The 72,089-nt window shown below is 48.1% G+C and overlaps 1 protein-coding gene across 3 annotated transcripts; it reads right to left on the minus strand.

Moving 5' to 3' along the window:
- Positions 1 to 17,000: 17,000 nt before the first annotated feature.
- LOC134984578 (oocyte zinc finger protein XlCOF22-like) lies at positions 17,001 to 54,788 on the minus strand. Of its 3 annotated transcripts, none has more exons than XM_063950132.1 (4): positions 54,708 to 54,788; positions 54,492 to 54,589; positions 48,017 to 48,272; positions 17,001 to 19,323 (listed from the first exon to the last, which is right to left on the minus strand). In XM_063950132.1, the coding sequence occupies exons 1-4, from the start codon at positions 54,739 to 54,741 to the stop codon at positions 17,993 to 17,995; spliced, it is 1,719 nt and encodes a 572-aa protein (XP_063806202.1). In that variant the 5' UTR covers positions 54,742 to 54,788; the 3' UTR covers positions 17,001 to 17,992. The 3 variants fall into 3 exon arrangements, with proteins under 3 accessions (XP_063806202.1, XP_063806200.1, XP_063806201.1); XM_063950130.1 differs by having other exon boundaries at positions 17,001 to 19,326; XM_063950131.1 differs by having other exon boundaries at positions 17,001 to 19,326; positions 48,017 to 48,268; positions 54,488 to 54,589.
- Between the last annotated feature and the right edge of the window lie 17,301 nt (positions 54,789 to 72,089).

The raw sequence follows: 72,089 nt of genomic DNA on the forward strand, positions 1-72,089 counted from the left end.
TGGACAGTGCTGACGCTGCTGCAGTTCTGATTGGCTGATATAAACCCCATGGGGATGGGGGGGGGGGGGCACGCACCTCTGATGTCCCGCATGCTCCACTAAGCGCAGCAGCGGCAGCGGGGTTGGAGAGTAAGTTCCAGGCGCACACCGCACAGGAGGATCTGGCAGTGAGGGAGGGAAAGGGCGGCTACACTACCGCACGTCAGTGCTAGTGTTCCCATCCCCTAGCAACGTCCTTGTTCCTGTCTATGTAATCCATCAGGAAGCTCTCACTGTACACACTCCCTCACCACCCGGGATTTATGGAGATCAGCGGCAGCCGCCCTCTGCTTGATTCATTAGGCTGTGCTGTGAACGGAGCTCGGAGGTGCTGGGGGAGGGCTGCAGTGTCCATACCGTTATTACTGTGTGCAGCCAGCTCCCAGCATAGGACAGGGCTAGACACAAGCCAGGGGTGAGGCTGCTCTGAACGTTCAGCTCATGGAGCCCAAGAGGCTGAGCTGCAGGGAGACATGTAATAGCAGCCACTAGCAACAGCAGCTTGTATCCTGTCCACTCTCTCTCTCCCTGGTGATATTACACCATCTCTAGCCTGCACATCCAGTAGTGGGGGTCTGAGGTGGTGTCTGCAGTGTGTAAGTGATCCTCTACCTGGTGCAATGTGTATAACGTGCTCTACCTGGTGCAATGTGTATAACGTGCTATACCTGGTGCAATGTGTATAACGTGCTCTACCTGGTGCAATGTGTATAACGTGCTCTACCTGGTGTAATGTGTATAACGTGCTCTACCTGCTGCAATGTGTATAACGTGCTCTACCTGCTGCAATGTGTATAACGTGCTCTACCTGCTGCAATGTGTATGACGTGCTCTGCCTGCTGCAATGTGTATAACGTGCTCTGCCTGGTGCAATGTGTATAACGTGCTCTACCTGCTGCAATGTGTATAACGTGCTCTACCTGGTGCAATGTGTATAACTTGCTCTACCTGGTGCAATGTGTATAATGTGCTCTACCTGCTGCAATGTGTATAACGTGCTCTACCTGCTGCAATGTGTATAACGTGCTCTACCTGGCGCAGTGTGTATAAGTGCTCTACCTGCTGCAATGTGTATAACGTGCTCTACCTGCTGCAATGTGTATAACGTGCTCTACCTGGCGCAAAGTGTATAACGTGCTCTACCTGCTGCAATGTGTATAACGTGCTCTACCTGGTGCAATGTGTATAACGTGCTCTACCTGGTGCAATGTGTATAACGTGCTCTACCTGCTGCAATGTGTATTACGTGCTCTACCTGGCGCAATGTGTATAACGTGCTCTACCTGGTGCAATGTGTATAACGTGCTCTACCTGCTGCAATGTGTATAATGTGCTCTACCTGCTGCAATGTGTATAACGTGCTCTACCTGCTGCAATGTGTATAACGTGCTCTACCTGGCGCAGTGTGTATAAGTGCTCTACCTGCTGCAATGTGTATAACGTGCTCTACCTGCTGCAATGTGTATAACGTGCTCTACCTGGCGCAAAGTGTATAACGTGCTCTACCTGGTGCAATGTGTATAACGTGCTCTACCTGCTGCAATGTGTATAACGTGCTCTACCTGGCGCAATGTGTATAACGTGCTCTACCTGCTGCAATGTGTATAACGTGCTCTACCTGGTGCAATGTGTATAACGTGCTCTACCTGGTGCAATGTGTATAACGTGCTCTACCAGGAATATGTGTATAAAGTGCTCTACCTGGCGCAATGTGTATAACGTGCTCTACCTGGCGCAATGTGTATAATGTGCTCTACCTGCTGCAATGTGTATAACGTGCTCTACCTGCTGCAATGTGTATAACGTGCTCTACCTGCTGCAATGTGTATAACGCGCTCTACCTGCTGCAATGTGTATAATGCGTTCTACCTGGCGCAATGTGTATAACGCACTCTACCTGGCACAGTGTGTATAAAACGCTCTACCTGCTGCAATGTGTATAACGCGCTCTACCTGGCGCAATGTGTATAACGTGCTCTACCTGGTGCAATGTGTATAACGTGCTCTACCTGCTGCAATGTGTATAACGTGCTCTGCCTGCTGCAATGTGTATAACGTGCTCTACCTGGTGCAATGTGTATAACGTGCTCTACCAGGCGCAATGTGTATAACGTGCTCTACCTGGCGCAATGTGTATAACGTGCTCTACCTGCTGCAATGTGTATAACGTGCTCTACCTGCTACAATGTGTATAACGTGCTCTACCTGGTGCAATGTGTATAACGCGCTCTACCTGGTGCAATGTGTATAACGTGCTCTACCTGGAGCAATGTGTATTACGTGCTCTACCTGGAGCAATGTATATAACGTGCTCTACCTGGTGCAATGTGTATAACGTGCTCTACCTGGTGCAATGTGTATAACGTGCTCTACCTGGTGCAATGTGTATAACGTGCTCTACCTGGTGCAATGTGTGTAACGTGCTCTACCTGCTATAATGTGTATAATGTGCTCTACCTGGTGCAATGTGTGTAACGTGCTCTACCTGGTGCAATGTGTGTAACGTGCTCTACCTGCTGCAATGTGTATAACGTGCTCTACCTGCTGCAATGTGTGTAACGTGCTCTACCTGCTGCAATGTGTATAATGTGCTCTACTTGGTGCAATGTGTATAACGTGCTCTACCAGGCGCAATGTGTATAACGTGCTCTACCAGGCGCAATGTGTATAACGTGCTCTACCAGGCGCAATGTGTATAACGTGCTCTACCTGCTGCAATGTGTATAACGTGCTCTACCTGGTGCAATGTGTATAACGTGCTCTACCTGCTGCAATGTGTATACCGTGCTCTACCTGGCGCAATGTGAATAACATGCTCTACATGCTGCAATGTGTATAACGTGTTCTGCCTGCTGCAGTGTGTATAACGTGCTCTAACCGGCTGCAATGTGTATAACGTGCTCTACCTGCTGCAATGTGTATAACGTGCTCTAACCGGCTGCAATGTGTATAACGTGCTCTACCTGCTGCAATGTGTATAACGTACTCTACCTGGCGCAATGTGTATAACGCGCTCTACCTGGCGCAATGTGTATAACGCGCTCTACCTGGCGCATTGTGTATAACATGCACTACCTGCTGCAATGTGTATAACGTGCTGTACCTGGTGCAATGCGTATAACGTGCTCTACCTGGCTGCTGCAATGTGTGTAACGTGCACTACCTGCTGTAATGTGTGTAACGTGCTCTACCTGGTGCAATTTGTGTAACGTGCTCTACCTGCTGCAATGTGTGTAAATTGCTCTACCTGGTGCAATGTGTGTAACGTGCTCTACCTGCTGCAATGTGTGTAATGTGCTCTACCTGCTGCAATGTGTATAATGTGCTCTAACTGGCGCAATGTGTATAATGTGCTCTACCTGGCGCAATGTGTATAATGTGCTCTACCTGGCGCAATGCGTATAACGTGCTCTACCTGGCGCTGTGTTAAAACGTGCTCTACCTGGCGCAATGTGTATAACGTGCTCTACCTGGCGCAATGTGTATAACGTGCTCTACCTGGTGCAATGTGTATAACGTGCTCTACCTGCTGCAATGTTTATAAAGTACTCTACCTGGAGCAATGTGTATTACATGCTCTACCTGGAGCAATGTGTATAATGTGCTCTACCTGGCGCAATGTGTATAACGTGCTCTACCTGGTGCAATGTGTGTAACGTGCTCTACCTGCTGTAATGTGTATAACGTGCTCTACCTGCTGCAGTGTGTATAACGTACTCTACCTACTGCAATGTGTATAATGTGCTCTACCTGCTGCAATGTGTGTAACGTGCTCTACCTGCTGCAATGTGTATAACGTGCTCTACCTGCTGCAATGTGTATAACGTGCTCTACCTGCTGCAATGTGTATAACGTGCGCTACCTGCTGCAATGTGTGTAACGTGCTCTACCTGCTGCAATGTGTGTAACGTGCTCTACCTGCTGCAATGTGTGTAACGTGCTCTACCTGCTGCAATGTGTATAATGTGCTCTACTTGGTGCAATGTGTATAACGTGCTCTACCTGCTGCAATGTGTGTAACGTGCTCTACCTGCTGCAATGTGTATAACGTGCTCTACCTGGCGCAATGTGTATAACGTGCTCTACCTGCTGCAATGTGTATAACGTGCTCTACTTGGTGCAATGTGTATAACGTGCTCTACCTGCTGCAATGTGTATAACGTGTTCTACCTGCTGTAATGTGTATAACGTGCTCTACCTGCTGCAATGTGTGTAACGCGCTCTGCCTGCTGCAATGTGTATAATGTGCTCTACCTGGTGCAATATGTATAACGTGCTCTACCTGGCGCAATGTGAATAACGTGCTCTACATGCTGCAATGTGTATGACGTGCTCTACCTGCTGCAATGTGTATAACGTGCTCTACCTGCTGCAATGTGTATAACGTGCTCTACCTGCTGCAATGTGTATAACGTGCTCTACTTGGTGCAATGTGTATAACGTGCTCTACCTGCTGCAATGTGTATAACGTGTTCTACCTGCTGCAATGTGTATAACGTGCTTTACCTGGTGTAATGTGTATAACGTGCTCTACCTGGCGCAATGTGTATAACGTGCTTTACCTGGTGTAATGTGTATAACGTGCTCTACCTGGTGCAATGTGTATAACGTGCTCTACCTGGTGAAATGTGTATAACGTGCTCTACCTGGTGCAATGTGTATAACGTGCTCTACCTGCTGCAATGTGTATAACGTGCTCTACCTGCTACAATGTGTATAACGTGCTCTACCTGGCGCAATGTGTATAACGTGCTTTACCTGCTGCAATGTGTATAACGTGCTCTACCTGGTGCAATGTGTATAACGTGCTCTACCTGGTGCAATGTGTATAACGTGCTCTACCTGCTGCAATGTGTATAACGTTCTCTACCTGCTGCAATGTGTATAACGTGCTCTACCTGCTGCAATGTGTGTAACGTGCTCTACCTGGCGCAACGTGTAAAACGTGCTCTACCTGGCGCAATGTGTATGTCACAACTGAGGGCCTAAGCTGACGGAAGGCAGCCTCAGTTGTAGGGGCTGAGATGTACCGGAACCTGGGAGGTTGTATCAGACCCCTGGACATGTAAGTAACATGAAGAGAAACCGCCCGAAGGCGTGACCACGACAACTTGAGTAAAAGTCAATGATATTTATTTATGACAAACTCCATGCATCACAGTAGCAGTAAAAGAAACATAAAAATCAGCAGAGAAAATAATAATACAGTTCCTGGGTACTACAGGGTGGCAGGGGCCACAGAGCTCTGGTGGTATGAGACAGTTCTTATTATCTGCAAGTTGGAAAGTCCTTACCAGGCTCAACTGTAGCAATGAGGGAAGCCCAGGGTCGTACCAGCTGGTGTTCCAGGGAAAGCTGGACTGCTGTAGGTAAAATGCTGCTGTGGGTACTGGTTAGAACCAGACAGGTGTTGGCACGGAGTGGATACTGGCTGGAACCAGTTAAATAATAAATAAAGCTTGAGAGCGATGCAATATAGATGAAATGTAGAATTTGAGAGCGGAGAAATAATAATACCGGTGGAGAGTGGTAAACTGCAGAAAGGACACCGGCCCTTTAAGAGAAGCTGTACACTGCTGGAAGCTGAGCTGGAAGCAGGTGATGTTGTAGCTGGAAACAGATGAGTCCAGTATGGATCGGAGAGTCAGGCTACACCGCAGATGGAATGCTGGTGCGGGTCTCTATAGCAGAAGTCTGGAGACAGGAGCTGGAACCTGGAAGACATTCACAGGAGAGAGACAAACTGGAACAAGGTTTGACAACCAAAGCACTGACGCCTTCCTTGCTCAGGTACAACATACTTATACCCGCAGCAAGGAAGGCATTGGCTAGGCAATTATGCAAATTAATAATACTGACAACGGATTGGTAGGAATGATCAGCTGACAGAATCCAAGATGGCTGCGCCCATGCAGACACTTGGAGGGAAGTTTGGATTGTAATCCATGCGGTCTGGAAAACAGTAATGGCGGCGCCGGCCACCGGAGACAGGAGATGCCAGGCTGACAGATGCACATCTGACCACGCGGACACAGCAGAGGCCGCGGCTGACGTAATCGCCACTCTGAATGCAGAAGCTCAGGGACGGCGGCGGAGGCCGCGGGAGATGCCATGCCAGATGTATAAGGCGTTACTGTGACTGCGTCCAGAGAGACAGGAGAGGATGCAGGAATGTGCACATCAGGATAACAGATGGGATCCGGTCCTGGAGCGCTGAGCCAGCCTTAGGAGACATCTGATAGGTAAGAAATGGCGTCCAGATACCCGGATCGTGACAGCACCCCCCCTTTAGGAGTGGCCCCAGGACACTTCTTTGGCTTTTGAGGAAACTTGGAATGGAATCTCCGGACCAAGGCAGGAGCATGGACATCAGAGGCATTGGTCCATGAACGTTCCTCAGGGCCATAACCCTTCCAGTCAATAAGATACTGAAGTTGACCGTAACGGTGACGTGAGTCCAGGATCTTGGCTACTTCATACTCAACGCCTCGTTGAGTTTGGACTTTCGGAGTTGGAGGAAGTGAGGAATGAAACCGATTCAAGATTAGCGGTTTCAACAGGGAAACATGGAATGTCCTGGGTATTTTTAAGAAGGGAGGCAACTGGAGTCTGTAAGCAACAGGATTGATGACTTGATCAATTTTAAAAGGACCGATGTAGCGAGGTGCAAACTTCATACTGGGAACTCTTAACCTCAAATTCTTCGTGGATAACCATACCCGATCACCCACCTTGAGAGCAGGAACTGCTCGACGCTTCTTATCCGCAAACTTCTTGTACCTGAACGATGCCTTGAGCAGAGCTGATCGTACGCTCTTCCAGATATTGGCAAACTGATGCAAGGTGATATCCACTGCGGGAACAGAAGTTGCTGGAAGCGGTTGGAACTCAGGGACTTTAGGGTGGAATCCAAAGTTGGTGAAGAATGGTGTTGAAGAAGATGAAGAATGATACTGGTTGTTATGACAAAACTCGGCCCAGGGAAGTAATTGAACCCAGTCATCTTGAGAGGAGGACACATAGATGCGGAGGAAGGCCTCCAAGTCCTGATTCACCCTCTCAGTTTGACCATTGGTCTGAGGATGGTAAGCCGTGGAAAACTTTAGCTTGACTTGGAGGACTTGACATAAACTTCGCCAGAATTTGGCTGTGAATTGAACTCCTCGATCTGAGATGATTTCTTCAGGAAGACCGTGGAGTCGGAAGATCTCTTGTATGAATATTTGAGCCAACTTGGAAGCTGACGGAAGACCGGTGAGAGGAATGAAGTGTGCCATCTTGGTGAACCGGTCAACTACCACCCAGATGGTATTGAACTTGTTGCACATGGGTAAATCTGTAATAAAATCCATCGACAGATGGGTCCATGGTCGACGGGGAACAGATAGTGGAACCAGTTGCCCCGCAGGCGACTGGCGGGATACCTTATGTTGAGCACACTTTGGGCAAGATGCAATAAACTCCAAAACGTCCTTTTTCAGAGTTGGCCACCAATAGGACCTAGAGATAAACTCCAGGGTTTTTTGGATACCTGTATGTCCGGCAAAGCGGGAAGCATGGGCCCAATGCATGAGCTTCTTCCTTAGTGTCGGCTTCACAAAACTTTTCCCTAATGGGGGCGTAGAGTCCATCCCTACCGTGGAGAATGCCAACGGATTTATAATAGGATGCTTGTCTGAAGACTCTGACTCATTTTCTTGCTCCCATGAGCGGGAAAGGGCATCGGCCTTGCGATTCTGAGAGCCCGGACAGAACTGGAGTTTAAAGTCGAACCTGGAAAAGAAAAGTGCCCATCTGGCCTGACGAGGGTTGAGACATTGTGCGCCTTTCAGATATAGAAGGTTCTTGTGGTCTGTAAGGATGGTGATTGAATGAGAAGCTCCCTCCAACAGATATCTCCACTCCTCTAGAGCGAGCTTGATGGCTAGCAACTCTTGGTCGCCAATGGCATAGTTGCGTTCCGCTGGGGAGAACTTCCGTGAGAAGAAACTGCAAGGATGTAAATGGCCATCTTTAGCCCTCTGAGATAACACCGCTCCTACTCCAACGGAGGAGGCATCCACCTCTAAGATGAAAGGAGAGTCGATGTCAGGCTGTTTCAGGACAGGCGCAGAGATGAACCTCTGTTTTAAAAGATGAAAAGCTTGCATGGCTTCTTCAGACCACTTGGACGGGTTAGCACCCTTCTTGGTGAAAGCAGTAATAGGCGCCACAATAGTGAAAAAAAGTCTTGTATAAACTTTCGCTAATAATTGGCGAACCCTAAAAACCTCTGGACCCCTTTGAGGGTTAAGGGTTCCGGCCAATTCTGGATTGCTTGTAGTTTCTCAGGATCCATCTCTAGTCCGGAACCGGACACAATGTACCCTAGAAATGGAATGGACTTGACTTCAAAGACGCATTTCTCTAATTTGCAATAGAGATGATTGACACGGAGACGGGACAGAACCTCCTTTACCCAAAAACGATGTTCCTCTAAATTGTTGGCAAAAATGAGGATATCATCTAGATAGACCACGACATGACGGTATAGAATGTCTCTGAAGATCTCATTGACGAAATGCTGGAAGACAGCTGGAGCATTGCTCAATCCGAAGGGCATGACGAGGTACTCATAATGTCCGTCACGGGTGTTAAATGCGGTCTTCCACTCGTCACCCTCACGGATCCGGATGAGATTGTATGCACCTCTCAAGTCCAGCTTTGTAAAGATGGTAGCTCCGCTAACTCTGTCAAAGAGCTCAGTAATCAGGGGTAAAGGATAGCGGTTCTTGATGGTAATGTCGTTCAAACCTCTGTAGTCGATGCACGGCCGCAGACCACCATCTTTTTTTTTTTACAAAAAAGAAGCCTGCGCCGGCTGGAGAAGAAGAAGGTCGAATGAATCCCTTTGCTAGGTTCTCTTTAATGTATTCCTCCATAGAATGCGTCTCAGGCAGAGACAACGGATAAGTTCGGCCTCGAGGTGGAACCTTCCCTGGAACGAGATCAATCGGGCAGTCCCATTCTCTATGAGGAGGAAGGATATCAGCAGAAGCTTTACTGAACACATCCGTGAAATCTTGATATGGAGGAGGTGGAACATCAGACGACCTGGGGGAGGAAGAACAGACAGGCAACACTTTAAACAAACATGTCTCAGCACAGGAGGGACCCCATGCCAGAATTTGCGTAGTCGTCCAATCAATTGTAGGATTGTGAAGAAGGAGCCATGGAAGGCCCAGGACCACAGGATGTGTGGCTCTTGGAATCACTAAAAGTGAAATAAGTTCGGAATGAAGAACTCCCACTCTCAGACGAACTGGTAGAGTCCTTAGAGCAATAACTGTATCAAAAATTTTACTGCCATCCACGGCAGTTAAGGAAAAGGAGGAAGGAAGTCTCTCGGTGGGTAGGGACCACCGTTTAACATAGGCTTCGGTAATAAAGTTCCCAGCTGCTCCGGAATCCAGGAGGGCAATGACGTTCTGATAACGTTGAGCAACTTGAAGCGAGACTGGGAGATTACAATCTTGAGGAGATGGAGAGGAGATCATTACTCCTAGCCGGCCCTCTCCTTGGCGAGCTAGGATTTGGAGTTTCCCGGACGTTTGGGACAGGCATTAATAGTGTGAGACGGAGCTGCACAATACAGACAGAGAGACTCAGAGAGACGTCTTCGGCGCTCAGCAGGAGTTAAACGGGAACGACCAATTTGCATGGGTTCATCTTTAGTTGGTGACAGTTGGCGAGGAGGAGGAGCAGAAGATTTTGGAGCAGATGATCTTCCACGCTCAGTTGCTCTCTCTCTGAAACGTAAGTCAACTTTCGTACAAAGTGAGATTAGCTCATCTAACTTGGAGGGTAGGTCTCTGGTAGCTAACTCATCTTTAATACGCTCGGATAAACCATGCCAGAATGCAGCATACAGGGCCTCGTCGTTCCATGCCAGTTCAGATGCCAGGATCTGCAACTGTATAAGATATTGTCCTACAGTACGTGATCCCTGGCGTAAACGGAGAATCTCAGACGAAGCTGAAGTTACCCGGCCTGGCTCGTCGAAGATGCGCCTGAATGTTGACACGAATGCGGTGTAAGAAGATAGCAGGGTGTCGGACCTCTCCCATAACGGTGATGCCCAGTCAAGGGCTGAGCCACTGAGAAGAGAGATAATGTAGGCAATTTTTGTACGGTCACTGGGAAAATTGCCAGGTTGTAGCTCAAACTGAATCTCGCACTGGTTGAGAAATCCCCTGCAGAATCTTGGAGATCCGTCAAATTTTGCTGGCGTCGGAAGATGAAGACGTGGAGCAGAAATGGGTAAGGTGGGTGGGGTTATAGTTGGAGTCACTGTGGTTGACGCACCAGACGCGCCTAATCCACGGAGAGTTGTCTGAATCCCATCCAGCCGAATAGAGAGATCCTGGAGACAGCGGATGATGTGGCCCTGTGCAGCCTCCTGATGTTCTAGTCGGGCTGCCAGTTCTTGCATCGGCCTGGCCGCTTGATCCTGGTCTCCGGCTGGTTTCATTAGGTCAGTGCTTACTGTCACAACTGAGGGCCTAAGCTGACGGAAGGCAGCCTCAGTTGTAGGGGCTGAGATGTACCGGAACCTGGGAGGTTGTATCAGACTCCTGGACATGTAAGTAACATGAAGAGAAACCGCCCGAAGGCGTGACCACGACAACTTGAGTAAAAGTCAATGATATTTATTTATGACAAACTCCATGCATCACAGTAGCAGTAAAAGAAACATAAAAATCAGCAGAGAAAATAATAATACAGTTCCTGGGTACTACAGGGTGGCAGGGGCCACAGAGCTCTGGTGGTATGAGACAGTTCTTATTATCTGCAAGTTGGAAAGTCCTTACCAGGCTCAACTGTAGCAATGAGGGAAGCCCAGGGTCGTACCAGCTGGTGTTCCAGGGAAAGCTGGACTGCTGTAGGTAAAATGCTGCTGTGGGTACTGGTTAGAACCAGACAGGTGTTGGCACGGAGTGGATACTGGCTGGAACCAGTTAAATAATAAATAAAGCTTGAGAGCGATGCAATATAGATGAAATGTAGAATTTGAGAGCGGAGAAATAATAATACCGGTGGAGAGTGGTAAACTGCAGAAAGGACACCGGCCCTTTAAGAGAAGCTGTACACTGCTGGAAGCTGAGCTGGAAGCAGGTGATGTTGTAGCTGGAAACAGGTGAGTCCAGTATGGATCGGAGAGTCAGGCTACACCGCAGATGGAATGCCGGTGCGGGTCTCTATAGCAGAAGTCTGGAGACAGGAGCTGGAACCTGGAAGACATTCACAGGAGAGAGACAAACTGGAACAAGGTTTGACAACCAAAGCACTGACGCCTTCCTTGCTCAGGTACAACATACTTATACCCGCAGCAAGGAAGGCATTGGCTAGGCAATTATGCAAATTAATAATACTGACAACGGATTGGTAGGAATGATCAGCTGACAGAATCCAAGATGGCTGCGCCCATGCAGACACTTGGAGGGAAGTTTGGATTGTAATCCATGCGGTCTGGAATACAGTAATGGCGGCGCCGGCCACCGGAGACAGGAGACGCCAGGCTGACAGATGCACATCTGACCACGCGGACACAGCGGAGGCCGCGGCTGACGTAATCGCCACTCTGAATGCAGAAGCTCAGGGACGGCGGCGGAGGCCGCGGGAGACGCCATGCCAGATGTATAAGACGTTACTGTGACTGCGTCCAGAGAGACAGGAGAGGATGCAGGAATGTGCACATCAGGATAACAGATGGGATCCGGTCCTGGAGCGCTGAGCCAGCCTTAGGAGACATCTGATAGGTAAGAAATGTGCTCTACCTGCTGCAATGTGTATAACGCGCTCTACCTGCTGCAATGTGTATAATGCGTTCTACCTGGCGCAATGTGTATAACGCACTCTACCTGGCACAGTGTGTATAACACGCTCTACCTGCTGCAATGTGTATAACGCGCTCTACCTGGCGCAATGTGTATAACGTGCTCTACCTGCTGCAATGTGTATAACGTGCTCTACCTGCTGCAATGTGTATAACGTGCTCTACCTGGTGCAATGTGTATAACGTGCTCTACCTGGTGCAATGTGTATAACGTGCTCTACCTGGTGCAATGTGTATAACGTGCTCTACCTGCTGCAATGTGTATAACGTGCTCTACCTGCTGCAATGTGTATGACGTGCTCTACCTGGCACAGTGTGTATAACACGCTCTACCTGCTGCAATGTGTATAACGCGCTCTACCTGGCGCAATGTGTATAACGTGCTCTACCTGCTGCAATGTGTATAACGTGCTCTACCTGCTGCAATGTGTATAACGTGCTCTACCTGGTGCAATGTGTATAACGTGCTCTACCTGGTGCAATGTGTATAACGTGCTCTACCTGGTGCAATGTGTATAACGTGCTCTACCTGCTGCAATGTGTATAACGTGCTCTACCTGCTGCAATGTGTATGACGTGCTCTACCTGGCACAGTGTGTATAACACGCTCTACCTGCTGCAATGTGTATAACGCGCTCTACCTGGCGCAATGTGTATAACGTGCTCTACCTGCTGCAATGTGTATAACGTGCTCTACCTGCTGCAATGTGTATAACGTGCTCTACCTGGTGCAATGTGTATAACGTGCTCTACCTGGTGCAATGTGTATAACGTGCTCTACCTGCTGCAATGTGTATAACGTGCTCTACCTGCTGCAATGTGTATGACGTGCTCTACCTGGCACAGTGTGTATAACACGCTCTACCTGCTGCAATGTGTATAACGCGCTCTACCTGGCGCAATGTGTATAACGTGCTCTACCTGCTGCAATGTGTATAACGTGCTCTACCTGCTGCAATGTGTATAACGTGCTCTACCTGGTGCAATGTGTATAACGCACTCTACCTGGCACAGTGTGTATAACACGCTCTACCTGCTGCAATGTGTATAACGCGCTCTACCTGCTGCAATGTGTATAACGTGCTCTACCTGCTGCAATGTGTATAACGTGCTCTACCTGGTGCAATGTGTATAACGTGCTCTACCTGCTGCAATGTGTATAACGTGCTCTACCTGCTGCAATGTGTATAACGTGCTCTACCTGGTGCAATGTGTATAACGCACTCTACCTGGCACAGTGTGTATAACACGCTCTACCTGCTGCAATGTGTATAACGCGCTCTACCTGCTGCAATGTGTATAACGTGCTCTACCTGCTGCAATGTGTATAACGTGCTCTACCTGCTGCAATGTGTATAACGTGCTCTACCTGCTGCAATGTGTATAACGTGCTCTACCTGCTGCAATGTGTATAACGTGCTCTACCTGCTGCAATGTGTATAACGTGTTCTACCTGCTGCAATGTGTATAACGTGCTCTACCTGCTGCAATGTGTATAACGTGCTCTACCTGGCGCAATGTGTATAACATGCTTTACCTGGTGTAATGTGTATAACGTGCTCTACCTGCTGCAATGTGTATAACGTGCTCTACCTGGTGCAATGTGTGTAACATGCTCTACCTGGTGCAATGTGTATAACGTGCTCTACCTGCTGCAATGTGTATAACGTGCTCTACCTGCTGCAATGTGTATAACGTGCTCTACCTGCTGCAATGTGTATAACGTGCTCTACCTGCTGCAATGTGTATAACGTCCTGATTATGTCCCAGTCAGAGGTGTGTGAGGTGGAGGAGGTGAGTGAGGTGGAGGAGGTGAGTGAGAGGGAGGAGGTGAGTGAGAGCGAGGAGGTTAGTGAGGAGGGGGTGGCTGCTGCTGCAGCCTCCAGTGATAGTGATGGTGTTGTGGCTCCGCAGCCACGCACCACTACAAAGACGGGCCGCAATGTTAAATTCAGCTACGCTGAGAATATGGCTTTGGTGCGGGAGCTGATGAGGCATCATCGGCAGTTGTTTGGCCATGATGCTGCAAAGGTGTCGTCACGCAGGAAGAGTGTTCTGTGGAGGAAGGTTGTTGCGGCTGTGAATAGTGAGGGTGTGGTGAGGCGGAACGAGGACACGCGTCGTAAGCGTTTTTACGACATAAAGCGCCGTGTCAAGGCGAAGATGGCCAAGGAGGCTAAATCGGCCCGCCAAACCAGGGTGGACACCCCTTCCGTGCATCTTACCGTGATTGGGAAGAGCCTGTGCGTGCACTCATTCCGCCAGAAGTGGTTGGTGCCACTTATGTCCGGGATTCGGATCGGCCAAAGCAGGATGGTGAGTTGTGTTTTTTGTGCTTTGTCCTTAGTTGTCTGAAATGTCTTCTAGCTAATTGTGGTTGTCAGTTTGTGCATTCTTCTAATGTGTTGGTGATGTAGTGCAGGCATGGCCAACCTGTGGCTCTCCAGCTGATGTGAAACTACAAGTCCCATCATGCCTTGCCACAGTTTTGCTATTAGGGAATGCTAAAACTGTGGCAGGGCATGCTGGGATGTGTAGTTTCACTACATCTGGAGAGCCACAAGTTGGCCAGGCCTGATGTACTGTTTTTTTTTTTTTTAATTATTACTGGTTGCCTTGGCGTTTTCCTGGTGTTGTAAGTCAAAAGTAAATGTTTGTAGGTGTGTTTTCATGCTTTAAAATTTTTTATTTTAATTGGGTTCTATTTTTGTTAGTTGGTTTCTTCTAATCAAATTTATATTTCAGTCTGGTGCGGGATAAATCCTAGTTTATTGACTGCTCTCATTGTTCCCAGTCACTGCCCCACGGCACATGGGATAAAAGTAGAAGGGGGATTCAGCCTATATACACCAGAGCTTCTTTATATCTATCAGAGGAAGGATCTCTATCAGAAGAATGGTTATAGCACTGTTTATATAACAGCATATATTATCATTATTACAGGCTGCTACTCTCTCCCCAGCCTCATTCATTCTTCAGATGTTATATTTCTGTAGCGGGTGCTGGAGATACAGAAAGGTGGTTCTCCTGATTTGTGGACTCATTGCATACAGACGTCATTACTAGTCACTGGTTACTACTCGTTATCTGACTGATTTATATTTATATCAGGCGTCACTCAGTGATTGGCAATAGTATTGTGTAGATACATGTTGGGACAACTTAGCAGGCCTTTGGAATGAAACAGGCAGAAAGCTGGATATTATCTATGCACTAACCTTGGGATAATATAATGTATACCTTGCTCTGTGACAGGGTTTCATAGTGTATACCTTGTTACAGGGAATATCCCTTCTCAATAACAATATTGTCACAGAAGTGATACAAATGTGTAGCATTGGATATGCATGCCTTAGACAACTGTGCTGTGTTACAGGGTTACACATGATATGCTCAGTCACAGGAGAACATCTTTTATTACCAACAATATTGTTTTATTCAATGTGCATATCTTTGTGATGTGGTCAGTTATCAATTTATATATGTACTGAATGGGTAACACATGTGATTGGGGATTCTGCTCTGGTACAGGGTTTTACAATGATATACTTGGTTGGTACTTATTTCATGCCTATTGAAAAATCTATCTTAAATAAAAATAAAAGTTATGTTTTAATTTATTCATGAAACAAAGAAAAAGAGTGCACCACACATTAAGGCTTCTTTAGATATAAGTCCACTAGCGTTTTTTTCTAAACCACCTAACCAGTCATTGCAATTTGCTTAATGGCGCACCTCCAACCAGATTAGCTAATCTTTGGTTCATACATAGAAGGATCATAAAACAATTATCATTTGGGCCTGTGCATAGTCCCTCAGACTTAACGTCTTCCCTGGAAATACTTGTGGATGGAGCCCTTCATTCGCTTTGCCAGGATTCAAGGGTGTTCAATCTGTTTAAATCAGAGCACTACATTTTGGCCACCGTGCTCGATTCTAGGTTTAAAGCCTACATTGTATCTCTCTTTCCGGACACAAGTCTGTAGAGGTGGAAAGACCTGCTGATGAGAAAATTGTCAGCTCAAGCGGAACGTGACCCGTCAACAGCTCCTCCTTCATTTTCTCCAGCAACTGGGGCTGCGAGGAAAAGGATAACATTTCCGAGCCCACCCGCTGGACACAAAAGTAACAATACAAGTGACACATTGACAGGAAATTGTTTCTGCCATCATAGCGACAATTATCTGGAAATAAGATAATACACAGACACATAAAAAGACTCAACGGAAATCTTTTGTTTTTAAACAACTTTATTTCATATCTTTAATACAGATTTTTCTCTATATTTTAAACTTAAAAAATACTTTACTCTGCACAACATGGATAAAATATCCTTTAAATCACAGAAACAATTCAAGTTACATTATAGTATTGCAGGTAAGTAAAACAGATACATATCAGGAGAGCCAAAACCCTATGGGGGTCATTCAGACCCAACTGCAATAGCAGTTTGCTGGTGGTGGCAATATACACGTGCGCAGCGGTCGTGCAGACACACATTGCGGTCGCATCCCTGAGGGGTGAACACAGGAGGGCCGGGACCATTTTCCGGGGGGCTGCGTGATATCACATATGCGTTCCTCTTTAACCCCCTATAAGCTTCCAGAGTGCACCTCATATCTCATCTTTTCCAAGTTACTACAAATGATGAGATCGGTAGCAGCACTACTTTCAGGATTATTACACAGAACACACATAAAGGCTGACACAGCAAATAACAGTAACACATACAAGGGATTAATTAGAAATAAGGAAGCACAATCATCATTAAGTCTAATTATCAACTGGTTCTCTGTGGGACCCATACACCTCTTTACTGCCACCAGCAGCCCCAGGTACTGCACTGCGGCCATCCGCCCCGTCTCCCCCCACTACTGCCACCACCCTGTCTCCCACCCCACTACTGCCACATCTCCCCCCACTACTGTCACCGCCCCATCTCCCCCCAAAACTGCCACCCACCCCGTCTCCTCCCACTACTGCCACCACCCCATATCCTCCCGCTACTGCCACCTGCCCAATCTCCCCCCACTACTGCCACTCGCCCTGCCTCCCCCCACTACCGCCACCCGCCCTGTATCCCCCCACTACTGCCACTGCCCTGTCTCCCCTCTGACACCTTAGTGCTGCTTGAGGACAATATTACCCACAGACAGTGCCTCCGGCAGCCCCCGCTGCAGCACTAGTGCCACCACCCTGTCTCCACCTCTGACATCTAAGAACTTCTTGGGGATTCTTGGTACTGCTGGTAACAGTTCTTCATCTGCAGATGGCAGCAACCAGGGCAGTAACGAGGCAGAAGCTGCTTCTGGTACCATGGACCCTGGTCATGTAGGGTTGGGATAGCCCATTATGTAATAGAGTCACCATCTTACAGGCAGCCGGTGAAGGGAGCAGAGAATGGGTGTTATGTGGCAGGAACGGGCTGGTTAGGTAAAAGCCTGGCTGCTGCATTCTGTACAAGCTACAAGCGGTGCAATTCTTTTGCTAGGAGACCCAGGTAGAAGAAATTGGAGTAGTCTATGCGTGATGATACAAGTACATGTATGACTGTAGGTAGATCTTCTGAGGGAATAAAGTGTTGGAGTCTGACTATGTTCCTCAGATGAGGATCTGATTGTGGCAGATACTGATGTCTAAGTGTCACTCCACTATCCAGGACACCAAGATTCCACACATGATCAGCATTTTGTAACTCTGAACCCCCAAGCGTAAGTCTGGTTGGTTTGCAAAGCTGAACTGTAGCCCTGCCCTTTGGTGGTGAGCTTAAAGACCTGCTTCATCAGGACTGAATCACAGCCAACTGGCATCACCCACACCTGGAGCTCAGCTAGACAACCCTTTAGGATTGGTACTGGGTTCTCAGTACCTAGAGCAAAGACAGGTCATCTGTATAGCAGTGGTAGATGAGGGCATGACATCTGATTATTTCACCCGGTGGTAACATGTATATTGCAAAAAGCATAGGAGATAGGATAAGAACCTTGAAGAACAATGCATGGCAATGATAAGTATACTCCAGAAGATTAAAATGGTTCCTCACCTGAGTGATGTCTATTGTGTGTAACAAGAGATGATTTATTTCTCAGAGTATAGAAATCGCTTCTCACCTGTGTGACTTCTGTAATGTCTAACAAGAGCTGATTTGTGTGCAAAACATTTCCCACACTCAGAACATGGAAATGGCTTCTCACCTGTGTGAGTTCGCTGATGTGTAATAAGTTCTGATTTCTGTGTAAAACATTTCTCACACTCAGAACATGGAAATGCCTTCTCACCTGTGTGACTTCTGTGATGTATAACAAGAACTGATTTCTGTGTAAAACATTTCCCGCACTCAGAGCAAGAAAATGGCTTCTCACCTGTGTGAGTTCTCTGATGTCTAACAAGATGTGATTTGTCTGCAAAACCTTTCCCACACTCAGAACATGGAAATGCCTTCTCACCTGTGTGACTTTGCTGATGGGTAACAAGTCGTGATTTGTGTGTAAAACATTTCCCGCACTCAGAGCAAGAAAATGGCTTCTCACCTGTGTGACTTCTGTGATGTATGACAAGATCTGATTTACATGCAAAACATTTCCCACACTCAGAGCAAGAAAATGGCTTCTCACCTGTGTGACTTCTGTGATGTATAACAAGATCTGATTTACATGCAAAACATTTCCCACACTCAGAACATGGAAATGGCCTCTCACCTGTGTGACTTCTGTGATGTATAACAAGATCTGATTTACATGCAAAACATTTCCCACACTCAGAACATGGAAATGGCTTCTCACCTGTGTGCTCTCTCTGATGTCTAACAAGATTGGATTTCCAGGTAAAACTTTTCCCGCACTCAGAGCAAGAAAATGGCCTCTCACCTGTGTGACTACTCTGATGTCTAACAAGAAGTGATTTAAGTGCAAAACATTTCCCACACTCAGAACATGGAAATGGCTTCTCACCTGTGTGACATCTCTGATGTATAACAAGATGTGATTTCTTTGTAAAACATTTCGCACACTCAGAACATGGAAATGGCTTCTCACCTGTGTGACTTCTCTGATGTATAACAAGTTGTGATTTCTTTGTAAAACATTTCCCACACTCTGAACATATCAGTGGCCTTCCACCTGCCTTACCTGTGTGTAGGTTAATAGGCTTTGTGTTCTTTGTAAAACATTTGGCATCTATAGAACACGGAAACACTGTATCTACTGTCAGAGCTGTAACAGATGCACCAATATCAGAGTCATCAGGAGAACATTTCCCAGGATCAGGGGGATCAGCTGATAGAGCTGGATGTATAATTGGGGTAATGGGATTAGCTCCTGGAGAATCCTGTCTACTGTCATTATCTTTTATGTCACAATCCGGGGATAACATTAGATGTCCTTCTGAGATATTCCTGCTTGTGTGTCCATCTGCTGGAAATAAAATACATTACGGAAATGTGACATTTTCTGTAACAATATTAATCCTGTAAACAATAGGAGAAGACGACTCTCTGGGACACTTAATTGTAAATGTGTGTGTATAATAAAACATAACTTTTAATGAAGGCTTTATAATATTGTGTCTCAGACTATCATTGTGTCCACCCTCCTGAGAACTCTCACAATAACAAATGTAATATTATAATAAGACTTAGATATATCTCTCTCTTGTACTGGTAACTAACCATGAAGTATAAATGGAGATGTAGTCACTCGCCAAGTCCTATGTCAGCAACAATGTAAAACAATGGATAGGGGAACATATCGTATGATTTGGAGATTCTAGATGAACAATAATATCAGTCATATGAGCTGATGGATCAGAGAAATGTCTCCTAACGTTACTCCTGGAAGCATTGGTAAGGTAGAATTCCTTTATGTGTGCTCATACGCTGGTAAGCCTGTACATGTGTTACTCACCCTTATATAACGTATATTGCTACAGCAGAGTAGGTGTGGAACAAGGTACTTTACATGCAATACACCATATAATACCCTGTAATCATCATCATCATCATCATCTGCTAGGTTATACTCTACTTTCTCTTATGTACTAGAGGACACTTGAGTCCATTTAGTACCATGGGGTATAGATGGGTCCTTTGGGAGCCACTGGCACTTTAAAAGTTTAATAGTGTGGGCTGGCCCCTCCCTCTATGCCCCTCCTACCAGACTTAGTTTAGAAAATGTGCCCGGAGGAGCCGGTCACAGCTAGGGGAGCTCCTAGGAGTTTTCTTAGCTTTTTATTTTCTAGACATAGGTTACAGGAAGGCTGCTGGCAACAGCCTCCCTGCTTCGTGGGTTTTAGGCGGGGGGGGGTAGAAACTAACTTCCTGAAGAATAGTGATGGGTACCGGAAATTTTTCGGGTTTTGTGTTTTGGTTTCGGTTCCGGTTCCGCGGGCGTGTTTTGGATTCAGGCGCATTTTGGCAAAACCTCCCTGAAAATGTTTTGTCAGATTCGGGTGTGTTTTGGATTGTTTTTTTTTTTTTTTTTTCAAAAAACCCTCAAAAACAGCTTAAATCATAGAATTTGGGGGTCATTTTGATCCCATACTATTAACCTCAATAACCATAATTTCCACTCATTTCCAGTCTATTCTGAACACCTCACAATATTATTATTTTTACTTCTAAAATTTGCACCAAGGTTGCTGGATGACCAAGCTAAGCGACCCAAGTGGCTGACACAAACACCTGGCCCATCTAGGTGTGGCACTGCAGTGTCAGACAGGATGGCCGATTTAAAAAATAGTCCCCAAACAGCACATGATGCAAATAAAAAAAAAAGAGGTGCACCAAGGTCGCTGGATGGCTAAGCTAAGCGACCCAAGTGGCCAACACAAACACCTGGCCCACCTAGGAGTGACACTGCAGTTTTCTAGCGAGAGGATGTGAATCTGAACCACTAGCCATGAACATAGGCCAGGGCCTCAGCCGTTCCTTGCCACTCCGTGTCGTAAATGGCATATTGGCAAGTTTACGCTTCTCATCAGATGCTTTTAATTTAGATTTTTGGGCCATTTTACTGAACTTTTGTAGTATGCTTTACAACACAGAGGTAGAGCAATGGACTACTGTACCGTACTGCTATATATATATACTGGTGGTCACCAAAATTCTGCACTGTCCTACTATATAATACTGCGCACAACTAAAATGCACCACAGGTGTGGATGGATGGTATACTTGACGACACACAGGTAGGTAGAGCAGTGGACTACTGTACCGTACTGCTATATAATACTGGTGGTCACTGGTCAGCAAAATTCTGCACTGTCCTCCTATACTACAATGCAGCGTTTTTCAGGCAGAGAACGTAGATATTTTCAGCACACTGAATACAGAAACTGATAGAATACTGCACGTCCTCTCCCTATCATCTCCAATGCACGAGTGAAAATGGCGGCAACGCGCGGCTCCTTATATAGAATATGATTCGAGAATCCGACAGCGGGATGATGACGTTCGGACCGCAAAATTTTAAAAATCCAAACCCCCTCCCGTCTTCTTTAGAGGTGGTCGGGGAAGATCAAAAAAACCTGCACCAACAGGTTCCCAGGAACAGAATCCAGGTTCTGCTTCCTCCAAATATTCAGCATGATGGTGGACCTGTCAGCCTGGAGATCAGACAGGTGGGAGCGAGACTAAAAGATTTCAGTTACGTCTGGGCGTCATCATGCCTAGACCCCTGGGTGACGGATATTGTTACCCAGGGGTACAGACTGGAGTTTCAGGAACTCCCACCTCACAGATTCTTCAAATCAGGCTTACCAGGTTCGCAGACAGAAAGTGCTATTCTACAGGAAGCCATTCAAAAAAGAGGATTTTGGTACTTACCGATAAATCCATTTCTCTGAATCCTCTAGGGGACACTGGAGTCCTATACAGTAGGGGTGTGAAGCCTTGAACCGGAGGTGTGGCACAATCTTAAATTAACATTGTCTGCACAGCCGGCTCCTCTCCCTTCACATCCCTCCTCCCTCAGTTTGAAGAATTGTGACTGAGAATAGGACATAACACTATAGACCATGGCGAGGAACCGAACCGTACAACATATCAAAGAGCGGCCAAGAACTCTTAACCGAATAACAAACGCTGTTTGTACGAACTGATTAAAACAAGAACTTGGAACACAGCAGGCTGACAGCACCGGGGCGGGCGTCCAGTGTCCCCTAGAGGATTCAGAGAAATGGATTTATTCGGTAAGTACCAAAATCCTCTTTTCTCTTTCATCCACTAGGGGACACTGGAGTCCTATACAGTAGGGGACGTCCCAAAGTTTTCCCCCAGGGAGGGAGTGCTGTCGGTGGCCTGCAAAACTAAACGTCCGAACTTAGATTCTCCGGACGCAAAAGTATCAAACTTGTAAAATCTTATGAACGTGTGGGCTGAAGACCACGTCGCCGCTCTGCAAAGTTGAGTAGTGGAAGCACGTCTGGCAGCCGCCCACGAGGCACCCACTGATCGGGTAGTATGAGCACCCGTCTGACCCGGAACCTGTTTGCCACAGGAAATATAAGCCTGCCGAATGGCAAGTCTAATCCATCTGGACAAAGTCTGCTTAGAGGCCGGCCAACCCTTCTTTGGCCCATCATAAAGAACAAATAAATGGTCCGACTTTCTGAAGGACGACGTAACCTGTACGTATACCCGTAAAGCTCGGACAACATCCAATGACACGTCCTCATCTGTGAGACCATGGAAAGACGGGACCACTATTGGCTGGTTTACATGAAACCCCGACACCACCTTCGGAAGGAAGTCTGCTCTTGCACGGAGTTCCGCCCTATCCTCATGAAAAACTAAGAAAGGGCTCTTACAGGATAAAGCTCCCAACTCAGAAACCCGCCATGCCGAAGCCAAGGCCAGTAATAACGTGACCTTCCAAGAAAGATATTTCAGGTCCGTTCTCGTCAATGGCTCAAGAGTCGGTGACTTCAAATATTCTAACACCAACCCTAAGTCCCATGGTGCCGTGGGAGGACGAAAAGGGGATTGAATCCTCAGAACCCCCTGTAAAAAGGTTTGAATCTCTGGTAAGGATGCTAGCCGCTCTTGAAAAAGGATGGAGAGAGCCGAAATCTGAACCTTCAAGGAGCCCAATCTGAGTCCTCCCTCTAGACCGGCCTGAAGGACAAAAGTAGAAGTCGCGATAAAGTTAGATGAATTCCATCCCCGTTCCTGACACCAAGCCATGTACCGTCTCCAAATCCTGTAGTAGTGCCTGGCTGTGACCGGTTTCCTTGCGGCAATCATTCTAGGAATGGCCGTTCGTGGGATCCCTCTGTTTCTTAAGATACGGGTTTCAATAGCCACGCCGTCAAACGCAGCCTGTTCAGATCGGGGTGTAGGAACGGTCCCTGAGATAGCAGGTCCTCTCTCTGAGGTAACCTCCAAGGATCTTCCGCAAATAACCCTCGCAGGTCGGTGTACCAACTCCTGCGGGGCCAATCTGGTGCGATTAGAATGACCCACACTCGTTTCCGCTTTATTCTTTTCAGAACCCTGGGTATGAGTGTGAAAGGTGGAAAAATGTAAACCCTCCTGTAACACCAAGGAAGTGTTAATGCGTCCACTCCTTCTGCTGCTGGATCTCGAGTTCTTGATACATAACTGGGCAGCTGATGATTTTGTCGAGACGCCATTAGATCCATCTGAGGCAGACCCCATCTTATCACAATCATGTTGAAAATCCGTGGATGAAGGCACCACTCCCCCGGATGCATGTCCTGGCGACTGAGGTAATCTGCCTCCCAGTTCTCCACACCTGGAATGAACACTGCGGAGAGAATGATGTCTTTTCTTTCTGCCCACAACAAGATCTTTGTGGCCTCCTTTAACGCCATCCTGCTCTTTGTTCCTCCTTGATGGTTTATGTAAGCTGTCGTCGTGACATTGTCAGACTGAATCCTGATGTGTTGATTCATGACTAGGTCTTCTGCTAAGAGAAGGGCATTGTAGACTGCTCTTAGTTCAAGTATATTTATGGGTAATTTGCTTTATTGTAGCGTCCACCGTCCCTGAAACTGATGGTCCTCTAGGACGGCTCCCCAACCTCTGAGACTGGCATCCGTCGTCAGGATCTTCCAATCCCAAATGCCGCATTTCTTGCCGGCTGTAAGGTTCTTGTGTAACGACCACCATGTCAAGGAGACCCGTACTTGTGGTTGAAGTCGGATTCTCCGATGTAGGAGCCAGTGCGAGCCTGCTCCCTGAGCAATGAGGTTCATCTGGAATGGTCGGGAATGAAGTCTGCCATACTGGAGAGCTTCGAACGACGCCACCATCTTCCCGAGAAGTTGCACACAGAGGTGCAGAGAAACGGTCTACGTCCTCAGTACCTGAGCCACTAATCTCTGTAGGTCCTGTACCTTACTCTCTGGTAGGAACACACGTAATAGGACCGTGTCCAAGATGAGACCGAGGAATTGAATCCGTTGAGTCGGTACGAGGTTGGACTTTTGGAAATTGACAATCCATCCATGTTGAATTAGAAATTGATGTGATGTCTGAACATCCTTGAGCAGTCGATTCTGAGATGGAGCTTTGATCAGTAAATCGTCCAGATAAGGTATAATCGTGACCCCCCAACAGTCTCAGTCCTGCCACCATGATCGCCATGATCTTTGTGAAAATTCTTGGGGCTGACGCTAGACCGAACGGTAAAGCCCGGAATTGGTAGTGCTCCGCCACCAGTGCGAACCGTAAGTAAGCCTGGTGAGGAGTCCAGATTGGGATATGCAGATATGCATCCTTTATGTCCATGGATACCATGAACTCGCTTGGCTCTAAGCCTGCAATGACTGATTGGATTGATTCTATCTTGAATCTGTAGACTCTTAAAAACTGGTTGAAAACTTTTAAATTGAGTATTGGTCTGACCGTCCCGTCTGGTTTTGGCACGACAAAAAGATTGGAATAGAACCCCGTTCCTCTCGGAGAAGCGGGAACCGGAATAATGACCTCTGCTTGAAGCAATTTGTGAATTGCTGCCCGTAGTGCCCTTGCTTTTTGAGGGCACTGAGGCAATCCTGTTGTAAAAAACGGACTGTGAGGCCTCTGTTGAAATTCCAGTTTGTATCCCTGAGAGATTAAGTTGTTCACCCAAAGTTCTGGTGAGGTTTTGGCCCAGATGTCCTGAAAACCTTCCAGTCGGCCGCCCACCAAGGGGGACCCCAGGTGAGCTGGGAGGCCGTCATGCCACGGTCTTGTCAGCAGGTTTATCCTGCTTTCTGGTTGCTGCTTGCGAGCAGCCTCTACCTCTGCCCCCGCGTGCTTGTGCACCGAACCCCCTACCTCGGGCTCGAAAGGACTGTGACCTAAATTAAGTAAAAGATGGTCCTGAATAACCTCTCCTAGTTTGTGGAGCGGTTCTCGTATAAGGAGTTGGCAGAAAAGTGGACTTCCCCGCTGTAGCCTGCGAAATCCACTTGTCCAACTCTGGTCCGAACAGCATTTCACCCCCAAAGGGAATGGATTCTACCACCTTCTTGGTGTCAGAGTCACCTTGCCATTCTCCGAGCCATAAAATCCTTCTAGCCGATATGGCCGATGCAGATATGCGCGATGCTATTCTGCTAATATCCTTAGAAGCTTGACACAAGTATGAAGCAGATTCTCGAATGTGTAATCTCTTCTAAGCTATTTTCCTCCTCAATAGCTTGTACGATCCGGCCAGACCATGCACCCATGGCTTTGTTGACCCAAGCACAGATGATCGCAGGTCTCTGCGCTGCACCTGCTGCTACAAACATTGATTTTAACGCCGTGTCAACTTTACGGTCGGACGCATCCTTTAACGTAGTTACGTTAGGAATTGGCAAGATTGTCTTCTTTGACAATCTTCCTAGTGAAGCATCCACTACCGGTGGGTTTTCCCACTTGTCCATTACACCCTTAGGTAGGGGGTAAGTTACCTGAAAACGTTTCGGAAATTGAAAACGTTTGTCAAGTTGTTTCCAAGCCTCCTCCATCTGAGACTGGAGGGATTTAGGAATGGGGAACGCTGCTGAACGCGGCTTCTGGGATTCGAACAAATCGAAATCCTCCGGCTCCCGGACTTCCTCTTCCTTAAAGCTTAGGATGTCCTTAACCGCGTCAATTAAGGAATCCAGACCAGAGATCGCCGAGTCTTCTTCAGGAAAATCGGCGTCTAGGATGGGTTCAATTAACTCACCTTCTTCCGTATCCAGAAGAAAACCCTCTTCCTCCGCAGTTTCTGGTATAATAGGAAAAGTTCTTTTAACAGCCCTGCGCACACTCGTCTCAGCGTGTGTGGGCGGTGTTAACTTGATGAGAAATTCCTCCATTGTCTTTGAGAATCCCGCAGCCCATTCTGATTGCTGCTTGCGGGATTCTGCCATTTCCTTGGAGATTCTATTGGCAAGGTTGTCTTCCCATGCCTTAGCCAGAGCACTGCTCCCAGGTGGAGCGTCCTTGTCTAAGCAGGAGTCGCACACCCCGGAGCTGCCAACCCGCGTGCTCTTCTTGTTACATTTCGTACAAACATAGCAGGTCTTTGAGGTCTTGGTAGCCTTAGACATGTTGTTTTTCTTTTTAAAACCCCCTCATCAGGGTATTACGCAGCGCTTTCACCCTTTAAACTAGGAAGAGAAAGACTGGGAGATGACGGAAGCGAAGGTATTGGATCCGGCTGGAATTACCTGTCCCCTTTTCTTTATAAAAGGAACAGGTCAAAAAATAAAAATAAAAAAATAAAACACCAGCCGACTCTCAACCCTCACACCCCAACTGTAAATCAGCCACGATGTTAAAGTTGGCTTGCTTCTGTGTATTTTCTCCGGGATCTTTGAACAGACGTCCCTTGAAAATATAATTTGTAAAGTTTGTTTAATTTTCAGGAGATCCTCATATTGTATATATACACATTTCCCCAGCAGAGGGAGCGGTTTCCTAACTCTCTCTATTATCTTATGCCTGTACTAACCAGGCCGTGCAGCAGGGGGAAGGGGAGGACCCATCCCTCACCTCATCCTGGCGCCAAAACGAACAAACATGATCCCCACTATGTAAGTTCATATGGTGTGGTTCTGTTAATATCCTTAGCCTTTTAACATTGATCTCCCCCTCTGCCGCTACACAGCGCGCTCCGGACCCGCCGGCTGGCGTGCGCGCGACGGGTCCGTCTTCCGCAGCGGTGCCCGTGCTCCTCTCCGCACGTGAGTCACCCCATTTGCAAATCGCCCAGGGGCCGCCGGCTGGCGCGCGCGACGGGTCCGTCTCCCGTAGCGGCGCCTGTTCTCCGCTCTGCTCTGATCTTGCTGTGCAGCGCACCGCTTCCGCCGTCCCCCCTGCTACAGGGAAGACAGGCTGAGTCCCGCGCCGCACTAAGTCTCCCACGCGCCGCCATGCCCTTCCTCCCTGATTAGCTGTATAAAAGGGAATTTTAAACAATATTCGCAGTAGAGGTTTTAGAGAGAGAGGGAAAGAAAAAAAAAATTATATCTTTTCTAACTGGATCCCTAGGCTAAGCTTGTACCAGTACTCACTATTAGCTGATTTGAGGATCTCCTGTGGAGAGATGCAGGTCCCTTCAATAGGGATATTTGTCTCTCTGATCTTAGGCAGCTTTGTCCCCCCTTTATTAGGGTTACGCAGCCCCTTTTAGATTTTCAGTCAGGAGCTCAAGTGCTCAATGTATTGTGCCTCCAGCACAATTCTTCAAACTGAGGGAGGAGGGATGTGAAGGGGGAGGAGCCGGCTGTGCAGACAATGTTAATTTAAGATTGTGCCACACCTCCGGTTCAAGGCTTCACACCCCTACTGTATAGGACTCCAGTGTCCCCTAGTGGATGAAAGAGAAACTGGTACAAACAAATGTTATTGTTCCAGTTCCACCTCACCCAAAAATCAAGGGTTATTACTCAAACTTGTTTGTGGTACCAAAACCGGATGGTTCGGTAAGGCCTATATTGAACCTGAAGGTGCTGAAACCCTACTTGAGGGTTTTCCAATTCAAGATGGAGTCTCTGAAAGCGGTGCTCTCAGGACTGGAGGAGGGGGAATTCCTAGTATCCCTGGATATCAAGGATGCGTACTATCACATTCCGATCTGGCCGCCTCACCAGGCCTATTTACGGTTTGCACTACAGGACTGTCACTATCCGTTCCAAACATTGCCATCTGGCCTCTCCACAGCACCGAGGGTGTTCACCATGGTCATGGCGGAGATGATGCTACTCCTACGCAAACAGGGAGTGAACATAATTCCATATCTGGATGATCTGCTGATAGAGGCATCTTCCAAGGAGAAGCTGTTGCAGAGTATTAAGCTCTCAACTCAACTACTCTGGGATCATGGGTGGATCCTGAACCTTCCAAAGTCACATTTGGAACAGACAAGGAGACTGCCTTTCCTGGAGATGACACTCAACACGGAAGTGCAGAGGGTGTTTCTACCGGTGGAGAAAGCTTTGGTGATCCAATCAATGGTCCGGGATGTCGTGAAACCTCCCCGGGTATCGGTTCATCGGTGCATTTGTCTTCTGGGGAAGATGGTATCCTCCTACGAGGCTCTACAATACGGAAGACTCCATGCACGCTTCATCCAGCTGGATCTCCTGGACAACTGGTCGGGATTGCATCTTCACATGCACCAACGGATATGCCTGTCGCCGAATGCCAGAATTTCACTACTCTGGTGGCTGCAAACTTCTCACCTGCTCGAGGGCCGCAGGTTCAGGATTCAGAATTGGATTCTTCTAACCACGGATGCAAGCCTCACCCAGGGGGAAAACTTCCAAGGAAAGTGGTCAAGCCAGGAACCGGTCCTTCCAATAAACATTCTGGAACTAAGAGCCATATACAATGGCCTTCTAAAAGTGGCTCATCTTCTACAATATCGAGTCATGCAGGTTCAGTCGGACAACATCACAGCGGTGTCCTACATAAACAGGCAGGGTGGAACGAAGAGCAGGGCTGCAATGTCAGAGGTAACAAGAATCCTCCTCTGGGCAGAACGACATGCGCTGGTGCTGTAGGCGTTCATTCCTCAGCAGACACAATCTCCTTCCAGGAGAATGGGGCCTCCACCCAGAGGTATTCACAGAGGTAACACGCCGATGGGGTGTACCTCAGATAGACATGATGGCCTCTCGCCTCAACAAGACGCTTCGGAGGTACTGTTCCAGGTCACGAGACCCACAGGTAGTGGCGGTGGACGCCCTGGTGACTCCGTGGGTGTTCCAGTCAGTATATGTGTTCCCTCCACTTCCACTCATCCCAAGGATTCTAAAACTAATAAAAAGATAACCAGTTCCAGCGATCCTCATTGCTCTTGACTGGCCAATGCAGGCTTGGCACGCGGATCTTCCGAGGCCTCTTCCTCTTCGTGAGGACCTTCTACTGCAGGGGCCGTTCGCCTATCACGACTTACCGCAGCTACGTTTGACGGCATGGAGGTTGAATGCCAGATCTTAGCTCGGAAGGGCATACCGAATAAATTTTTTTTCCTACTCTGATCCAAGTTAGGAAGGGGGTAACGTCTAAGCATTACCATCGGATTTGGAAAAAGTATGTGTTTTGGTATGAATCCAAGAAGTTTCCTACGGTGGAGTTTCAACTGGGACATTTTCTCTTTCTGCAAGCGGGTGTGGATGTTGGCCTACGCCTGGGCTCCATCAAGATCCAGATTTTGGCCTTGTCTATTTTCTTCCAGAAACAATTGGCTGCTATCCCTGAGGTTCACACTTTCTTGAGAGGAATTCTGCACATCCAACCACCCTTTGTGCCTCTTATGTCACCTTGGGATCTTAATGTGGTGCTGCAGTTCCTGCAATCGGATTGGTTCGAACCTTTACAGGAGGTGGACGTAAAGTTTCTTATTTGGAATGCAGTCACGTTGTTGGCCTTGGCTTCTGCCAGACGTCTGTCAGAATTGGGTGCATTTTCGCACAAGAGCCCCTACTTGATTTTCCATGAGGATAGAGCGGAGCTCAGAACGCGTCAGCAATTTCTCCCTAAGGTTGTGTCGGCTTTTCATATAAACCAACCTATTGTGGTGCCAGTGGCTACTGACACCTCAATTACCTCAAAGTCCGTGGATGTCGTGCGGGCTTTGAAAATCTATGTGAAGAGAACTACTCGTCACAGGAAGTCAGACGCACTATTTGTACTTTATGAACCCAACAAGATTGGGTGTCCTGCTTCTAAGCAGACAATTTCACGCTGGATCAGGCTTACTATCCAGCATGCTTATTCCACGTCAGGATTGACAATTCCAAAATCTGTTCAGGCCCACTCTACCCGTAAAGTGGGTTCTTCCTGGGCAGCTGCCCAGGGTGTCTCGGCTATTCAGCTTTGCTGAGCAGCTACTTGGTCAGGGTCGAACACGTTTGCTAGGTTTTACAAGTTCTATACTTTGACCAAACTTGAGGTCCTCAGACGCCAATCAGTTCTGCAGGAACCTCAGTACTCTCACTCCTGTACTGGGAGCTTTGGTACATCCCCATGGTACTAAATGGATCCCAGCATCCTCTAGGACGTAAGAGAAAATAGGATTTTAATTACCTACCGATAAATCCTTTTCTCGTAGTCCATAGAGGATGCTGGGTGCCCGCCCTGTGCTTCGTATTACTGCATTGTTAATTGGTTCAGTATTGTTGGTTCAGCTGTTGCTGAATTGTTCCAAGTTGGTTAGTTTGGCCTTATGTTATGTGTGAGCTGGTGTGAATCTCACCACTATCTGTGTAATTCCTTCTCTCGAAGTATGTCCGTCTCCTCGGGCACAGTTTCTAGACTAAGTCTAGTAGGAGGAGCATAGAGGGAGGGGCCAGCCTACACTATTAAACTCTCAAAGTGCCAGTGGGTCCCAAAGGACTTGTCTAGCCCCCCTGGTACTAAATGGACCCCAGCATCCCCAACAGACTACGAGAAAAGGACATCCCCATCATCAGTGTCTTACCTCTATTCTCTCAATAGTAATAAGGATGATGTGTGTACGGTAAGTATGATACAGAGAATTACATATCAGAATCTATACTGCTGCCGCGATACTTTGTATTCTCTAGGATACGTTCGCTGCATAAACCTTGCAGCTTTTTCAAAGGTTTATGCAGCGAAACGCGTCAGGCATTTACCCTTTTGAACAGGACAACCCGGAATTGGACCCGAACCAGCCCATATCACCTACCAGCTATCCAGTGGAGTCCTAGAGAGGCACCATCCTATCTCCGCATCGCATGAGGTACCCACCATACATGGGATATTGCAATAACCCTCTAGCGGCATATGGAACTTTTATTTGGACTCTATACCATCTAAAAGGGACTCTTTATAGTGGAATTTAACTGGACATATCATCTATGGGCAAAATGTGGAACGGATCCTAGAGAATACAAAACATCAGTCCTGAATAATTTCCTGGGGTAAACTTCATCCATCTTATATCATTGGCTAAATCATTCCTTGCTTACAATTGGCTTATTTTGCACAAAATACTGCTTTTTAAAGAGTTATTGTTTTTTAATAAATTGTTTTCAAATGTACACACTTAGTGAATGGTACTGTTCTTTCCTCTCATAGCGCAGCATCCTATTCTTTTCTATTGTTACCATATAGGGAGTGACTCCCCTAAATACTGGCTGCTGCTTAGCCAAGCACCTCGCCTCATAGCGCCCGAATACCCCTGGGTATTTTTTTCCTTATGCCCCAATCCTACTGCCCTATAGCGGCTCGCTCTGCTCACTCCGGGCACTGTTCACTGCCGCAGCCTAGTGACGCTGCTGAAGCCACGGGCTGTATTCTGGGGCTATGTGCGGCCAGTCTTTCCTGCATGCTTCGGACAGATACCTGACTTGAAGGTGCTTTTGGCTCAGACGGGAGTACTTGCTCTTCAGATAACACAGGTGCGTAGCTCCCGCTACTGCTGGGGACAGAACGGGCTGCCCACAGTCACCGGAGCCCAGCGGTGATATTGGGGAGGGAGATGGCTGCCATTTTGGATCCTGGTGCGTGGCCACTGAATGCTTTGCCTTCTGCCTTCAATAAGGTTTAATATAACAGTGTCCTGACGGCTGGACCGGGGTCACTACAATAAATTGAAGCATTTGCCTGGAAGTGAAACTACCTTCTATTTATATAGTACCACTATAATCTACTTCCCTGGAAGAAAAAAAGACAAGGCTGAGATTTGAACTTTTATGGAGCGTAAACGTATGCCCACATCCACAACAGCCTGCAGGAAGTGCAAGGAATGTCCCAGATGAAAATCCACAGCAGAATACGGTTGACCCTGACACCAAGAGACACATTTCTTCCATATGCGATGGTAATGTTTCGATGTGACCATCTGGCCGGCTTGGAGCATAGTCGAGATAACCTTGCCCGGAATCTTTCCTGGCAAAAATCCTCCCAATATACTTCCAATGCATCAAACGTAGCAGTGGTAAGTCTGGATAGATGAATGGCCCTTGTGTAAGACGATCATCCTGAATTGGCAGAGGCCAGGGGCCTACGAGTAATAAGGCTAGAATGTCTACATACCAGGCCCTGCGGGGCCAGTCTGGGGCAATCAGAATTGCCTGAACCCTGTCCCCTTAAGTTCTTTGAGAACTCTTGGAATTAGAGGAACTGGAGGGAACAAGTACACCAACCGGTAAATCCACGGTGTCGCCAGAGCATCCACTGCTGCGGCCTGTGTATCCCTCATCCCAGATCAGCAACGCAGAAGCTTCTTGGTAAGCTGAGAAATCAACAAGTCGATTTGCGGGTAGCCACACCGATGAAATATCTGCTGAAACACTTGCAGGTAGAGGCCCCATTCCCCCAGGTGCAGATCATGTCTACTGAGGAAGTCTGCTCCCCAATTGTCTACTCCCAGAATTAATATGGTGGAAATGGCCTTGGAATTCCACTCCATCCAGAGGAGTATCTGTGACACCTCCCTCATTGCATTTCTGCTGTTTGGACCTCCTTGTTGGTTTATGTATGCCACAGTTGGTGCATTTTCCAACCATACCTGTATGGCCTGATACTGAAGGATATAAAAGAGGTCAGCAGAAGGGCATTGTAAATCGCCCCGAGTTCCAAAACTTTTATCGGAAGGGAAGCCTCTTGGTCAGACCACCTTCATTGGAACCGAGCCCCTAGGGTCACTGCAGCCCAACCATGGAGGCTCGCATCCGTTGTCAACAGAATCCAATCCTGAATTCTGAAGTGTCGACCCTCCAGGAGGGAGATCAGCAACCACCATAAGAGGGAAACCCTGGCGTTTGGTGAAAGGCATATCATCTGGCGTATGTGCAGATGTGACCCAGACCATTTGTCCAGCAGATCCAGCTGGAATGGTCATGCATGGAATCTTCCTTACCGAAATGCGTCGTAGGCGGCCATTATCTTTCCCAGTAAGCTTATGCAAAGATGTACCGAGATTTTGTTCAGCTTCAAAATGGAACATACCATTGTCTGAATTATCTTTGCCTCGTCCATAGGAAGGAACACCTTCTGAGACACCGTGTCCAATATCATTACCAGGAACTGAAGCCTCTGCGTAGGTCCTAGGTGGGATTTCTGCAGATTAAGAATCCACCCATGATCCGTGAGTAGTCGTGTTTGAAGGCTGATCTTTTCCATCAAGTGCTCTGAATATAGCCATTATGAGGAGATCGCCCAAGTATAGAATGATTTTCACTTCCTGCTTGCGGAGTTGTAGCAACATCTCTGCCATCACCCCTGATAACACCCTCAGTGCCGTTGATAAGCCGAAAGGCAAGGCCTGGACCTGGTAGTGACTGTCCTGCAGTGCAAACCTGAGGTAAGTCTAAAGAGGCGACCATATTGGGATGTGAAGATATGCATCCTTAATAGCCAGAGAAACCAGGAATTCCCCTTCTTCCATGTCACGCTTGGCTTGAGTTGGGGATCTGACGACTGATAATTGACTGAGGGAGCAGCTATCGGCAAAGGAAGGAAATGAGGTGGCTGAATGTAGTTCTTACTCATGGATTGAATACTTAGGCCTGAAGATGTAGAGGGGTAGGCAATGAGGACAATGACCGAGAATGATACACTGAAGAAAGAGGAATTCAGTTTTAATGAGACCGCAAATCATACACTACGACTAGGAGAGACGTCCGAGTGAATTCTGAAAGACAAAAGGTACATGACTTGTAAACGATGCTGAAGAATACTGAATGAAGAAGAGACTTGTGATTTGTAAACGATGCTGAAGAGAGGATCGCTGTGAGCACCATCCGCAAACGGAGACCCTCTGCCAGATATCAGGATACCAGGGGTTAAACCATAAGAGCAGGTGGACTGGGAGCAAAGGACTGCAATAACAGAACTGACCACCAGGCGGACACAACAGAACCAGGATACCAGGGGTTAACCTGGGAGCGCAGGGCACCTTACAGCAGCAAGTAACTTGAAGTACTGGCAACATAGCTAAGCATCAACCCCTTTTTATAAGGGAAGCCTGTACCTGATTGGCTGGACGCGAACTGGGATACCTATCGTCTTGGATTGATCTCCAACATGATGGCTCCCTGCACAGAGGACACATGTGGAACCAGCACACAGCCACTACCTCTGGCCTCAGCCTCCCAGACGCCGCACTCCAGTAACAGGACACTTGGAAACAGACACCTCCGGCTGCCATGCTCCGCTCCCCAGGACCCGGACCCCGGCCTCCAGACACCCAGCAGCCGCACCGGAAGACCTTGCTGCTGTAGCTCCTATCCATCGCAGCGACACCAGCCAGCTAAGAGGAAAGCCACAGGGACCAGAACCGGTGGTAAGACTCCGGATGCTGACAGTACCCCCCTTTTTAGGGTGGTCTCCGAACACCCACGCTGCTTAGTGGGATTCTTGGCATGAAAGGCACAACTCAGTCTTGGAGCATGAACATCCTCTGCAGCCACCCAAGATCTTTCCTCCGGACCATATCCTCTCCAATCTATGAGATACTGGAGACGACCATACCTCTTGCGGAAGTCAAGAAACTTATGAACCTCGAATTCCTCATTTTGAGCAGCTTGAACCTTGGGAGGTTAAGGGAAAGATGCCCGAAAATGATTTAGTACAAGAGGCTTTAGCAGAGAAATGTGGAAGGCATTGGGAATTTTCAAATAGGGAGGCAGTTTCACCTTGTAAGAAACAGGATTCAACACTCGTAATAGGATACGGAACGATGAATCTTGGAGCAAACTTTTTGGTAGGAACTTTGAGTCTGAGGTCTCTGGTGGATATCCAAACACGATCTCCCACTTTGAGACTAGGAACAGCCCTATGTTTCTGATCAGCATAGGTCTTTTATTTCTGGGAAGTCTCAAGTAGCGCCTTATGAATTTGACTCCAAATCTTAGTGAACTGACGAAGAGCGGATTCAGCAGCAGGAACCTCAAGAGATGGGAGAGATTAGAAGGAAGGAACTCGTGGATGAAAACTATAGTTAATGAAGAAAGGAGTGGAATTGGTAGAAGAATGATATAGGTTATTGTATGCAAACTCAGCAAATGGGAGGTAATCCATCCAGTCTTACTGAGCAGGGGACATGAACATCCGTAAGAAAGTTTCCAGATATTGGTTGACTCTTTCAGTCTGTCCGTCAGTCTGGGGATGGTGGGCTGAAGAGAAGTTCAACTTGATTCCTAGGACAGAGCAGAGAGCTTTCCAGATTTGGCGAGGAATTGAGGACCCCAATCATAAACTATTTCCTGTGGAAGGCCATGCAAATGAAAAATCTATGAGAAAAACAATTTGGATAGCTGAGGAACAGAGGGAAGACTGGTGAGGGGTATGAAGTGAGCCATCTTTGAAAATCATTCCACAATGACACAAATGGTGTTGTGCCTTCTGGAGACTGTCAAATCGGTTATGAAATCCATAAAGATGCGAGTCCAAAGCTTTTGAGGTGTTGAAAGTGGATGAAGAAGACCCGAGGGAGATGTTCGTGGACCTTTTGTTGAACACACTTGGAACAGACTGCTTCAAATTCAAAGACATCTGTTTTAAGATGAGGCTACCAGTAGAATCGCTGAATGAACTTGAGAGTCTTATGACCACCGGTATGACCCATGAAAGATAAAGAATGAGCCCAAGTAAGCAATTTCCTGCAAAATTTTGGTGCTACAAAAGTTCTCCCCAGAGGAGGTAGAGGAACAGTACGAGTTGAAGCAAATGAAGCCAGATTCAGAATAAATTGTTTCTCAGAGGAGTTGAGTGAATCATCCGTTTGAAAAGAACGAGAAAGTGCATCTGCTCTTCAATTTAAGGTTCCTGGGCGGTTAATAGTTTAAAGGAGAACCGAGAGAAGTAGTGAGCCCAACTGGCTTGCCATGGGTTTAAACAACGAGTTTAAACAATGGGTTTAAGCCATCATGGAAGGACTTGGAGAAGACGGAATGGGAGAAGATTCTGAATGATCAGGACTGGGACTTAATGTTAGTTGATTAGGAAGAAGAAAAAGGTCTCAAGTCAGTTTGAGAGGTTTCCTGTTAAGGACGAGGTTTAGCTTTCTTATGAGATGATTTTCCAGTTCTGCCCATTCTTCAGCATAACATTACAGAGATTAGAGAACAAGGTCAGGAGGCCAGTAGCAACATAGCATAAGTATTAAAGTGTGGAAATAGGGAGACATCAGTGAGCATAGACCCCCAGTGGCCATCGGTTACAGAAACATTGTGAGGTCAGTTGTTTATGGGTAATAGCAAGAAGATGCCATCCTTGAGCGGTAAAGTAATTTATAGGAGCCAGCAACTGGAGCCTGCTACTGTCCTGGACACATGGACTGTTACACCGTAGCTATACTGATGCCCCAAGAGCTCTAATTGGATCTCACGGGGATTGATAAGAGCAGGAGGGAAAAAAACCCCAGCAGCAGTCAAACAGTATGGAGGATGTAGTCAGCACAGTCTGCCACCAGAGGGAGTCGACAGAGCAGGAGTGGAGGCCAGGCAATAATAATAATAAAAGCAGTTCAGGCGACCACTTACTGCCCAGGTAGGGCTGCAGCGGCAGAAGTCCCTGCCAGAAATCACTGAGGCTGTAGTGAAGGGCACTGATCATGGGCTGGCAGTGTCTGTAGCTCTCAGGGAAGCGGCTGGTTTCAGGAGGGCATGTGGTTATATTGCCAGTTTTCAAGATGGCCACTTCTGGCAGGGAAGCCCAGATCAGAAGAAACTGTCCGGCTATGGTGGGAGAACCAGGTCAGTAATAAGGCAGGAGAGGAGAGGGTAATAGGATGCAGGGGCACAGGGTAGCGTATTTGGCTGCACAGAAACCACACCTGTATGTCCTCTATAATTCACAGCTCCACCAGATTTCCCCCGTAGCACCATGGGTTACGAGGAGAGGGGAGATGCCGGGACACTGCTGGAGAGATGACAGGCAAGCGCTCCATGTATTTCCCGCTGCCACAACTCAGGGCTTCAACGGCCGGACAGTAGGAGAAGGCAGGCTGCGGACAGGTGAGCTGACTAACCTGACGCGTCCCTGCTGAGGCCACCAATCCCCGTAGTATGCACCGCATCAGATGCCGGGAGAGCAGCTCTGCTCTGTCTCCAGCCGCGGTCACTGCTGATCTCCAGTCAGCCTCTCCACACGATTCCAACAGTACGGCTAGGCACAAGAGTGGACAGGGCGCACAGCCCTGGGTGAGTAGCAGTGCTACCTCGTTGAGGTCCGGTCCGCGGTGGGAACACTGCACAACTTCAGTCCGCGGCTTCGGATCCGGGAGTACTCCGCACCCTGCAAAATCCAGATGAATGGCTCCGCAACCTACAAAACACACAGAGGGGCAAGAAAGGGCCTGAAAGAGCCCGTAGGACAGCTGTAAAAGGCAGAAAGGACCTATATAAGCAGGAGCTCCTTTATCCTGCTTCCTGCTGCCTTTCCAGTCACCCCCCCTCCCCCGTGACATCATTTATTGATGTTGTAAATAGAAGTAATGTAGATTTTTGCACCAATCTAAGACCTGCGAATCTACTTTGGGAGCCACCTCCCTTTTTTTTTTTTTTTTAAACATTCCCCAGCTGGACGAGGATAATTGGAATTCCATTTCTTGGAATTCTAACTTCCTACTGGGCGTAAACATAAAATTTCCATCAGCTGTTTTGGGATGTTTAAACACAGTTGCCTTAGTTTTTAACACAGGCTCTGCTGCCTCTTCTAAGGATAGAATGGCTTAAATAGCACTAATTAGCTCAGGTATGTCCACTGAGCTGAGACCTTCCGAAGTGCAATGAGTCCTCATCCTCCAACGAATCCTCATCTAAAACATGTGTAGACTGTGAAGATGTTGTATCATGTCTATGTGATTTACTTACCACCAGCCTTTCAGCCTGCTTTTTTGAGAGGCTGACAATTCCCTAGGTGTATAAACCTCAGAATGAATGTTGCATGTAAGGGTTAATAGGGAAACCTGTCACTGGTATAGGAGCTGGTATAAACTGCTCAGCTACATTGGATAATGTCTGTGCAAAGTAGCCCATGAAGGTTCACCAGAACCTCTGCCTGCCTCACTGTACACGTGGGTAAGCTTTGTCGCGACCCGGCGGGGAGTTGTTGGAGCGACTCTAAGGTGCGTATAAGATGCTTTTTAGAAAGATCACTCAAAAAAAATAGTAATACTATAAAAATAGGATTTAAATACTTACCAGTAAATCCTTTTCTCCTAGTCCGTAGGAGGATGCTGGGGTCACTTCAGAACCATGGGGTATAGACTGATCGGCAGGAGACATGGGCACTTTAAGACTTTTCCAGAGTGTGAACTGGCTACTCCCTCTATGCCCCTCCTCCACACTTCAGTATAGGAACTGTGCCCAGGGAGACGTACATTTCGAGGAAAGAATTTATTATAAAGTTAACGGTGAGAGTCATACCAGCTCACACTTCAACCATGCCGTACAACAGGGCATTCAACGTTACACATGTCAACGGCATGAACAAATGCACAGCAACATGCTGAAAAGAAATGTAACACAACTCTTGTGTAACAACAACTAACAACTGCAGGTAAGGTACGCACTGGGCCAGGTGCCCAGCATCCTCTACAGACAAGGAGAAAAGGATTTACCGGTAGGTATTAAAATCCTATTTATTCATACGTCCTAGAGGATGCTGGGGTCACTTCAGAACCATGGGGTTATAACAAAGCTCCAGAACGGGAAGAAAAGTGCGGATGACCCTGCAACACTGATTGACCAAACTTGAGGTCATCATCGGCCACGGTATCAAACCTGTAAAACTTGGCAAACGTGTTTGCCCCCGTGGTTGCAAAGTTGCAACGCCGAGACACCCCGGGCAGCTGCCCAGGAAGAGCCCACCTTTCCAGTAGAATGGGCATTCACCGAACTCAGTAACGGCAATCCTGCCGTGGAATGAGCGTGCTGAATCGTACCTCTGATCCAGCGCGCAATGGTCTGCTTAGAAGCAGGATACCCAATCTTGTTGGGAGCATACAGGACAAACAGAGCCTCTGGTTTCCAAATTTGAGCTGTCCTTGCGACATAAATTTTCAAAGCCCTGACCACATCTAGGGACTTTGATGCAGAGAAGGTGTCAGTAGCCACTGGCACCACAATAGGCTGGTTTATATGGAAAGAGAAAACCACCTTCGGAAGAAATTGCTGCCGAGTTCTTAACTCCGCCCTATCTTCATGGAAGATCAAGTAAGGACTCTTGTGAGACAAGGCCGCTAACTCAGACACCCGCCTTGCGGATGCTAAGGCCAACAGTATGACCACTTTCCAAGTGAGAAATTTTAACTCTATCTCCTGTAGAGGTTCAAACCAATGTGATTGAAGGAACTGCAACACCACGTTAAGATCCCACAGTGCCGGGGGGGGCGTGGCCTAACGGGACATGGAGTAGCAGCTCGGCGTGAGTGCTCTCCACTCCCGTATATCCGTTTGGACATCCTGTGTGGACCCCCCGAGCCCAAAATACATCGGCGGACAGGGGAAGGTCTGAGGCAGCAGTGAGACCGTCGTGAGCCGCCGGACGGGCGCGGATTGCGGAGACTCGGAGCGCCGAAGTTTCTCCTTTCTGGCCTCCCTCTGCACCTAAAATGGCGCCGTGACTTCCGGTCCCGGCTCTCTGGCGCGGCCCCTGGAGAATGCGCTGTGCTGGAGCTGATTACACGGGGAGCGCATGAGTGACCCTGCCGGAGCCTGCAATAATCCTCTCAGCTACTGAGTGCTGTACTGCCCGCGTCCCCCCCTCACATGGGGGAATAAGGTACCTGACTGCTGGACCCTGTACACCGTTTTCCTTGCTCCCTCCAGTGCTGCAGTAAACCGAGACACCCTCAACCCCCCCTCATATCTTCTGTGCTACTTGAGTGCTAAATAGCCCTGGGCTGGGAAGCCCATATATTATAGGGGTCGGGTATCCTCCTCAGAGGTCTCCCCTGCATGCTTCTGAGGAAAGGCACTGATCTGTTATATATGGTGGTCTGAGGAGCTGAGACTGTGTCCTGCTGCTTCCAGGGTGTGCATACTTCACTGTTATTCTGAACCACATAACCTCTGGGTTGCTGATTGATACTCTCTGATCTACTGATTCTGCACTACTATAAGATATCTACAAAATGGTGAAGAATCATCATAAATCGACTGCGGCCCGGCTCGCACAATACTCGCATACCCCCAGAGGGCGCGCGGCGGCGGCGGATGGGGGTGGAGACGCCCCGACACCGGGGTCCCCCAGCCACTCGACATCCTCCGGCGCTGCCTCGGATGATGTGCTGCATAAAGTGTTGGAAGCCCTGGCGGCTAGCGAATCCCGTCTCTCTGACAAGATAGGCCAAGTACAAGCCGACCTGACCATAATCCACCACGATATCCAAAAGATTAGAGAGCGGGTCGGTGAGGTCGAGACACGAACATCCACGCTAAAGGATAAATTCCCCCCGCTTAGCTCCCGTGTCACCGCCATGGATGGTCAGCTGTCCGATATTAAAAGCAAGATGCTAGACATGGAAGGCAGACTGAGAAGGAATAACATCCGTTTTGTGGGGCTCCCGGAAAAAGAGGAGGGCAGCTCCCCTGAGCAGTTCGTGGAATCTTGGCTGAAAAATTCTCTTGGAGTTGAATCCTTCACGCCATTCTTCACGGTGGAACGAGCCCACAGAATTCCTTTCAGGCCGTTGCCGCCGGGTGCGCCGCCGCGCACACTCATAGCGAAATTCCTTCACTATCGAGATCGAGATGCAGTTCTATCCTTGGCACGCACCAAGGGACCCCTGATGTGGAATGGCTCCAAAATTTCAGTGTTTCCGGACTTTGCGCTGGAGGTACAAAAGGAGCGTGCACAATTTGTTCCGATTAAAAGACGCCTCAGGGAACTTAATCTACAATATGCAATGCTGTTTCCCTCTAGGCTGAGGGTAGTGGCGGATGGAGAATCAAGATTTTTTGCTACACCTCGGGACGCTGCCCTGTGGTTGGATCGATGGGCCCCGGCCAGACGGGCGCTTGCTCCTGATCCTTAATGTGTGATGTAAAGTCCTATGTCTAGGCTGGTACTTCTTACTGTTATCCATATCGCAGTGCATTACTCGGCTTGTTGATGTCTCTGTTTAGGGCTCGGGGTGGGATCTCCTCACCTTTTCTAGCTAAGGGAGGGGGACCTACGCTTTTTGTCTTTGGGCCATTTTACTCATTGCCCTCACATGTTAGGCTAATTTTTGTTTTTTGTGTTTTTTCTCTTTGTTGTAAGGGAACAGGTTAATGGGGGAAGGTATGCCTCAGTTCGGGAGGGTATACAGGGTGGGGGGGGGGGGGCAGGATGGGAGGGAACGTATTTTGTTGTTTGTTTCCTTTTTTTCATTTCTTGTATGTGTTGCAGACGCTATGGGGTTATTGATTTTTACTACTGCATCTAGTTTTGAAGTAGAGGGTCTGGCGGGGATACGCGGGACCGACCGTATACTATGGAGTGTCCTGACTTATGGCCTCTAACCAACTCAAATTAATATCCTGGAACGTCCGGGGGCTAAACGATAAGGTCAAGCGTTCACTAGTGCTTCGACATGTGAAACAATATGCTGCAGATGTTATTTGCCTCATGGAGACCCACTTAGTGGGGGCAAAAGTCCTTGCTCTTAAGAAACCATGGGTGGGATGGGCTTACCACTCCACCCACACGACACATTCACGGGGTGTGTCGATCCTAGTTAGAAGGTCGGTCCCGTTTGTTCTTGATCAGGTCCAACTGGACCAGTGGGGCAGATATGTCTTTATAAAATGCAAAGTTTATGCTATGTCTGTACTTATCCTGGCTGTTTATATACCGCCCCCTTATTCTCCGGCGGTTCTCAGAAAGGCAGCTGAGTTTATAGCGATGTATCCGAATGTTGCAATAGTCTGTCTTGGAGACTTTAATAATGTCCTCGACCATGCTCTAGATCGAACTAGAAGGTCCCCTGATGCTCCGGTGACGCGGAGGAGGGACTTTGCGCTACTGGTAGACAGTCTGGGCTTGGTTGATGCATGGAGGGCTCGTCATCCTGGTACACGACAGTATACATGTTTTTCTCCTACCTACTTATCCTTTTCTAGGATAGATCTGGCACTCACCTCTAGGGGCCTGCTGCCGCGGGTGATTGATGTTCACTATGCTACTAGGGGCATATCAGACCATTCCCCGGTAATCCTTAGTCTAGATATGGGAGATGTTAGGGGGGTGCGGTTTTGGAGGTTTAATCCCTTTTGGTTGACCCAGATGGGCACCGGTGCGGAGTTGGAGGAGATATGGGAGGTCTTTTTGCGGGAAAATCAGGGTTCGGTGTCTGATACAATACTATGGGATGCCTTTAAGGCACATGTCCGTGGCACCCTGATCAAGAGAGTGGCAGCTTTGAAATCTGGCTATGCCCGGGATGAGCGTAACCTTGAAGCAGGATGTAGGAAGCTGGAGCTGCAGTATATGACTGATGGTCTGGATACTACGAGGGAGAGGTGGCTGCTTGCGCAGGCTGAGTGGCGTGAATGTCTGGCTGAGAAGGCTAAATACCGCCTACTCTATGCTCAACACACGTACTACGCAACGGGCGATAGGTCTGGTAGCTTCATGGCAGTGTTGGCGGGTGCAGATAGAGCATCTAACACGGTGTCTGTAATTTGTACCAATGACAAAACTACTCATTCTAACACGCCTGATATTGTGGGGGTCTTTGCAGATTACTATAGACGACTGTACAGCTCTAGGCTTACCCACTCCGAGACCGAAATAGAGGCGTATTTGGCTGATATTTCATTACCCAGGCTGTCCCAAGACGCTACAGCTTTTCTGGACTCCCCCTTGACACTGACTGAGGTGGAATCAGCGATTAACTCATTTCCTGGAGGGAAAACCCCGGGCCTTGACGGAATCCCCCTGGAACTTTATAAAAAGCACTTACCCTTTTATGGCCCTAAACTCCTTACTCTATATAATACACTGTTTGTACAGGGTCGGCTGCCTGACTCTATGGCTGAGGCCCTAATTATAGTCCTCCTTAAGCCAGATAAGGACCCAACACGGGTCGAATCTTACCGCCCGATCTCCTTGCTGACAACTGACGTTAAGATTTTAGCTAAAATTCTAGCAACAAGGCTCAGTGAGGTGATTCTACAATTGATACACGAAGATCAATCAGGGTTCATGCTGGGCCGGTCCACTTTACCTAACTTACGTAGACTTTACACGCAGCTCCAAGCCCCTCGCGAGGGGTCCTGCTCCTCAGCTATAGTATCCCTGGATGCAGCTAAGGCATTTGATTCTGTGGAGTGGGGCTTCTTGTGGGGGACGATGGACAGATTTGGGTTCGGACCTATTTTTAAAAAGTGGGTCCAGTTACTTTACTCTGCACCCCGGGCTAGGGTATCAGTTAATGGCCATATATCCTCATCTTTCTCCCTACAGAGAGGGACAAGGCAGGGCTGTCCTCTGTCCCCAATCTTATTTGCTCTAGCAATAGAGCCTCTGGCCGGCATTGTTAGATCTTCCCCGCGGGTGGCGGGCCTCCGGTTGGGTGGCAGGACAGACAAAATTGCTCTTTATGCAGACGACATATTGTTGTTCGTACCTGATTATTCTGCTAATATGCCTCATATTCTGGAAATTATTGTCACTTTTGGGGGATTCTCTGGTCTGTCCATCAATTGGGACAAGTCCTGTGTCCTTCCGCTAAGAGGCCCCTGTCCTGTCTGCCCCCCCGGGGGCCTGCCGCTTCGCTGGGTGGACTCCTTCAAATACCTGGGGGTATGGGTTACTAACCAGTCCACGCAATTTATTGAGCTGAATATACACCCACAAATAGACTATCTGCGGTCCCGTATCAGGGTGTGGAGTAAACTGCCACTTACAGTTACGGGTAGGATAAATCTAATTAAAATGGTTGTATTACCTAAAATGCTATATGTCCTCCAACATTCCCCCGTCTACCTCCCCCAGAAACTATTTGGTATCATAGATGGTATCTTGTCTTCACTGGTGTGGTCTAACCGTAGAGCTAGGATTGGACTGGATACTTTAACTAGGTCCCGGGACTCGGGTGGGCTGGCTCTCCCGAAACTTAGATTTTATTACTTAGCAGCTCAGCTGTTCCACCTAATTCCTTGGGTATCTGTTCCGTCCAGGGACCTATTAATCTCTAACGTCTTACTAGCGCTTAACATAAATTTGACACCCCTTCAGCTCCTACTTAGTGATAATGTAGCACTCCTAAAGATGCCGCTGGTCAAACAAGCAATTATGGTTTGGAGACAGATACACTCCATGTTAGAAGGAGAGGGATGGGATCCTGACACCCCATTGATGCACACTCGGGCTCTCACACACTTCACATCCCTACATGTAGGTTCGGTGTGGGGACGCTGGGGGGTTCTCTCCATTAATCACTTATATTCCTCGGGTACATTCATTTCCTTTGGACAAATGCGAACTGAGTTCAATATACCCGCATCCTACTATTACAGATATATTCAGCTTCGCCATGCTTGCACGTCTCAGTTTGGGGCTGCTCCGCCTCTCCTTCGGAAGTCTCCGGCCCACCTGCTCCTGACCGATAGCCTAGGAAAGGGGTCTATCTCCGCTCTCTACTCCGCTCTGCTCGGTGCCCATCATTCTAACAGTCTCTTACGTTACATTAGTTTTCTTTTCTTTATAGAGGTAAACCTTCTGCTGAGGTAAAGAAGGGATCTCCGTAACCTCTAACACCTCCTTTATAGCCACAATCATGTACTGAATGTTTTTAGCTAATTTTGGATCTATTGCCCTGGAATCACCAGTGTCGACACAGGAATCAGCGTCCGTGTCGGTCTGTATAACCTGAGCAAATGACCTCTTATGGGACCCAGAGGGATCCCCTGTGGTTGAAAACACAGAGTTTTGACAAATCACATCTTCCACAGACTTTCTCCAAGTTTCTGCATGAGACTCAGACTTATTCAATCTCTTACTGATATGATTCACACTATCACGTAATTCTTTCACCCATTCAGGCTCATGGTGTGCCGGTAGCGACATCACATTACAACCCTGTGTCCCCATAATGGCTTCCTCAGGGGAAGAACTCCCTGCCTCAGACATGTCACACGCGTGTACACCACACCACAGACACTCCGGGGCTTATAGGGGACAGACCCACAGTAAAATCTGTCAGAAGGATACAGAAGGAATTGCCAGCTCACAACTCAGCGCCAGTAATTGTCTGTGAAACACAAAATGCCTACAGAGCTGCAGTGCTTTTATAATTACACAATGTACATAGCACCAAATTTCACTGCGCCCCCCCCCCCCCCCCCCCCGTTTTACACCCGGATACTTGTTTCAGCAGTGGAGGAGGACCAGCGGTCTTCTCTGCAGCCTGGAGGGAGAGAAAATGGCGCTGAGCAGTGTGTTGGCTGTCTGAGGAAGAAGCCCCGCCCCCGTAATGGCGCGCTTTCACTCAGACTTAGACTCATGTTTATACTGGCGTGGGGTAGGACTGTGCCGCAGCAACTTATGCCCCTAATCTGCCAGTCCTATAAGGGTTCATGCTGCCCAGGGCACCCCCCCTCCCCCCACGCCCTGCACCCTGCAGTACCTGTGTGTGTGGAAGCATGGCGCACAGCGTTCCCGCCCGCTGCGCGGTACCTTTCTAGCCGTCCCGATGTTGAAGAGTCTTTTCCTCTTACTCACCTGTCTTCTGACTTCTGGCGCTGTAAGGGGGGTGACGGCAGGCTGTGGGAGTGAGCACATAGCCGCAGCTAGCGTTCTGTACCCCTCAGGAGCTAATGGTGTCCTGTCAGCTTAGAAGCAGAGCCATGAAACTCACAGAAGTTGGTTCCTACATCCTCCCCTAGGTCCCACGAAGCAGGGAGACTGTTGCCAGCAGTGCTCCCTGAAAATAAAAAACCTAACAAGTCTTTTCCCGAGAAACTCAGTAGAGCTCCCCTGGAGTGCATCCAGTCTGCCTGGGCACAGATTCTAAACTGAGGTCTGGAGGAGGGGCATAGAGGCAGGAGCCAGTTCACACTCTGGAAAAGTCTTAAAGTGCCCATGTCTCCTGCGGATCCGTCTATACCCCATGGTTCTGAAGTGACCCCAGCATCCTCTAGGACGTATGAGAAATAAGAAAACTTATGGCTGCTAAAAAAACAGCAGCCCTCTGACCATGGTCTGGCTCCTGCCGCACCAAACAAAACACTGATGTGCACATGCGTGTAGATGGTGACACTACAACTACTGGATGATCATTGTGAATGTCTGAGGTATTGATACAATGCAAATTTGTTGAGATATTGTTTCTTTTTCAGATGGAACCATGGGTCGTGCACGTGATGCGACTGGCAAAAGGGAGCCATTGGTTTTGGCCGAGACCGGCATTTGTTTGTTGGTGATCCCTTGTAGACAGTGAGTAGTATCCATCTACAGTGGAAGAAGTATGGACACCAAGAATCTCAGCGGCGGAACAGTGGGCGAATGCAGATCATGACAAATCAGGACCACAGGCATTTAAAGCGCCTAGCAACCATCAATCATTCCAAACGCATCAGGAAATGCACCAACAGTACAATGCCGGACCCAGCCAAGCAGTCCCAGATCTGGTGAATTGGAGGGCCACGTGAGATGTGGTAGCACGTCAGACTGGTGCTCTGAAAACCAATCCAAGCCTTTCGGCAACTGTTCCGCCACTGAGAGCATACCTAAAGTTTAACACTAATGTGATAGCTGTTTTTATGGTAATTATTTTGAGCAATAGAGTAGCACCTGCAGTATAGTGGGGTCCCTTGTCGGGGCTGCAGGCTTAAATGCACTGAGCAATACATGAACTAAAACTCCACTGTTTATTATTGTTAGTTAATATAGTGAGTGCAAGACACATTTATGTATGTAGTAAGGCTACTGGGAAACCTTAGATTGAGCAATATTGGATCTGGCCATTACATTCCCTAAAGTCATAACCTCAGAACTGCACAGAGCAGGAACTATTATTCACAAGTAATTAGGAATGTGTTCATCATGAACAAGTCCACAATTACCGTCTGAAGGTTACACAATTATTTCAAGTCTACACTGATATTTGAGAATAAAGCCTTTAACAGAAAACACCCCTGAAGAAGTCGCTATTGACGAAACGCGTTGGAAGACACGCAATTTGGATTTAGAGTGAATTGGAGTGGATAAGAACAAGCCCACCCATGCAAGGGTGACAACAAGTGCAAAATGCTTGTCTTATGATTATACAGATATGTACTTGTGATAAGCTTTTAATCTGTTTTACTTGAAGTTCTAGATTCAAATTTCATTTTATTTCTGAATCTTATACGAATTGTATTTGGTGGGCTCAGGTCTACTGTATAGCAGGAAATATTTCATACCTGCATCATCTAACAAAATGCATATAAATTAGGCACTCCACAAAAAACAATACTAATTATATTATATACATACATACATACATATATACACATTTCTATATAATCACTAATAATAAACTTCTGCTTGTTACTTTTAATAACATTATAATAAGTGTGTAATAACTCTCTATGTGATATTTGTCATGGATAGCCTTGGGTTAGAAACACCCAACTGAGAATAGGGCTGATGGCGGAGGAGGGTGTAGGATAAGAGATTGCTGTAGTGACTGAGCAATGAGAATGTGACTTCTGTAATAAGTGTTTATTACTCACCTGTGCTGATATCTGTAGGGATCTCCTCCTCCTTACACTGCTGATCACCCCTCACATACGTCTCTGCTTCTTCCTCTATATCTTCTGCCTTCATATCAGTCACATACGTCTCTTCTTCTCCCTCTATATCTTCTGCCTTTATATCAGTCACATACGTCTCTTCTTCTCCCTCTGTATCTTCTGCCTTTATATCATTCACATACGTCTCTTCTTCTTCCTCTATATCTTCTGCCTTAATATCAGACAGACGTTCTATCTAAATAACCAAAAAATAAAGATATTTATGGTAAGAACTTGCCGTTGTTAAATCTTTCTGCGTGGTACACTGGGCTCCACAAGGATAACATCGGATGTAGAGTAGGATCTTGATCCGGGGTACCAACAGGCTCAAAGCTTTTGACTGTTCCCAAGATACACTGCGCCACCTCCTCTATAACCCCACCTCCGTGCACAGGAGCTCAGTTTCGTTAACCAGCCCAATGCAGTAGCAGGTATCAGAGATGACAATCGCTCGTAGCCAAGTACACCGCACACTCCCCACAGGAAAGGGTGTCAGCGGCTAATGCCAATACCAATCCAAAGAAGCTAAGTGCGTAAGGGTGGACGCCTTGTGGAGCCCAGTGTACCTCGCAGAAACAGATTTAACAACAGTAAGTTCTTACCATAAATCTTGTTTTCTGCTGCAGGGTACACTGGGCTCCACAAGGATTAACATCGGGGATATCCTAAAGCAGTTCCTTATGGGAGGGGAAGCACTGTAGCGAGTACAACAACCCGGTGTCCAAAGGAAGCATCCTGGGAGGCGGAAGTATCGAAGGCATAGAACCTTATAAACGTGTTCCCAGAGGACCATGTTGCCCTCTTGCACAACTGTTCAAGGGTCGCACCATGGTGGGCCGCCCAAGAAGGTCCAACCGACCAAGTAGAATGGGATTTAATGGTAGCAGGAACCGGATGACCAGCCTGTACATAACCATGTGCAATCACCATTCTAATCCACCTGGCCAATTGCTTGGAAACAGGCCAGCCACGTTTGTGAAAACCAAACAACACAAAAAGAGAATCAGATTTCCTAAAAGAGGTAGTTCTCTTCACATAGATACGGAGAGCCCGTACCACATCCAAAGACCGCTCTTTGGAAGACAACTCAGGAGAATTAAAAGCCGGAACCACAATCTCCTGGTTAAGGTGGAAGGAAGACACCACCATAGGCAAATAACCTGGCCGCATTCTAAGAACCGGCCGTTCACGGTGAAAAATGTAATAGGGAGACTTACAGGATAAGGCACCCAAGTCCGATACCCTTCTATCTGAAACAATCGCCAGCAAGAAGAGGACCTTAAGGGACAGCCACTTAAGGTCAGCAAAGGCAAGAGGGCTCAAACGGAGACTCTTACAAGGCCTCCAAAACCACGACAAGTCCCAAGGGGCCACAGGTGGCACATATGTAGGCTGAATCCGCTGCAAACCCCGAGTGAATGTATGGACATCAGGTAGGGTAACTATCTTTCTCTGAAACCAAAGGAACAAAGCAGAGATGTGAACCTTGAGGGATGGCAGAGATGTGAACCTTGAGGGAGGCCAGACGCAGGCCTAAGTCCAGGCCCTGTTGTAGAAAGGCCAATAGTTTGGCCGTACTAAACTTCGAAATGTCATGATTATGAGACGCACGCCAAGTGAAGTAAGCATTCCAGACCCTATGGTAGATCAGAGCAGAAGCCGGCTTACGGGCCTTCAACACAGTTTGAACGACCACCTCAGAAAAACCCTTGGCCCTCAGGACGGAAGCTTCAAGAGCTACGCCGTCAATGCCAGATGGGCCAAATCCTGGTAAACACAAGGGCCCTGAACGAGGAGGTCCGGTCGTTGTGGAAGTAGAAGGGGACGATCCCACGAGAGTCCCAGTAGATCGGAGAACCAGTGCCATCTGGGCCATGCTAGAGCAACCAGAAGTAGGTTTCCGCCTTCTTGCTTGAACTTCCGTATTACTCTGGGCAGGAGTGACACCGGAGGGAACACATAAGGTAGCTGAAAGTTCCATGGTATTGCCAGAACGTCCACGAACGCAGCTTGAGGATCCCTTGTCCTTGCTCCGAAAACTGGAACCTTGTGATTGTGTCGAGATGCCATCAGGTCCACATCTGGAAGGCCCCACTTGTCCACGAGGAGTTGAAACACTTCTGGATGGAGGCTCCACTCTCTGGCATGTACGTCCTGATGAATGAGAAAGTCCGCTTCCCAGTTTAGGACGCCCAGAATAAACACTGCCGATATGGCTGGCAGATGATGTTCCACCCACTGAAGAATCTGTGATACTTCCCTCAATGCCATGCGGCTTCGAGAGCCGCTCTGATTGCTGTAAGTCACTGTAGTGGCATTGTCCATTCTACTTGAACAGGTCTGTTCTGTATGAGATGCTGGGCCATTGTCAACGCATTGAACACTGCCCGCAGTTCCAGAATATTTATCGGGAGTAGAGACTCCTCCTTGGTCCACCGACCCTGAAGAGAGTGCTTTTCCAACACTGCTCCCCAACCTCTTAGACTGGCATCCGTCGTCAGCAGGACCCAGTTGGATATCCAGAAGGGACGGCCCCTGCACAACCGTTGGTCCTGGGGCCACCAGCTCAGTGACAGGAGGACCCCCGGAGACAAGGAGATCATGTGAAACCTGATCCGGTGAGGCAGGCCGTCCCACTTGGACAGAATCAACTTCTGCAGAGGGCGAGAATGGAATTGAGCATACTCCACCATGTCGAAAGCCGACACCATGAGACCTAGCACTTGCATTGCCGAATGAATCAACACTTGCGGACGAGATAGGAAGCATTGAATCCTGTCCTGAAGTTTCAGGACTTTCTCCTTAGACAGGAACAACTGCTGGTTGTGAGTGTCCAATAACGCTCACAGGTGTACCATGCTCCGAGCAGGAACCAGGGAGGATTTCTTCCAGTTGATCAGCCACCCGTGGGCTTTCATGCACTGGACCGTCAGATCGAGATGACACAGGAGAAGATCTGGGGAATTCGCCAGGATCAACAATTCATCCAGATACGGCAGGATCCTGACCCCTTGACGGCGGAGTGAAGCTGTCATGACCGCCATAACTTTGGTGAAAACTCGGGGAGCCGTTGTCAAACCAAAGGGTAACGCCCGAAATTGGTAATGTAGGTTGCCCACCGCAAACCTCAGGTACTGCTGATGAGATACCGCAATAGGAATATGCAGGAAGGCATCCTGTATGTCCAGGGAGACCATAAAGTCCCCAGGCTCCAAGGCCAGAACAATAGAGCGCAGAGTTTCCATACGAAAGTTGGGAGACCCGCACATGCTTGTTCAAGGACTTCAGATTGAGAATGGGCCGTGAGGACCCGTCCGGTTTTCGGGACTAGGAACAGCATTGAATAGAACCCGTTGCCTCTTTGAGCTAGAGGAACCTGTACCACCACTCCGGTGGACAGGAGGGAGTGCACCACCAAATGCCAAGTGTATGCTTTTGCCGGATCCAGAGGCACATCTGTCAAACAAAATCGATGAGGGGGACGATTCTTGAAAGGTATGGCGTAACCTCGAGTGACGACTTCCCTTACCCAGTTATCCGAAGTGGTCTGCAACCATTCATGGGCAAAACCTAGAAGTAGGTCCCCCACCTTGGGATCCCCCAGTGGGAGGCACGCCCCGTCATGTGGCAGGCTTGTCAGTTATGGAAGCAGGCTGATGGGCGGCCCAGGCACGCTTCGGTCTGGGCTTGGCAGGTCTGGAAGCACGAGCTTGCTTTGGGTACGCCTGACCTTTTGCTTTACCTGGAGTACGAAAGGACCGAGGGAAAGTACTTTTAGCCTTCTGTGCGGAAGGAGCCGTACTAGGTAGGCAAGCAGTTTTAGCAGTAGCCAGATTAGCCACAATCTTATTGAGGTCTTCTCCGAAGAGAATGTCTCCCTTGAAAGGAAGCACCTCCAGGGTTTTCTTGGAATCCACATCCACCGACCAGAATCTCAACCAAAGGATACGTCTTGCCAAGACAGACATAGAAGCAGCCTTGGTCTCGAGCACCCCGGCATCGGAGGCCGCCTACTTAAGGTACAGAGAAGCCGTGGTATTATACAAGAGACATTGTCGAGCATGCTCAGACGCATTGGAAGGCAGTTCCGCCGCAAACTCCTAATCCCACGCCTCAACAGCTTCAGCAGCCCAAGTTGCTGCAATGGTTGGCCTATGCACCGCCCCCATTAGGGTATAAATCGCTTTTAAAAAACACTCCACATGTCTATCCGTCGGTTCCTTCAGGGAGGTGACGGTAGTTACTTGTAGAGCAGAGGAAACAACCATTTCCTCCATTACGTCTGCGGCCTCACTACCGCGCAGTGTGGGAGAAGCCCCAGCGTTGTTGCCACGTGTAGCAGACATAAGAGCGTGCACAATATCGGGAAACCTGGTACAAGGTGTAGCAGCAATATACCCAGCAAGAACACCCGGTGATGTGACTATGACAGCACAAACCGGGAGTTCAAGAGATAAATCGATATGGTGACTATAAATCACAAGGAAAAATACACAGCAAGTATATCTTGTGATACAATCCTATATTATACAGAAAGAAATCTGATACACTTAGTCCCTCAGGTATAACAATATAGGAATAGCCCACTGAGTGAAATACTCTGCAATAAGGCAGCCACGCAGCAGCTACATGCACACACACATATATAGTCACACACGTACCATGCAGAAATTATACACCATAAACTGCACTGGACTAGCAATACAAAGTAATACTCAGTACGGCTATATGTGATAACAATAGATATAACAATATAGGAATAGCCCACTGAGTGAAATACTCTGTAATAAGGCAGCCACGCAGCAGCTACATGCACACACACATATATAGTCACACACGTACCATGCAGAAATTATATACCATAAACTGCACTGGGCTAGCAATACAAAGTAATACTCAGTACGGCTATATGTGATAACAATAGATATAACAATATAGGAATAGCCCACTGAGTGAAATACTCTGCAATAAGGCAGCCACACAGCAGCTACATGCACACACACATATATAGTCACACACGTACCATGCAGAAATTATACACCATAAACTGCACTGGACTAGCAATACAAAGTAATACTCAGTATGGCTATATGTGATAACAATAGATATAACAATATAGGAATAGCCCACTGAGTGAAATACTCTGCAATAAGGCAGCCACGCAGCAGCTACATGCACACACACATATATAGTCACACACGTACCATGCAGAAATTATACACCATAAACTGCACTGGACTAGCAATACAAAGTAATACTCAGTACGGCTATATGTGATAACAATAGATATAGCAAAGCACAGTAGGTACTGGATGTATATCACAGGGTGTTTGTACCACACAACCCTGACTGTATGCACTCTTTCTTACCTAACAGTCCCAGTGACAGGTAGAATACTAAGTGTCCTATAGGAAGCACAGAGCTGGCAGTCAGGTGGTTCCACAGAGGACGATTTGCCCCAGCATTCCCAGGAACAGCTCAGCTCTGTCTGTAATGGCCGCTGCCCGGGAGTGAGGGAGAGAGAGAGATGCAGCTCCAGGGCGGGAACATTTGCAGAAATAGCGCCCTGGGGCTGGGGGAGGGGCCACAGGTCAGATCTGCTCCCCCTGCTGACATCCCCACCGGGCGCTGAGGGCAGTGAAAAGCAGGGTTATGTATAATAAAAAACCCAGACCTGTGCCCTGTAATTGTCCCTGGTGGCTAGTGGCGCGGCTGCCCAATAAAAGTGTCCACGCCAGCGCACGCGCAGCCCGCCTCCTACAGCCGCGCTTGATCGCGGTAAAGAGCGGCCAGAGAGACCCCTTACCCCCCCCCCGTACCTGCGGCCCCCACGATCCGGGAGGACGGCGGCGTGTGTGTGACTGATGCTGTGAAAGAACCGGAGCCTCCGCTGCAGTGACCCGGCAACCAGGGCGCGGGAGTATACAGAGCCGCTGGGAGTGATGGAGCTGCAGTCAGGGACGTCTGTGAGACGTTGCCGGCTGCAGCCCTGTTACTCTGTCAGAAGAATCTTCAGTCTTTTCCTTTACAATAAACCCATCAATAGGCTGCCTAATGCAGCACCCCTGTTATGTGCCTACTTACTGCAAGACACCAACTTACAGACTGAGCTCCTGTGCACGGAGGCGGGGCTATAGAGGAGGCGGGGCTATAGAGGAGGCAGCACTGAGCATCTTGGGAACAGTCAAAAGCTCTCAGCCTGTTGGTGCCTCGGATCAAGATCCTACTCTACACTCGATGTTAATCCTTGTGGAGCCCAGTATACCCCGCAGCAGAAAATACAATGGCATTTGCGTAGTGATTAAACGGAGGTGAAACAGTATAATATCAGTGTATAATACACACACAGCTCCTCTACAGATCATATAGTGACAGTCACTTTGGTATATTGGATGAGACCCTAAATCCCACCTACCTGATCCTCCTGTGGGATCCTGTGATTCTCCTCTGTACAATCCTGGGAATACAGAGGACGGGGACATCTCTCTGGGGTATCTCTGTTACTGGGCCCATCTGTAGGAGACACACAGTGACTGAGTACAGTGTATATATGTGATTATCAGGTGATGTGTGTATATAGGGGGTCCCATACCTGCTCTCCCCTGTACAATACATGACAGTCTCCTCTTACCCAGTGATGTGAGGGGCCGGTGATTCTCCATCATCACGTCCTTGTACAGATCCCCTGTGTTGCTCTATATACTCCTCCTCCTGCATGGAGACATAGACAGTGACATCCTGACACCTTATAGGAACCTGACACACACAGTGATACAGTCATCACCCAGACACATCCCCTGGTGTTACTGTATAATGTCCCATTCCCAGCAGTCACCTCTCCAGTCATCACCCAGACACATCCCCTGGTGTTACTGTATAATGCTCCATTCCCAGCAGTCACCTCTCCAGTCATCACCCAGACACATCCCCTGGTGTTACTGTATAATGTCCCATTCCCAGCAGTCACCTCTCCAGTCATCACCCAGACACGTCCCCTAGTGTTACTGTATAATGTCCCATTCCCAGCAGTCACCTCTCCAGTCATCACCCAGACACATCCCCTGGTGTTACTGTATAATGTCCCATTCCCAGCAGTCACCTCTCCAGTCATCACCCAGACACGTCCCCTAGTGTTACTGTATAATGTCCCATTCCCAGCAGTCACCTCTCCAGTCATCACCCAGACACATCCCCTGGTGTTACTGTATAATGCCCCATTCCCAGCAGTCACCTCTCCAGTCATCACCCAGACACATCCCCTGGTGTTACTGTATAATACCCCATTCCCAGCAGTCACCTATCCAGTCATCACTCAGACACATTCCCCGGTGTTACTGTATAATGTCCCATTCCCAGCAGTCACCTCTCCAGTCATCACCCAGACACGTCCCCTGGTGTTACTGTATAATGCCCCATTCCCAGCAGTCACCTCTCCAGTCATCACCCAGACACATCCCCTGGTGTTACTGTATAATGTCCCATTCCCAGCAGTCACCTCTCCAGTCATCACCCAGACATGTCCCCTGGTGTTACTGTATAATGTCCCATTCCCAGCAGTCACCTCTCCAGTCATCACCCAGACACGTCCCCTGGTGTTACTGTATAATGTCTCATTCCCAGCAGTCACCTCTCCAGTCATCACCCAGACACGTCCCCTGATGTTACTGTATAATATCCCATTCCCAGCAGTCACCTCTCCAGTCATCACCCAGACACTTCCCCTGGTGTTACTGTATAATGTCCCATTCCCAGCAGTCACCTCTCCAGTCATCAACCAGACACATCCCCTGGTGTTACTGTATAATGCACCATTCCCAGCAGTCACCTCTCCAGTCATCACCCATACACATCCCCCGGTGTTACTGTATAATGTCCCATTCCCAGCAGTCACCTCTCCAGTCATCACCCAGACACGTCCCCTGGTGTTACTGTATAATGTCCCATTCCCAGCAGTCACCTCTCCAGTCATCACCCAGACACGTCCCCTGATGTTACTGTATAATATCCCATTCCCAGCAGTCACCTCTCAAGTCATCACCCAGACACTTCCCCTGATGTTACTGTATAATATCCCATTCCCAGCAGTCACCTCTCCAGTCATCAACCAGACACATCCCCTGGTGTTACTGTATAATGCCCCATTCCCAGCAGTCACCTCTCCAGTCATCACCCATACACATCCCCCGGTGTTACTGTATAATGTCCCATTCCCAGCAGTCACCTCTCCAGTCATCACCCAGACACGTCCCCTGATGTTACTGTATAATATCCCATTCCCAGCAGTCACCTCTCCAGTCATCACCCAGACACTTCCCCTGGTGTTACTGTATAATGCCCCATTCCCAGCAGTCACTTCTCCAGTCATCACCCAGACACATCCCCTGGTGTTACTGTATAATACCCCATTCCCAGCAGTCACCTATCCAGTCATCACCCAGACACATTCCCCGGTGTTACTGTATAATGTCCCATTCCCAGCAGTCACCTCTCCAGTCATCACCCAGACACGTTCCCTGGTGTTACTGTATAATGCCCCATTCCCAGCAGTCACCTCTCCAGTCATCACCCAGACACATCCCCTGGTGTTACTGTATAATGTCCCATTCCCAGCAGTCACCTCTCCAGTCATCACCCAGACATGTCCCCTGGTGTTACTGTATAATGTCCCATTCCCAGCAGTCACCTCTCCAGTCATCACCCAGACACGTCCCCTGGTGTTACTGTATAATGTCCCATTCCCAGCAGTCACCTCTCCAGTCATCACCCAGACACGTCCCCTGATGTTACTGTATAATATCCCATTCCCAGCAGTCACCTCTCCAGTCATCACCCAGACACTTCCCCTGGTGTTACTGTATAATGTCCCATTCCCAGCAGTCACCTCTCCAGTCATCAACCAGACACATCCCCTGGTGTTACTGTATAATGCCCCATTCCCAGCAGTCACCTCTCCAGTCATCACCCATACACATCCCCCGGTGTTACTGTATAATGTCCCATTCCCAGCAGTCACCTCTCCAGTCATCACCCAGACACGTCCCCTGGTGTTACTGTATAATGTCCCATTCCCAGCAGTCACCTCTCCAGTCATCACCCAGACACGTCCCCTGATGTTACTGTATAATATCCCATTCCCAGCAGTCACCTCTCAAGTCATCACCCAGACACTTCCCCTGGTGTTACTGTATAATGTCCCATTCCCAGCAGTCACCTCTCCAGTCATCAACCAGACACATCCCCTGGTGTTACTGTATAATGTCCCATTCCCAGCAGTCACCTCTCCAGTCATCACCCAGACACTTCCCCTTGTGTTACTGTATAATGTCCCATTCCCAGCAGTCACCTCTCCAGTCACCACCCAGACACATCCCCCGGTGTTACTGTATAATGCCCCATTCTCAGCTGTCATCTCTCCAGTGATCACCCAGACACGTCCCCCGGTGTTACTGTATAATGCCCCATTCCCAGCAGTCACCTCTCCAGTCATCACCCAGACACGTCCCTCTGTGTTACTGTATAATGTCCCATTCCCAGCAGTCACCTCTCCAGTCATCACCCAGACACATCCCCCAGTGACTGTATAATGTCCCATTCCCAGCAGTCACCTCTCCAGTCATCACCCAGACACATCCCCTGGTGTTACTGTATAATGTCCCATTCCCAGCAGTCACCTCCCCAGTCATTACCCAGACACATCCCCTGGTGTTACTGTATAATGTCCCATTCCCAGCAGTCACCTCTCCAGTCATCACCCAGACACGTCCCCCGGTGTTACTGTATAATGTCCCATTCCCAGCAGTCACCTCTCCAGCCATCACCCAGACACACCCCCTGGTGTTACTGTATAATGTCCCATTCCCAGCAGTCACCTCTCCAGTCATCACCCAGACACGTCCCCTGATGTTACTGTATAATATCCCATTCCCAGCAGTCACCTCTCAAGTCATCACCCAGACACTTCCCCTGGTGTTACTGTATAATGTCCCATTCCCAGCAGTCACCTCTCCAGTCATCAACCAGACACATCCCCTGGTGTTACTGTATAATGCCCCATTCCCAGCAGTCACCTCTCCAGTCATCACCCATACACATCCCCCGGTGTTACTGTATAATGTCCCATTCCCAGCAGTCACCTCTCCAGTCATCACCCAGACACTTCCCCTTGTGTTACTGTATAATGTCCCATTCCCAGCAGTCACCTCTCCAGTCACCACCCAGACACATCCCCCGGTGTTACTGTATAATGCCCCATTCTCAGCTGTCATCTCTCCAGTGATCACCCAGACACGTCCCCCGATGTTACTGTATAATGCCCCATTCCCAGCAGTCACCTCTCCAGTCATCACCCGGACACGTCCCTCTGTGTTACTGTATAATGTCCCATTCCCAGCAGTCACCTCTCCAGTCAACACCCAGACACATCCCCTGGTGTTACTGTATAATGTCCCATTCCCAGCAGTCACCTCTCCAGTCATCACCCAGACACATCCCCTGGTGTTACTGTATAATGTCCCATTCCCAGCAGTCACCTCCCCAGTCATTACCCAGACACATCCCCTGGTGTTACTGTATAATGTCCCATTCCCAGCAGTCACCTCTCCAGTCATCACCCAGACACGTCCCCCGGTGTTACTGTATAATGTCCCATTCCCAGCAGTCACCTCTCCAGCCATCACCCAGACACCCCCCCTGGTGTTACTGTATAATGTCCCATTCCCAGCAGTCACCTCTCCAGTCATCACCCAGACACATCCCCTGGTGTTACTGTATAATGTCCCATTCCCAGCAGTCACCTCTCCAGTCATCACCCAGACACGTCCCCTGGTGTTACTGTATAATGTCCCATTTCCAGCAGTCACCTCTCCTGTCATCACCCAGACACGTCCCCTGGTGTTACTGTATAATGCCCCATTCCCAGCAGTCACCTCTCCAGCCATCACCCAGACACATCCCCTGGTGTTACTGTATAATTTCCCATTCCCAGCAGTCACCTCTCCAGTCATCACCCAGACACATCCCCTGGTGTTACTGTATAATGTCCCATTCCCAGCAGTCACCTCTCCAGTCATCACCCAGACACGTCCCCTGGTGTTACTGTATAATGTCCCATTCCCAGCAGTCACCTCTCCAGTCATCACCCAGACACATCCCCTGGTGTTACTGTATAATGTCCCAATCCCAGCAGTCACCTCTCCAGTCATCACCCAGACACACCCCCTGGTGTTACTGTATAATGTCCCATTTCCAGCAGTCACCTCTCCTGTCATCACCCAGACACGTCCCCTGGTGTTACTGTATAATGCCCCATTCCCAGCAGTCACCTCTCCAGCCATCACCCAGACACACCCCCTGGTGTTACTGTATAATGTCCCATTCCCAGCAGTCACCTCTCCAGCCATCACCCAGACACACCCCCTGGTGTTACTGTATAATGTCCCATTCCCAGCAGTCACCTCTCCAGTCATCACCCAGACACATCCCCTGGTGTTACTGTATAATGTCCCAATCCCAGCAGTCACCTCTCCAGTCATCACCCAGACACCCCCCCCCTGGTGTTACTGTATAATGCCCCATTCCCAGCAGTCACCTCTCCAGTCATCACCCAGACACATCCCCTGGTGTTACTGTATAATGTCCCATTCCCAGCAGTCACCTCTCCAGTCATCACCCAGACACGTCCCCTGGTGTTACTGTATAATGTCCCATTTCCAGCAGTCACCTCTCCTGTCATCACCCAGACACGTCCCCTGGTGTTACTGTATAATGCCCCATTTCCAGCAGTCACCTCACCAGTCATCACCCAGACACGTTCCCTGGTGTTACTGTATAATGTCCCATTCCCAGCAGTCACCTCTCCAGTCATCACCCAGACACGTCCCCTGGTGTTACTGTATAATGCCCCATTTCCAGCAGTCACCTCACCAGTCATCACCCAGACACGTTCCCTGGTGTTACTGTATAATGTCCCATTCCCAGCAGTCAGCTCTCCAGTCATCACCCAGACACATCCCCCGGTATTACTGTACTCACAAGTCTCCTCAGACCCCAGTCACTTCCCTGTATTATTACTATAGATAGAAGTGACGTTATTGTGACGCTCCCAGATCCCCTCACCTCCTCAGTCATGTCCCTGTATTATTACTATAGATAGAAGTGACGTTATTGTGACGCTCCCAGATCCCCTCACCTCCCCAGTCATGTCCCTGTATTATTAATGTAGTACCCTAGTGATCTGAAGGCCTTGGGACACTATGAGGGGGCAAATCAATGAATGAATGTATAGATCTATAAGGTAATAGAGATGCTGCCAACTGATGTATACCATATATGTGATAATAACTTGGATCTTTCTAGTGATCCAATAATGTATAGTGTTTATGCATGTTATTATTCTGTGCCTGCTGAAGGTGAGGGGACTCTGGTTAGCGCGCAGTGCGCGGGGGAGATCGTGGAGAAGCTTCCAGAGGTCCCGTGTACTGAGAGAGGTGGCTGGGCGCGTGTAGCGACGGTTTTGTTGGTGGGCTGACTAAGGGGAGAGAAAAAGGCTGGCGGCTGAGACGAGGGAGCTTACAGGAAGGCGGTTCCCTGCGAGTGAGAGAGCCCCTGTGGGGGAAAGGAATTGGATGTCTCCCGCTGTGGATGAGAAGCGCTGTGTTAATTTCCCCTGGTGGACGCCGAGTAGGGACGTCCCGGTGCCTGGTTGTCATGGAGAGTGCTGGGAGGCGGAGCGCTGGCGGGGCAGGCTAGTACATGGAAGGAGACCGCAGTGCGGGCAGCAGCTACCAGGAGTCCAGCAGTAGCAGACAGTTTCCCCCCCAAGGCAGAGCCGAGTCCCTCATCCCATCCAACCCGCAGGGAGAGCCCGGTTGTTGGTGGAGGAGTCGGGGGGAGGTCCAGACCGGGCACACTATTATTGTAAGTGCAGGATGCCCCCATATAAATCCTGCTAATCTGCATACTCCCCTATCATCCTTTAACTATTAAAGTACCAGCCCCCAGCACAGTAGCACAGGGACCAGCAGCATCGGTGGATCGGAGGAGTATAAATAGCACCTCTAGAGACTCCATATCCATTAGATAATGACCAGCCGGGTAGCAGTCAGAGTGCGGTGGTGTATAATGATGAAAGCAGCTCGGAGAGGGCGCAGGGTCACCTAAACTTGGAAATGATACACTAGGGAGACTAAGCACCCCTCACCTATCAGAGACAGGTCCCAATAACAGGGACTTCTGTATGTTCTGGAGCCACCCCCACGGATCTACAGTGGGGCTATGCTTATACTGGGACAGGTAACACAGATCATCACCCCACTATATGTAACGAGTAGACCACGGGTGTCAGGGATTCCAGGGTGGAGAGCTCTACGTACTACCTTCCTGTTTCAGGTTGTCTAGGAGCGCTACAATTAGATCTTCCATGGAAACCATGCTATTCATTGCCGTGAAGTAGGGATTGCTCAACAATCGTGAGGACAATTGCTACAAGTGGAGACCCATACAACCCAGAGGACTTCTTATACACAGACACGAAAGGGCCGCAACCGTGCACGATTATAGTAAGAGAACCCGGGTGGTTTTTCAAACACAGCCCCACAACATTCTTATGGAATCGTATGTTCTGTATTGCATGCGTTACCTTATGTATAGGTGGGGTATATTATTATGTATAGGTGGGGTATATTATTATGTATAGGTGGGGTATATTATTATGTATAGGTGGTGTATATTATTATGTATAGGAGGGGTATATTATTATGAATAGGTGGGGTATATTATTATGTATAGGTGGGGTATATTATTATGTATAGGTGGGGTATATTATTATGTATAGGTGGGGTATATTATTATGTATAGGTGAGGTATATTATTATGTATAGGTGGGGGATATTATTATGTATAGGCGGGGGATATTATTATGTATAGGTGGGGTATATTATTATGTATAGGTGAGGTATATTATTATGTATAGGTGGGGTATATTATTATGTATAGGTGGGGGATATTATTATGTATAGGCGGGGTATATTATTATGTATAGGTGGGGTATATTATTATGTATAGGTGAGGTATATTATTATGTATAGGTGGGGTATATTATTATGTATAGGTGGGGTATGTTATTATGTATAGGTGGGTTATATTATTATGTATAGGTGGGGTATATTACTATGTATAGGTGGGGTATATTACTATGTATAGGTGGAGTATATTATTATGTATAGGTGGGGTATATTATTATGTATAGGTGGGGTATACTATTATGTATAGGTGGAGTATATTATTATGTATAGGTGGGGTATATTATTATGTATAGGTGGGGTATATTATTATGTATAGGTGGGGTATATTATTATGTATAGGTAGGGTATATTATTATGTATAGGTGGGGTATGTTATTATGTATAGGTGGGTTATATTATTAGAACGGTTCATGGTTTGAGTATTATATGATATAACTGTATAGGGTGGCCTATAACTTCTTACATATAAAACTAGTATACTTACCGGTGGAACTGTCTCCGTATCTGTGGAAGAGCCTGAAATCACAAAGGAAAGGTACGATAGGTAAATGTGCATAGTCCTATCTGGTTACATCACATACTAATGTTATAGGCGACCACTACAGGGGTAGGGTATTTCTTAAGCAATTAGAGTATTGGGCTCTAAATAGCTTTGGTGGAGGCACGTTGCACATATACACTGTACCCCCAGGTAAAAGAGGGGTTACATTACTATAGATATGTGATGTCACTGTGACACTCCCAGTTCCCCTCACCTCCCCAGTCATGTTCCTGTATTATTACTATAGATATGTGATGTCACTGTGACACTGCCAGTTCCCCTCACCTCACCAGTCATGTCCCTATATTATTACTATAGAAATAAGTGATGTCACTGTGACGCTCCCAGTTCCCCTCACCTCACCAGTCATGTCCCTGTATTATTACTATAGATATGTGATGTCACTGTGACATTCCCAGTTCCCCTCACCTCACCAGTCATGTCCCTGTATTATTACTATAGATATAAGTGACGTCACTGTGACACTCCCAGTTCCCCTCACCTCCCCAGTCATGCCCCTGTATTATTACTATAGATATAAGTGATGTCACTGTGACGCTCCCAGTTCCCCTCACCTCACCAGTCATGTCCCTGTATTATTACTATAGATATAAGTGATGTCAATGTGACACTCCCAGTTCCCTCACCTCCCCAGTCATGTCCCTGTATTATTACTATAGATATAAGTGATGTCACAGTGACACTCCCAGATTCCCTCACCTGCCCAGTCATGTACCTGTATTATTACTATAGATATAAGTGATGTCACAATGACACTCCCAGGAGTCTGATATACATTTGCTTCATACTGAGCAATATTTTCAATCCTCACAATTACATATAATAAAATTAATAATAATAATAATAATAATAATGACACTAAAGGCTGCACCCCAGTATAAAAATAATAACAGATGTCTTTAAAAGCAGGACACCTCAGACCATTCCTCCTGTATTGTAGGACATCACCACCACTCCCAACACATAATAATAATACCAGGACACCACAAGCTGGTGTCCCTGTATAATAATAACTGTACACAAAAACCTGCTCCACCTGTATAACACTAATAATAACAGGACACCACAGGCTGCTCCTCCTGTATAACAATAATAATAATAACAGGACACCACAGGCTGCTCCTCCTGTAAAATAATAAAAACAGGACACCACATGCTGCTCCCCCTGTATAATAATAATAGGACACCACAGGCTGCTCCCCCTGTATAATAATAATAATAATAATAACAACAACAGGACACCACAGGCCGCTCACTCTGTATAATAATAACAGGACACCATAGGCTGCTCCCACTGTATAATAATAACAACAGCAGGACAACACAGGCTGCTCCCCCTGTATAGTATTAATAACAGAACACCACGGGCTGCTCCCCTGTATAATAATAACAGGACACCACAGGCTGCTCCCCCTGTATTATAATAATATCTGGACACCACATGCTGCTCCTCCTGTATAGTAAGACGCCATTACCTGATTTCCACGGACACTGGGAGGCTGCAGCAGTCGATGAAAACTCACTTCCTGCATGTGGAACGCACAGTCCGGAAGTCAGGTGGAACGCACAGGCAGGAAGTAGGGCATGATTGGCAAAAGCTGCTTACAGGTTACTGGCCCCTCCCCTCGTACACCACTCCCACAGCCCCGCCCTCTGTAATAACAATTACAATACATGTCCTCAGTGCCGGAGGCCGGCGGCCATTTTCTTGTAGACCACTCCGGCAGCAGCAATAGGTTCCCTGGCCGTGTAGTGACGTCAGGAGCGGCGGCCATTTTCCACTGGTCTGAGCTCCGCCTTCCTTCTATCATTCCCACAAGGCAGCAGGAGCAGAGAGCAGCCATTGCTGTGTCTGGCAGCAGGTAATGATATTATTATTATTATTCTATAGGCTGAGCAGCTCTGGTGTCAGGTTCTGTACTACAGGGGGAGCAGCCTCTGGTGCCTTGTTATAGTGCAGCTGGAGCAGCCTCTGGTGCTGCATTATCCCTGTACAGGTGGCTGACACTATAGTGTCCTATTACCGTAATACAGGTGGCGCAGACCCCGCCGTTACCGTAATACAGGTGGCGCAGACCCCGACGTTACTGTAATACAGGTGGGGCAGACCCCGCCGTTACCGTAATACAGGTGTATCAGACCCCGCCGTTACTGTAATACAGGTGGAGCAGACCCCGCCGTTACCGTAATACAGGTGTATCAGACCCCGCCGTTACCGTAATACAGGTGTATCAGACCCCGCCGTTACTGTAATACAGGTGGAGCAGACCCCGCCGCTACCGTTATTCTATACATATAATGGCATTGTACTATACAGTGGAGCGCTATGTGTTGTACTACTGTACAGGGGGAGCGACCTGGGGCATCCTCCGATACAGGGGTAGTGGATTATGACATCCTACTACACAGGGGGAGCAGCCTGTGTTGCCCTTTTATACAGGGGTAAGTGCCTGTGGTGTCTTGTTACTATTATTATATAGGGTGAGCGGCATGTAATGTCTTTCTATACAGAAGGAGTGGCATGTGTTGTCATAATATACAGGGGTAGCATCGTGAGCTGTCATAGTATACAGCGGGAGCAGCCTATGTTGTCATAGTATACAGGGGAAGCAGCCTGTGTTGTCTTAGTATACAGGTAGAGCGTCCTGTGTTGTCATAATATACAAGGGTAGGATCCTGTGCTGTCATAATATACAGGGGGAGTGGCCTGTGTTGTCATAATATACAGGGGTAGCATCCTGTGTTGCCATAGTATACAGGGGGAGCAGCCTGTGTTGTCTTAGTATACAGGTAGAGCGGCCTGTGTTGTCATAATATACAAGGGTAGGATCCTGTGCTGTCATAATATACAGGGGGAGCGGCCTGTGTTGTCATAATATACAGGGGGAGTGGCCTGTGTTGTCATAATATACAGGGGGAGTGGCCTGTGTTATCATAATATACAGGGGTAGCATCCTGTGTTGCCATAGTATACAGGGGGAGCAGCCTGTGTTGTCTTAGTATACAGGTAGAGCGGCCTGTGTTGTCATAATATACAAGGGTAGGATCCTGTGCTGTCATAATATACAGGGGGAGCGGCCTGTGTTGTCATAATATACAGGGGGAGTGGCCTGTGTTGTCATAATATACAGGGGGAGTGGCTTGTGTTGTCATAATATACAGGGGTAGCATCCTGTGTTGCCATAATATAAAGGGTTAGCATCCTGTGATGTCATAGAATACAGGAGGAGCAGCCTATGTTGTCATAATATACAGGGATAGCATCCTGTGCTGTCATAGTATACAGGAGGAGCGTCCTGTGTTGTCATAATATACAGGGGTAGCATCCTGTGCTGTCATACTATACAGGAGGAGCGGCCTGTGTTGTCATAAAATACAGGGGGTAGCATCCTGTGCTGTTATAGTATACAATGGTAGCATCCTGTGCTGTCATAATATACAGGGGTAGCATCCTGTGTTGTCATAATATACAGGGGGAGTGTCCTGTGTTGTCATAATATACAGGGGGAGCATCCTGTGCTGTCATATTATACAGGGGTAGCGGCCTGTGTTGTTATATACAGGGTTAGCATCCTGTGTTGTCATTGTATAGAGGGAGAGTGGCCTGTGTTGTCATAATATACAGGGGGAGTGGCCTGTGTTGTCATAATATACAGGGGAGTGGCCTGTGTTGTCATAATATACAGGGGTAGCATCCTGTGTTGCCATAATATACAGGGTTAGCATCCTGTGATGTCATAGTATACAGGAGGAGCAGCCTATGTTGTCATAATATACAGGGGTAGCATCCTGTGCTGTCATAGTATACAGGAGGAGCGGCCCGTGTTGTCATAATATACAGGGGTAGCATCCTGTGCTGTCATACTATACAGGAGGAGCGGCCTGTGTTGTCATAAAATACAGGGGGTAGCATCCTGTGCTGTTATAGTATACAATGGTAGCATCCTGTGCTGTCATAATATACAGGGGTAGCATCCTGTGTTCTCATAATATACAGGGGTAGCATCCTGTGCTGTCATAGTATACAGGGGTAGCGGCCTGTGTTGTTATATACAGTGGTAGCGGCCTGTGTTGTCATCGTATTGAGGGAGAGTGGCCTGTGTTGTCATAATATACAGGGGTAGCAGATTATACTGTCATAGTATACAGGGGAGCAGCCTGTGCTGTTATAGTATACAGGGGGAGAAGCCTGTGTTGTCATAATATACAGGGGTAGCATCCTGTGCTGTCATAGTATACAGGGGGAGAAGCCTGTGTTGTCATAATATACAGGGGTAGCATCCTGTGCTGTCATAGTATACAGGAGGAGCGGCCTGTGTTGTCATAATATACAGGGTTAGCATCCTATGTTGTCATAGTATACAGGGGGAGCTGCCTGTGTTGTCATAATATACAGGGGGAGTGGCATGTGTTGTCTTAGTATACAGGGGAGCAGCCTGTGTTGTCATAATATACAGGAGAAGCGGCCTGTGTTGTCATAAAATACAGGGGGTAGCATACTGTGCTGTTATAGTATACTGGAGGAGCGGCCTGTGTTGTCATAATATACAGGGGTAACATCCTGTGCTGTCATGGTATACAGGGGGAGCGACCTGTAGTGTCATAATAGACAGGGGGATTGGCCTGTATTGTCATAATATACAGGGGGAGTGGCCTGTATTGTCATAGTATACAGGGGTAGCATCCTGTGCTGTTATAGTATACAGGAGAAGCGGCCTGTGTTGGCATAATATACAGGGGTAGCATCCTGTGCTGTCATAGTATACAGGAGGAGCGGCCTGTGTTGTCATAATATACAAGGGTAGGATCCTGTGCTGTCTTAATATACAGGGGGAGCGGCCTGTGTTGTCATAATATACAGGGGGAGTGGCCTGTGTTGTCATAATATACAGGGGGAGTGGCCTGTGTTGTCATAATATACAGGGGGAGTGGCCTGTGTTGTCATAATATACAGAGGTAGCATCCTGTGTTGCCATAATATACAGGGTTAGCATCCTGTGATGTCATAGTATACAGGAGGAGCAGCCTATGTTGTCATAATATACAGCGGTAGCATCCTGTGCTGTCATAGTATACAGGAGGAGCGGCCCGTGTTGTCATAATATACAGGGTAGCATCCTGTGCTGTCATAGTATACAGGAGGAGCGGCCTGTGTTGTCATAAAATACAGGGGGTAGCATCCTGTGCTGTTATAGTATACATTGGTAGCATCCTGTGCTGTCATTGTATACAGGAGGAGCGGCCAGTGTTGTCATAATATACAGGGGTAGCATCCTGTGATGTCATAGTATACAGGAGGAGCGGCCTGTGTTGTCATAAAATACAGGGGGTAGCATCCTGTGCTGTTATAGTATACAATGGTAGCATCCTGTGCTGTCATAATATACAGGGGGAGTGTCCTGTGTTGTCATAATATACAGGGGGAGCATCCTGTGCTGTCATAGTATACAGGGGTAGCGGCCTGTGTTGTTATATACAGGGTTAGCATCCTGTGTTGTCATTGTATAGAGGGAGAGTGGCCTGTGTTGTCATAATATACAGGGGTAGCATCCTGTGCTGTCATAGTATACAGGGGTAGCGGCCTGTGTTGTTATATACAGTGGTAGCGGCCTGTGTTGTCATCGTATTGAGGGAGAGTGGCCTGTGTTGTCATAATATACAGGGGTAGCAGATTATACTGTCATAGTATACAGGGGAGCAGCCTGTGCTGTTATAGTATACAGGGGGTAGCATCCTGTGCTGTCATAGTATACAGGGGGAGCAGCCTGTGTTGTCATAATATACAGGGGTAGCAGATTATACTGTCATAGTATACAGGGGAGCAGCCTGTGCTGTTATAGTATACAGGGGGTAGCATCCTGTGCTGTCATAGTATACAGGGGGTAGCATCCTGTGCTGTCATAGTATACAGGGGTAGCATCCTGTGATGTCATAGTATACAGGAGGAGCGGCCTGTGTTGTTATAATATACAGGGGTAGCATCCTGTGCTGTCATAGTATACAGGAGGAGCGGCCCGTGTTGTCATAATATACAGGGGTAGCATCCTGTGCTGTCATAGTATACAGGAGGAGCGGCCTGTGTTGTCATAAAATACAGGGGGTAGCATCCTGTGCTGTTATAGTATACATTGGTGGCATCCTGTGCTGTCATTGTATACAGGAGGAGCGGCCAGTGTTGTCATAATATACAGGGGTAGCATCCTGTGCTGTCATAGTATACAGGAGGAGCGGCCTGTGTTGTCATAAAATACAGGGGGTAGCATCCTGTGCTGTTATAGTATACAATGGTAGCATCCTGTGCTGTCATAATATACAGGGGTAGCATCCTGTGTTGTCATAATATACAGGGGGAGTGTCCTGTGTTGTCATAATATACAGGGGGAGCATCCTGTGCTGTCATAGTATACAGGGGTAGCGGCCTGTGTTGTTATATACAGGGTTAGCATCCTGTGTTGTCATTGTATAGAGGGAGAGTGGCCTGTGTTGTCATAATATACAGGGGGAGTGGCCTGTGTTGTCATAATATACAGGGGAGTGGCCTGTGTTGTCATAATATACAGGGGTAGCATCCTGTGTTGCCATAATATACAGGGTTAGCATCCTGTGATGTCATAGTATACAGGAGGAGCAGCCTATGTTGTCATAATATACAGGGGTAGCATCCTGTGCTGTCATAGTATACAGGAGGAGCGGCCCGTGTTGTCATAATATACAGGGGTAGCATCCTGTGCTGTCATACTATACAGGAGGAGCGGCCTGTGTTGTCATAAAATACAGGGGGTAGCATCCTGTGCTGTTATAGTATACAATGGTAGCATCCTGTGCTGTCATAATATACAGGGGTAGCATCCTGTGTTGTCATAATATACAGAGGGAGTGTCCTGTGTTCTCATAATATACAGGGGTAGCATCCTGTGCTGTCATAATATACAGGGGTAGCATCCTGTGTTGTCATAATATACAGGGGGAGTGTCCTGTGTTGTCATAATATACAGGGGGAGCATCATGTGCTGTCATAGTATACAGGGGTAGCGGCCTGTGTTGTAATATACAGGGGTAGCATCCTGTGCTGTCATAGTATACAGGGGTAGCGGCCTGTGTTGTTATATACAGTGGTAGCGGCCTGTGTTGTCATCGTATTGAGGGAGAGTGGCCTGTGTTGTCATAATATACAGGGGGAGTGTCCTGTGTTGTCATAATATACAGGGGGAGCATCCTGTGCTGTCATAGTATACAGGGGTAGCGGCCTGTGTTGTAATATACAGGGGTAGCATCCTGTGCTGTCATAGTATACAGGGGTAGCGGCCTGTGTTGTCATCGTATTGAGGGAGAGTGGCCTGTGTTGTCATAATATACAGGGGTAGCAGATTATACTGTCATAGTATACAGGGGAGCAGCCTGTGCTGTTATAGTATACAGGGGGTAGCATCCTGTGCTGTCATAGTATACAGGGGGAGCAGCCTGTGTTGTCATAATATAGAGGGGTAGCATCCTGTGCTGTCATAGTATACAGTAGGAGCGGCCTGTCTTGGCATAATATACAGGGGTAGCATCCTATGTTGTCATAGTATACAGGGGGAGCTGCCTGTGTTGTCATAATATACAGGGGGAGTGGCCTGTGTTGTCTTAGTATACAGGAGAGCAGCCTGTGTTGTCATAATATACAGGAGGAGCGGCCTGTGTTGTCATAAAATACAGGGGGTAGCATACTGTGCTGTTATAGTATACAGGAGGAGCGGCCTGTGTTGTCATAATATACAGGGGTAACATCCTGTGCTGTCATAGTATACAGGGGGAGCGACCTGTAGTGTCATAATATAAAGGGGGATTGGCCTGTATTGTCATAATATACAGGGGGAGTGGCCTGTGCTGTCATAGTATACAGGGGGAGCGGCCTGTGCTGTCATAATATACAGGGGTAGCATCCTGCGCTGTCATAGTATACAGGAGGAGCGGCCTGTGTTGTCATAATATACAGGGGTAGCATCAGTGGTCAAAGTGGAAATTTTGAAGTGGGGGTATGCAAAAGTCAAGGACTCAATCATGCGCGTGCGCTCCAGAAAAGGGGGCGTGGTCACTTAAAAGGGGGCATGTTTAGTGTAGTAGAACCCCTTATACTATCTAGTACTGGTGCCTCTTTCACATTATAGCACACAGTACAAGGTGAAATTCACATTATAGCACACTAAATAAGCGGGAAGTCGGCACCAACCCCCCACAGATACATCGCCCCCCTATGTGTGTATACTGCCCCCCTATGTGTGTATACCGCCCCCCTATGTGTGTATACCGCCCCCCTATGTGTGTATACCGCCCCCCTATGTGTGTATACCGCCCCCTATGTGTGTATACCGCCCTCCTATGTGTGTATACCGCACCTCTATGTGTGTATACCTCCCCCTATGTGTATATACCGCCCCCTATGTGTATATACCGCCCCCTATGTGTGTATACCGCCCCCTTTGTGTGTATACCTCCCCCTATGTGTGTATACCTCCCCCTATGTGTGTATACCGCCCCCTATGTGTGTATACCGCCCCCTATGTGTGTGTACTGCTCCTATGTGTGTATACTGCCCCCTATGTGTGTATACATCCCCCTATGTGTGTATACCGCCCCCTATGTCTGTATACCGCCCCCTATGTGTAACAACCTTGTATCACCAGTGACATCAGTGTGTGCAGCGCTGTGTGTGTGTATGACACGGGTAATATACTCTCCATGCACCACACACTGCAGCACATACACCCTGCCCGGCAGGAGAGGGGGCGGCGGCCATTACCTGGAGGAGACCGGGGGCGGAGCTCTGTGTATTGGAAGGGGCGGGGCACTGTTTCCGGGTCACCATCTGCATAGCGCATGGGATTATGGGTAGGGACAGCCACAGTCACTAAGCAACCAGGAGCAGCCCCGCCCAGTCTCCCGACACAGGCCGCAGATATTCATCATCCAGCCCCTCCCATTCTACCCGCCATTGATTTGAGCGTCCCGTCACTCATCATGACGTGTTGGGAGGGAGAGGGGGCTGGACTGCGAGCAATGAGCGGGAGAAAGGTGACTGAGTGACTGGACCCTGCGACCAATAGCTAGTGACAGGGGCGGGGCTGGCTGAGTGACGGGATGCTGCAGCCTATGAGAGAGTGGGCCGGGCTGGTGGCTGATCCCATGCGCTGTGCAGGAGGCAGCTGTGGGCGGGGACTGGGCTGCTACCAATAGTAGGGATAGGGGGGCGGGGACAGTGCTGCGGCGTATGGGAGGAAGAGGGGGCGGGGCTGTGACGTATGGGAGGAAGAGGGGGCGGGGCTGCGGCGTATGGGAGGGCGAGGGCAGTGATGGGAAATCTAGTTCACTCAGGAGATTAGTTCATGTAGTTCATCCTGTCACTCACTGACTCTGAGACTGAGAGGAGTGATTGGATGTAGAACTAGTC

The sequence above is a fragment of the Pseudophryne corroboree genome (assembly GCF_028390025.1).
Source record: "Pseudophryne corroboree isolate aPseCor3 chromosome 3 unlocalized genomic scaffold, aPseCor3.hap2 SUPER_3_unloc_66, whole genome shotgun sequence".
Classification (NCBI taxonomy): domain Eukaryota; kingdom Metazoa; phylum Chordata; class Amphibia; order Anura; family Myobatrachidae; genus Pseudophryne; species Pseudophryne corroboree.

Bases quoted from the DNA above. Each gene is read 5' to 3' on its own strand.
- LOC134984578 (XM_063950130.1), bottom strand. From the start codon at position 54,741: ATGATGGAGAATCACCGGCCCCTCACATCACTGG. The intron at 54,590-54,707 runs GTAAGAGGAGAC...TGTCTCCTACAG, and splicing joins CCGGCCCCTCACATCACTGG to ATGGGCCCAGTAACAGAGAT. The intron at 19,327-48,016 runs GTGAGTAATAAA...TTTTATTTCCAG, and splicing joins CCCTACAGATATCAGCACAG to CAGATGGACACACAAGCAGG.